Source organism: Lottia gigantea, assembly GCF_000327385.1.
Source record: "Lottia gigantea unplaced genomic scaffold LOTGIsca_47, whole genome shotgun sequence".
Taxonomy (NCBI): domain Eukaryota; kingdom Metazoa; phylum Mollusca; class Gastropoda; family Lottiidae; genus Lottia; species Lottia gigantea.
Window position 1 is genome coordinate 1,905,316 of NW_008709640.1, and position 56,104 is coordinate 1,961,419.

General features: G+C 30.8%; 2 protein-coding genes across 2 annotated transcripts; both read left to right on the plus strand.

Annotated features, from left to right (window-relative positions):
* Positions 1–5,955: 5,955 nt before the first annotated feature.
* On the plus strand, positions 5,956–13,713 carry LOTGIDRAFT_218637 (hypothetical protein; the record flags this gene model as incomplete). Its single annotated transcript, XM_009061338.1, has 16 exons — positions 5,956–6,158; positions 6,590–6,658; positions 6,891–6,954; positions 7,271–7,359; positions 7,805–7,969; positions 8,150–8,188; positions 8,556–8,683; positions 9,093–9,210; positions 9,441–9,478; positions 9,701–9,825; positions 10,659–10,798; positions 10,990–11,079; positions 11,297–11,386; positions 11,622–11,763; positions 12,076–12,256; positions 13,533–13,713. The coding sequence occupies exons 1-16, from the start codon at positions 6,012–6,014 to the stop codon at positions 13,711–13,713; spliced, it is 1,806 nt and encodes a 601-aa protein (XP_009059586.1). The 5' UTR covers positions 5,956–6,011.
* Positions 13,714–26,964: 13,251 nt separating this feature from the next.
* Positions 26,965–50,629, plus strand: LOTGIDRAFT_164838 (hypothetical protein). The gene is made up of 11 exons (XM_009061339.1): positions 26,965–27,216; positions 41,687–41,849; positions 42,185–42,324; positions 43,246–43,461; positions 43,845–43,944; positions 46,446–46,525; positions 47,123–47,235; positions 47,569–47,724; positions 48,044–48,186; positions 48,385–48,521; positions 48,710–50,629. The coding sequence occupies exons 1-11, from the start codon at positions 27,118–27,120 to the stop codon at positions 48,815–48,817; spliced, it is 1,455 nt and encodes a 484-aa protein (XP_009059587.1). The 5' UTR covers positions 26,965–27,117; the 3' UTR covers positions 48,818–50,629.
* Positions 50,630–56,104: the final 5,475 nt, after the last annotated feature.

The following is a 56,104-nucleotide window of genomic DNA, read 5'->3' on the forward strand; positions in this document are numbered from 1 at the left end:
TTAAGAGAGCTAGAAACTCATTATGTTCTGCTGAAACAAAAGTGACATATTCATAGGATAATATTTTCAAAACAAATTTTATTTGAAAATATCGCAGCTCATGATTCGCGGTAGACTATATTGTTTGTGAGGAATTTTCTATTTTTGTCATTACAGACTTTAAATCAGAACTATGTTAATGGATATATTACAAGGTATGCTTTACTGAATTTGTGCAATAGTTAAAAATAATCTCTTAACAGACCTAAACATTGGCATGGCAGGGTTAATGCCTGAGATTGATTGCCAATTACAAATTAGAAGTGCTTTTGATTATAGATGGTTCAAAGTAAGTATTTCCAAAAACATAAATTAACTATCTAACACTAGCAGCAATTCTACAGGCCACTCACATGATGTATACCAGAGCAGTTACCAAATAATGTCATAGCCTTTATGTTATAAAATTTGAAGGGGTAGGGTTTAGGTATATTTTGTGTTTGTGGAATATTTTCAGTACTATATCGTGGACTCTGATATATAGTTATTATCATCATATATTTGCTGATGGTCATGGCTTAATGACAGCAATAGAACCATGGTCTGGTCATTACGTTGTTGAGTCACCTATTTGGATGACAGGTAATTGGGTATATTCAGAATTCTAATTAGGAATGAAATAATGAAATAGGATGGAAATATTTTAGCTCATACAATGGAAATATGTAAATTGAATATTATATTTTAGCTCATACACAAACATAGTTTACTGAAATAGGATGGAAATATTTTATATTATAGCTCATACAACACAGTTTACTGAAATAGGATAGAAATATTTTATATTTTAGCTCATACAACACAGTTTACTGAAATAGGATAGAAATATTTTATATTTTAGCTCATACAACACAGTTTACTGAAATAGGATGGAAATATTTTATATTATAGCTCATACAACACAGTTTACTGAAATAGGATAGAAATATTTTATATTTTAGCTCATACAAGACAGTTTATTGAAATAGGATGGAAATATTATATATTTTAGCTCATACAACACAGTCTACTGAAATAGGATGGAAATATTTTATATTATAGCTCATACAACACAGTTTATTGAAATAGGATGGAAATATTTTATATTTTAGCTCATACAACACAGTTTATTGAAATAGGATGGAAATATTTTATATTTTAGCTCATACAACACAGTTTATTGAAATAGGATGGAAATATTTTATATTTTAGCTTATACAAGACAGTTTACTGAAAAAGGATGGAAATATTTTATATTATAGCTCATACAACACAGTTTACTGAAAAAGGATGGAAATATTTTATATTATAGGTCATACAAGACAGTTTACTGAAATAGGATGGAAATATTTTATATTTTAGCACATACAACACAGTTTACTGAAATAGGATGGAAATATTTTATATTATAGCTCATACAAGACAGTTTACTGAAATAGGATGGAAATATTTTATATTATAGCTCATACAACACAGTTTACTGAAATAGGATGGAAATATTTTATATTATAGCTCATACAACACAGTTTACTGAAATAGGATAGAAATATTTTAAATTTTAGCTCATACAAGACAGTTTACTGAAATAGGATGGAAATATTATATATTATAGCTCATACAACACAGTTTACTGAAATAGGATGGAAATATTTTATATTATAGCTCATACAACACAGTTTACTGAAATAGGATGGAAATATTTTATATTATAGCTCATACAACCCAGTTTACTGAAATAGAATAGAAATATTTTAAATTTTAGCTCAGTTTCAGTTTACTGAAATAGGATAGAAATATTTTAAATTTTAGCTCATACGACACAGTTTACTGAAATAGGATGGAAATATTTTATATTATAGCTAATACAACACAGTTTACTGAAATAGGATGGAAATATATATTATAGCTCATACGACACAGTTTACTGAAATAGGATGGAAATGTTATATATTATAGCTCATACGACACAGTTTACTGAAATAGGATGGAAATATTATATATTATAGCTAAGACAGTTTACTGAAATAGGATGGAAATATTATATATTTTAGCTCATACAACACAGTTTACTGAAATAGGATGGAAATATTTTATATCATAGCTCATACAAGACAGTTTACTGAAATAGGATGGAAATATTTTATATTATAGCTCATACAACACAGTTTACTGAATTAGGATGGAAATATTTTATATTTTAGCTCATACAACACAGTTTACTGAAATAGGATGGAAATATTTTATATTTTAGCTCATACAAGACAGTTTACTGAAATAGGATGGAAATATTTTATATTTTAGCTCATACAACACAGTTTACTGAAATAGGATGGAAATATTTTATATTATAGCTCATACAAGACAGTTTACTGAAATAGGATGGAAATATTTTATATTTTAGCTCATACAAGACAGTTTACTGAAATAGGATGGAAATATTTTATATTATAGCTCATACAAGACAGTTTACTGAAATAGGATGGAAATATTTTATATTTTAGCTGATACAACACAGTTTACTAAAATAGGATGGAAATATTTTATATTATAGCTCATACAAGACAGTTTACTGAAATAGGATGGAAATATTTTATATTTTAGCTCATACAACACAGTTTACTGAAATAGGATGGAAATATTTTATATTTTAGCTCATACAACACAGTTTACTGAAATAGGATGGAAATATTTTATATTTTAGCTCATACAACACAGTTTACTGAAATAGGATGGAAATATTTACGTCATGGTGCTGGTGTAGGAAAATTAGATGATGGTGGAAGTTATGTAGCTTTAATTAGTCCTGATAATAAAGATTTAACTATTATTATTGAAACATTTGTAAGTATGATTTTAAGAATGAGTTTGATGCTACTTTTGTGATACACTCATTTGTTGACTAGGATTACTCCAGGTAAAATTTGTGTTGCAAAGTAAAAGGTGATACCTAGCTTTCTTTTCCAATTTAAATAAGCTAATTGACTCATTTCTTATTTTGGTTATGGTTGTGTTTTGAAAATGCATCTGTATATCTTTTTTCTCCTAATGAGTCACTGTTTTTTGATCATGTTCTTATGGACTTGGAATCATTTGCTTATTTCAGAGTCATGATCATTCAGCATGTTCAGGACAGTTTCCTAAATACAAAGTTTTAGATCAACAAGTTACTATTATTTTACATGGGAACTTGGTGAGTACCTTCAGGTAAAGAGATTTCAAGATTGCATTGTGGAAATGTTCAGGTGATTTTATCTCATGCTTTGCAAGTTAGAAATACCTTGGCGATTGGTAATTGAAAATGAGTATGCTTACATGTCCATTTTGCAAGCAGATCAAGAGTTAAAATTCCAACTTGTTATTTTTTTTATTAGCTTCACAATAAATTCAGTGTATCTTTTTGATGTGCTGACATAAGATAAATGTCAGAGAAAAGCTTACAGCCTGAAAATATTAACAAACTGTTTTAAGCAGATTTGAATGGGTTTGTTTAGTTCTGACTGTTAGCTGTCAGTATATACTAGATTGGACTGTTGTAGGTAAACATAACAGAGCTTCAAGTATGGCATAGTAAACCAAGCTACGACAACAACCAGAGTTCAGTTTACTTCATTAATGAAACACCATTACAGGTAGGCCATTTTAGTGGCCATTTTCATGAAAAATATTTTGGTTAGCAACATCCTAGTATTGACCTTGAACTTTCAAACCTTGGAATCTTGGAACCTCAAAATGATATTGATCATGAAGATTCTCTTACACCCATTTCGAAATATGAACCATTTCCATAAACCTACACATTTTTACCATTGTGATTGTAAAAACTGTAGGCAAGTTCATAAGGATGCACATTTGTTAATGCAGTATTGCACCTTTCCAAGATGACTTTACTTTGAATTAAAGGATAAAATGTAACAGCAGTATGTAAACTTCATTTCAGTTGGTGAACGGACAGGCAGCATTAACTGTACATGTAGATGAAATTTATACATTAACCACGTTAAAAACGGGAAGTAAGGGAGATTACCCTGCATCACCATCTTCTCAACCATTTCCGCTTCCTTATTCTGATGATTTTGAATGTAAGTTCCCATCATGTTAGCAGCTTAAATATTTGTATATTTAGTTTAGAATTGAATTTAGAGAAAATACTAATATTTGTTCAGAGGTGAAAACCTTAGTTCAGTTCACAGTTCAGAACACTTCTGAACAGTTCAATTTTCAGCTAGTTCTATTTGATAATATTTTTGGTTATTTCAGCCTATACTTTACATCAGGAACCATATAACCTAGTACCTCAAGTTGGTTCATATGAAGTATTGAAATCTGATGATAAAAACCATAGTCAGATTCTAAGACAAACAGTTTTAGAAGCTCCCATAAATTGGTGTCCAATTACTTTAGATTTTCCTCTAGCTATAATTGGCAATTTTAGTTGGTAAGTATGTTAGTAGTTGGCACAAAATTTATAATACAGATGGTGTATTTATTGTTATATATAATAGTTCTGATGTGATACATATATTGATAATACAAATGATGTATTTATTGTTATATATATATATAATAGTTCTGATGTGATACATATATTGATAATACAAATAGTGTATTTATTGTTATATATAATAGTTCTGATGTGATACATATATTGATAATACAAATGGTGTATTTATTGTTATATATAATAGGTCTGATATATATGTAGAAGTTGATACATGTATTGGTAATATTAACAACACAGATGGTGTATTCATTGCTGCAAGAATTATAAATCTCAGTTGTACAACATTTGAAGCTGATGGTGTTTATTTCTTCATTTTTCCATCTTCTAATACAATACAGTTATCAAAAGATTTAGGTGAGAACAACAGGATTACAAACCTCTTTCCCAGCATATAGTTTTTCTTAGTATTTATGAAGTTTTGAAGCGAATGACCCAGAGCTCACTTTGAACCCCTTAGTACTTTGGAGCCAAATTAAATCCCTTTATGGCTTTATCTTTTTATAGCACAAACTCAAGTGATATTTACTGGTAATTATAGTAATTTTAAAGAATGGAATACATTATCCCTAGCTGTTCAAGTAAGTTATACAAGCTTTCCATAAAATACCTTAGCATTTAGATTTGAACTAATTTTGAAAGGTGAATCCTAAAATATTTTTGCTAAAAAAAATCGCAGAGATTTAGGCCTAGTGGAAAGATTTCTTTTCAAGACATTAGAACACCTCTACTTTCTATTCATACAAGTATTAGCATTTTCATTTTCATAAATGAAAATAAGGGAATCCGTCTTTAAAGATTTTTTTACAATATCTTGGAATTTATATGTATTTATTTATTACTATTTATTAATCCCCTTTTATTGCCAAATTTTTAATTTGGCCTCAATAATATTATAGACATCACATATTGTATGGGCCTCATCTACCAGTTATTATTTTTTTCATTTCAGGATAATCTAGTCACTGCTATGATAAATGGTGATAAAGTGTTATCTCAAAATATAACAGGAATTGTGAAGAATGGTTTTGTTGGATTTGGAAACTCTAAGTTTGGACTAGCTGATTTTGATAATCTAAAAGTTATGACTCTAAATGATGGCTATAAAAGAATGAAAGAGCTCTCATATTCTAGTCAAAGAAATTCACCTAGCAAATTGTATTTTAAACCTAAATTTTAACACAATCTGAAATGCAATGTCCTATATTGCCTCAAATAATTGTTACAGGGCTGTTGAGTTTTTGTCATATTTTATGTTGTTTTGTATTGTTTTTTGATATATTTACACATTAAATTTTTATGTTTATACGTTGTTTCCTTTTTATCATTTTTTGACGAATTGTTCAGATTATTTTTTAACCGTGTCATGAGTTGTGGTCTGATTCCAAACGCATGACTTCCGGGTCAAAGGTCAGAGAATCATGTGATACTCCTCTAAACAAAACGAAAGAAGGGAATGTGAGTAAGAGTAAGGATACACTCTGTATTTTATCACATGAAAATGATGATGTCATCTATGGAATCATGCATAGTTTTAATATGCATGCTATGCTGTTTTATTGAAGCTGCAGAATACACGTTTGATGATTCTGTTGGTCTTGGAAGACAGTTTGATGGTATTGGTGGATTGAGTGGGGGTGGAGTAAGTAGTCTAGGCCTAATAATTATGCGAGGAAATAAGCACTTCAGTAGCGGCGTCAGCCTGCTTGAAGTTGTACTGTAAGAGGGCTAATTGTCTTGATAGTGGTAGGGGGTGATCAACTTAAGATTCCAAATGCAAATTGTTTTGGTGCATTCTGACTTATTTTGGGATGCAAAAAAATCATACATGTATAAGATATCTTAGAAATAAAGTGGGGGTACAAACCACATTTCTGGTGCGTCCACTGACAAAAGTGGCCAGTTGGCTTAGCTCATCAATGCTTAGTTTGCAAATTAAAAGAAAAAAAACCACATTACCAGTAATGACACCTTCCTAAAACCAAAATACACAGTTTTCGTATTTCTAATTAATATACTTGCTGATTTTCCTCAGATCACTGTGCTATAGACTTTTACATTATTTAATTACAGGCAACATCCAAATTATTGGTCAATTATCCAGAAGAACAAAGAAACCAAATTTTAGATTACTTATTCAAGGTAGGTAATTGAAAATTAGTGTATAAACCTTATTTTTCTTAGATATGTTTTGATTATTTTATAACTGTGTCTAAATTAATACCCCTGAGCTTGTGTCTCAAAATGGCACTGGTGTTACAAAGTGGCCAGTTTTTTAAGGGACATTGAGAATAACTACAAACAACAAAATAAATTAATAGCTAATAAATGCAAAGATAAATGTTCTGATACTTCTATGATTTCTTTCTTTCAGCCAAATTTTGGTGCCTCTTTACATATATTGAAAGTTGAAATTGGAGGTGATGCACAGAGCACAGGTACATAATTTTGTTTAATGAATTTTATTCATAGGCTAACCTATAACTTACCCAAGCAATTTCTATTTTTAATTCCAATTACCTCTTGGCATTGATGTTTACTAAGTTTTTGTTTTACTCAATTATAGATTTGTCCGATAAAAACTCATGAAAAATGTCTATCACATACTAAAACATAATGAGAACCCATGACTGTTTGATCTAGCCAAACAGACTTTTAATCAAAATCTAAATCAATCCCCAAGTAGAAATTTGACCATATTTAAGTAGAAAGCAAGGGCTAATATTCATTTTTGAAATTCAAAAATATTCACAGATGGAACAGAAGCCTCTCACATGCACAATAGTTGGGAAGAAAATTATGAAAGAGGTTATGAATGGTGGTTGATGGTTGAAGCTAAAAAGGTATGATTATAGCGTAATATCTCTTTATCAAGATCAAAGTACTATAGTAGACATCTTATTGTTTATCAGCAAATTGATACTTGAAGCTGATAGCGTCCTTTTATCTCAAGATGAATGGCCTTGATTTAGAATTTGAAGGACACTAAATTTTGTTACTACTAGAATAGTATCAGTAAATGCTGGTTTAATTTTTAGTGTTATATCTGATGTATAATAACTCAACTATTGGGAGCTCATATCTTTAATCATTTATTATTACATTGTAGGTAAACCAAACATCAGGTTTAAAATCTGAAAATTAATGTGGATATCTAAATTGAGATCTATAAATTGTTATAAGCTAATCTTTAGACACCTAGATCTTTTCTTATATTGTCTTTCTCCAATTTCTATATATTTGATACAATCTATTTGAAAAATCAAATATAAAAATTTACTATTTCAGAGAAATCCCAACATTAAACTATATGGGTTACCATGGGGATTTCCAGGATGGATTGGTGCTGGTACCAGAAGTCCTTATACTAATCCTACACAAACAGCAACTTATATTATAAAATGGATACAAGGAGCTAAAGAATATTATAATCTTACTATAGATTATATTGGGGTAAGTATCTATTGTAGGCTTACAGGCCTAGGGAAAGATCAAGGCCAAGAGGTTTGGCCAAGGACCAGCTGATAAATAGGATCCTTTTAAGACTAAGTTGTTATGTTATAAATGATTGTTTTTCTCTTTCTTGATATTAGATTATTTCAATATTGATACTGATATTTTATGTATTTTCAGATTTGGAATGAAAGACCATATGACGTTAACTATATAGTGGTAAATAATATTTAAAATAAGAGTCGTGCAATGCTAAAATAGTGTCAAAATGATAGCTAAATACAGTGGTGTAACCTATTTTCGTGGATATAAGGATTCAACACCGAATTTCGTCAAAGTTAAAAAAACGAAAAAAAAATTTTATGTCTTAGATGTTTCCTCAGATATTCAACAAAATAATAGAAATTGGTTTATGTCGATTTTCTTAATGAATCCTTCACTTTGACCCATATTTCATGAGCAACCAACTCGGGAACTGCGACAGAATGCGTCACCTATTTTCGTGTACAATGTTTGATCTATAAATAAGTCTAGAAAAACACATTGTATGGATACCGGGTGGTTTAATGAACTTCTCTCTTTTCAGATATTACGTAACATGTTGGATACAGCTGGTTTAAATCATGTACGCATTGTGGCATCTGACTCAGGATGGGGAATAGCTACAGATATATTAAAGAATGCAACCCTTAGTTCTTCAGTAGATTATATTGGGTAGGTTCTTTTTTGGTTTGACCCTTCTTTTACCATCTATGAATTGTAGTTATATATCACTGTAGTAATGGTTATGCCATGGTGGTCATGGGTTCTTATCTCAGTTGGCATGTGAAAGTCTGGTGATCTTGAATAAGTTATCTTTCCTCACTATTCTAGTCTAGTGTAAATGGGTACAGATAATCTGAGAAAGATCAATATCAAGAGGTTTGGTCAAGAACTAACTGGTAGAAAGGATCCTTGTGAACCTATGTATCCATTAAAAAAACAATTGGTTGTTTCTTTCAAAAATTGATCAGGTGGATAATACTTTCCCTGACTGAGGTAATTCTTGAACATTTTAAATCTTTGTAAAGGCATCATTTTCTTTCTAAAGATTATAATTAAATTCTGTTCTATTATATTGTAGATGTCATTATCCTGGTACTAACAGTGATCAGTATTCTGTACAAACTGGTAAACAATTATGGGCATCAGAAGATTATAGTACATTTAATGATAATGTTGGTGGAGGATGCTGGGCGAGGGTAAGTATATTATGTGCCAGTAGAAACCTCACATGAACATGAGATCTCGCTTTCAACTGTTAACGGTAGTTTGGTTTGCATGTGCCTTTAATTCAGATTTGATCCTAATGTCAGTGATGGAGGTTTGGGAGCTGAAATAGATGAGTGTCTAGTCATTGGGAGGCAAACTTTTGCACATCTTTTGAGAACTTTTCAGAATACTGGAATGAAGATTTCTTTTTTTATTCCAGATTTTGAATCAAAATTATGTTAATGGATACATGACCAGGTAAGAAAATGATATTTTTGATTAGAAATAATGGACTGTAAATTTGACAAATTAATATTAAATCAGTTAAAACCATTAAAAGCACTACTTTTAGTAACTCAGTGCTCTTGAATTAACTTTCCCACAAAAAATAAGCCCTATCAATAATAACTCAATTTTCCTAATATAAAATCCTGTGCCAGTGCCTTTGTTACTTTCAATCACCCTAATCCCTAATTTCAGTACGATATCATGGAATCTAATAGCCAGTTATTATAATAATTTACCATTTTATCGTGATGGTTTAATGACAGCTGTAGAACCGTGGTCTGGTAATTATATTATAGAATCACCAATATGGCTGGCTGGTAAGTACTGAAATAGGATGGAATATTTTATATAAGCTTAATGTAGCTCTGCCTTCAAGTCACTGACTAAGGATGATAGTTTCTTTTAATTGTAGATCACGTCACAGTTTACTATACTAGCTTTATATAGTAGCTCATAGAGTGATATAAACTGAAATAGGATGGAAATATTTTATATTATAGCTCATACAGTGATACAAACTGAAATAGGATGGAAATATTTTATATTTTAGCTCATACAACACAGTTTACTGAATTAGGATGGAAATATTTTATATTATAGCTCATACAATACAGTTTACTGAAATAGGATGGAAATATTTTATATTTTAGCTCATACAACACAGTTTACTGAAATAGGATGGAAATATTTTATATATTAGCTCATACAAGACAGTTTATTGAAATAGGATGAAAATATTTTATATTTTAGCTTATACAAGACAGTTTACTGAAATAGGATGGAAATATTTTATATTATAGCTCATACAACACAGTTTACTGAAATAGGATGGAAATATTTTATATTATAGCTCATACAACACAGTTTACTGAAATAGGATAGAAATATTTTATATTATAGCTCATACAAGACAGTTTACTGAAATAGGATGGAAATATTTTATATTTTAGCTCATACAACACAGTTTACTGAAATAGGATGGAAATATTTTATATTTTAGCTCATACAACACAGTTTACTGAAATAGGATGGAAATATTTTATATTTTAGCTCATACAACACAGTTTACTGAAATAGGATGGAAATATTTTATATTTTAGCTCATACAACACAGTTTACTGAAATAGGATGGAAATATTTTATATTTTAGCTCATACAACACAGTTTACTGAAATAGGATGGAAATATTTACGTCATGGTGCTGGTGTAGGAAAATTAGATGATGGTGGAAGTTATGTAGCTTTAATTAGTCCTGATAATAAAGATTTAACAATTATTATTGAAACATTTGTAAGTTTAATTTTTAAGATGTTTATGATGCCAGCTTTTTCTCCTCAATGAGCCAAATTAGGTCAAATTTGATTTGTGATTTTAATGATTTGAGTTTTTGAGACCAGTGTTTTGATTGGTTGTACCTAACTAAGATGCATCAAATTGTGGTTGTTTAGATTTATTAAGACATTCACCATTTTGTTTTTCAGAGTCATGATCATTCATTATGTATTAGACCAGCATTACCTAAATATACAGTCAAAGATCAACAAGTTACTATTAATTTAAAGGGAAATTTTGTAAGTACATTTGATAGTTCTTTCCATCATCTAGAAGATGGTTGCCAAGGGTTACATCATATTGGATTTATTTTTCTGAATTAACGGCAATACTTCTCTCCATCTTGCATGAAGAGAGCTCAAAAATGTAAATTTTCATTAATATGATTTTTCATTTTCATAATTTTTCATATAAGGCTTAAAAGTTGTCTATAATATGTTTATGGTACTATTTCAGGCTAACATTAAAGAATTACAAGTATGGTATAGTAAACCTAGTTATGATAATAGTACTTCTACTTTCTTTATACAACAAAAACCTCTGATGGTGAGTCATAGTAAAACAGATTTAGTACTGGCAGTCAACAAAACCGTCTGGATGAATATAGCTCAAATAAATGGTTGGCAAAGCTCATCCACATCTGCAATTGCATTTTTAAAAAGTAACAAAAGTGTATTTGGTCTCAATTAACCAGACCTTCATTGTCAATTTATCTCACAAAAAATGGGCCTACTAGATCTACCTTACTAAGCTTTAATCTAAAACCACTATTTTTTCTTAGGTCGAAAATGGGGAGGCTACATTAACTGTACATGTAGATGAAATTTATACATTAACCACATTAAAGACAGGAAGTAAGGGAGATTACCCTGCATCACCATCTTCTCAACCATTTCCACTTCCTTATTCTGATGATTTTGAATGTAAGTTGTTTTGTTGCAGTATTTTATGGTCTTTTTGCATGAGGTAAAGTGCATGTATGAATTCTTAAAGGTAGATTTCCATTAAGTAAGAATTGTTCATACAGGAATAAATTCATGACCATATTTTGGAAATAATGCCAAAAAGAAGAACTGCAAAATATCCCAGAGATGAATTTTGAAGGAGTCAGTGTCTAAAGAAAACACTGCCCTTATCTCATGTGTAAATAGTTGAGTTGCTTTCTCTTGTCAATCGCCTAAAGGAAACAATTTTCTCTAGTAAGTTTTTTACTAGGTCTGCTCTTATTTTAACAGCATACAATTGGCATCAAGAACCCAATAACCTAGCTCAACAAACTGGATCTTATGAAGTGTTTAATGCCAATGATTCTACTCATGGTCAAATAATACGTCAATTAGTATTAGATCAACCAGTATACTGGTGTGGTGCTGAAAAATTAAACAGATCACTCAGTGTGATTGGTGATCCAGAATGGTAAGCCATTTCTGATGAAATTTTATTATGATAGTTTATAATCACCTTACTAATCACCCACTTACCCTTTCCTAATGTTAGAATGCTTTCACAAGATCCATTTGCTTGAGCTTGGTTTCTGGTTCTTAATTCATGAGTAGATGCAGATCCAAAATGGTGGTCAATGCAATGAAAAAAATAAAAAATTTGGGGTAAACTTATGCAAAACATCAAGATTTTCCAAAAAAAATTCTGATACACTACGCGTGATTTTTGTGATCTGTCATCTAAGATTAAGTATCTATAACCTCTAAATTATTTCTGTCCTAGCATATTCACCAAGTATGGAACCTTTTAACCTTGTTCCTCAAACAGGATCATTCGAAATAATCAAAACACTGGACCAAAATCACAGCCAAGTTATACGACAAACTGTTCTTCAAGTTCCTTTAGAATGGTGTCCTATCAACTTAGATTTCCCCATAGCAGTCATTGGCAACTCTAGTTGGTAGGTTGGACCCTTATTTAATAGTGTCATGATTTTAACCAATTAATGTGGATCTTCATTGCCTTAATCAATCTGATTGTAATCAACAGGCAAAATAATGTTGTTCTCTATGGGGTGATCTCTAAGATATGTAGATGATTACTCATTGTGGTGTATTTGGCACTGTGCTAAATTGGAGGGTACTTTCTCTAAATGCCTTTTGGGTCTGATGGGAATGTCTGGCTGTAATTTTGGTCTGTCCCTAAAGCAGTTAGTTTCAGTTGGAGGTTTGATTTGAATCTTGGCCTCAACTTTGGATTTACCCTTTGATTTTAATTTCCCTACTCAGCCCTGACGTCAGGAATAAATTGGTGCTGGGGCTCAGATTTTGTACTTTGAAGAATTGAAGGCCCACACAGAACTCATTTCTGACAATTTTGAGGTGCCAAGAACGTATCAGAATCTATATCTCTGCTGAGGAATATTTTGACTCTAGTCAAGTCTTTGTTCTTGTCCTTGATGAACTTGCTTACTTTGTTTTAATTAGTTTCAGCAGAGGCTTTTCATGTTTTAAAACTTTGCAGTAGGCATTTTATTGCTTAAATACAGGTTTTTTGTTAATTTTGGTTTTGAAGTTTGTAATTGGATTGAATTGGACAACAGAAATAAATATGATGCTATATCAGCCTGTAGTCAGGCTTCTTTCAGAAATTGAAAAATCATTAAGATAAGAATGCTACAAACTGTGATTGGTTTGCAGTCAGATATGAAAATATAAGTTAGGAAAAATTTGATATATGTTTATTACAGGTCTGATATATATATAGAAGCAGAGACGCATATTGGTGACGTCAACAATACAGATGGTGTATTTATAGCAGCTAGAATTAGAAATGGAGGCTGTCAAACATTCGAAGCTGATGGAATATTTTTCTTTGTATATCCAGCATCAAATAAAATAGTATTATCTAGAGATTTAGGTACGTTTTAGAATACAAGATTCAAATAAATGATTTACAATAGTTTAGTATGGTAGTGAAAATATTATTATGATTCCATTCAGAAATGTAATTTCAACAGTGTTTCTTCTGTGTTTGTTCAGGGATCAGAAAGATGCCATAGGAGACAATTTAGTATTAGTCATAGTATAAGGTAGACCTATTTTGTCTCTGCAAGAACATTGTCTTGGATAAATGTGCTTAAATTTTGTTGAGAAACTATTGGTCTGCTATTTTCTGCCCCTACCGACATGTCCTTTCCAAGGTTTCTTTTCATATAAAATTTTGAGATCTATTTTCAGCTCTTACTCAAGTGATATTTACTGGTAAATATAATAATTTTAAAGAGTGGAATACATTATCTATGGCTTTACATGTAAGTTTAATTTTTTTGTCTATGTATTAACAATATTATTTCTTGTGATGAAAAGCAAAAACGAGGCTATTTTGCAATCAAATTTAAAATGAGGCAAGGAGGGCCTGGATTGATATAAACTATATAATTGATAAAAAAGACAATCCTAGAGGTTGGTTGTCATTTCATAGGTAAGACATATATAGCACTTAGTGGATTTGGGCAACCCTTTGTAATATGTAATAGATCCCTCCAGACTCACAAAATTAGTTCTAATTCTGATTGACTATACCCAAAGAGAAACCTACAAAGTATGATATCCTGTTTCAGATTTTAGATATCTGACCTAATATTAAAAGCTCTCAGCCCACAACTTTTGATTTTGACAATTTATTTTTTCAGAGTAATCTTGTAACAGCCATGATAAATGGAGAAAAAGTTCTGTCTCAAAGTGTATCTAGCGTTGATCAAGGTTTCGCTGGTTTAGGAACATCAGAGTTTGGCCTAGCTGATTTTGATAACTTGAAAATTATGGTATTAAGTGATGGGTTAGAGAGAATGAAAGAATTGGCCAATTTAAGGAAGGGAGATAATAAATTATATTTTAAACCTGGTAGAGTGTAGAAAATGACTAAAAATATGTTTCACACCATTCCTAAATTCACAAACGAATTAGTTTTTCAGAAATATTTATATGCTCGTTAATATATGAAATTATTTTGTTGTTGACCCTTTTGGTCCTTCGTCAATTGGCCTCTTACTGAAAAAAGAGGCCAGTTTTGATAAAAATTTGCCAAAACATGGTATTTGTTTTTTCATTAACTTGACTTATCGTAACTTAAAAACTTTCTTGATTTGTTTGATAAAGAATATTTGGTTTAGTGATGTTGCCTTGCGAAAATTGGTTGGTGACGGAAATAGTCCTCAGTTTTAATGAGACTTTGTTTATACCTCGTTTGAATTCTACTCTTGATTTTGGTTGAACAGTTTTCAGTTCTTGACCTCAACACACAAACATGGACTTTTGAACTTAATGGACAAAAACTGTTTTGAAATTTGGTACTTTTTTTCAATTTCAACCATTGGCAGTTAAATATTTGAATTTCACTGTTAAGACATGATTTGTCATGTTCTATAGTTTCACGATGTTTTGCTCTTATGACTACTGCCATGCCAGTGTAAAGTCTTTTATTTATGTTTCTACACACTATCTACATTTCTATGTATGAACATGCTTCTTTGTTAATTTTTAGTTGATAAATATTTTTGTATATTATATTTGTTGTTAAACTATTGAATTCATCTGTAATAATTGCAGAAATCAATTTGAAAAATGAAACCATACTTTCTATAAAAAGACTAAAGCTTATATCATGCTGTTGACCCATGTTTCAGATAAACATATCCTCATCAGGTAGGGTATAGAAATTGGGGTTGGCTTTTGAAAGTCATATGTAAGCCAACTCACTAAAACTATGCAAATCAACATGTAAATCTTTCAGCCATCAAATCTTTCTATCTGTCAAATCAACATGTCAATCTTTCTATCAAATCATCATGTTGCTTTTTCTGTCAAATCAACATGTCAATCTTTCTGTCAAATCATCATGATGTGATGTCAAAAAAACAGGTCGATCAATCTGTGAAATCAACATGTCAATTTTTCTGTCAAGTCAACTCGCCAATTATTCTGTCAAATCAACATGGCAATCTTTCTGTCAAGACAGACAATAAAAACTCCAATAATTGAGAAATTATACTATTATTATCATTATTATGCAGAAATACAAATAAAACAATCTTTAACAAATAAATAAATCTCAATTAATAATAATATTAAAATCTTACAAAAGAAGCAAAAACCCAAGGCAATAAAGTAATATGACTCCATCATTAACAATAATACCATGTAGAATTTAAATATATACCTGTAATAAAACTCTGATTTTCTTTAATACCACAACTATTTCATTTTATATCAGAACTATAATGAACTATTTCCTTTTATAACAGTACTATTTCCTTTTATACTTGAACTATTTCCTTTTATAACAGTACTATTTCCTTTTATACTAGAACTATTTCAGTTCAGTTCAGTTAAATAAGCACCAGATCTCTTTATACTACAACTATTTCCTTTTATTACAGTACTATTTCAGTTCAGTTAAATAAGTACCATATCTCTTTATACTAGAACTATATCCTTTTATACAAGAACTATTTCCTTTTATATCAGTATTATTTCCCTTTATAACATAGCAATTTTCTTTTATACCAAGTTTCAAAATAGTATGATAATTGCAACCTGTGCATAATATTAAGAATATCCAAACCAAAATATTATTATACTATGTTAGTATTCTTGTTAAAGTTGAATCAATCTAAGTATATCATTAGTATTTGAAGATGATATTGCAATTCACATAGACATCACTATTGAAGTAATAAGCCAGTAAATTCTTATGGTATATCTAAAGGAAATTGTCAACTAGAAATATGATGTTAATTTAAATTAATTTTGCTTCAAAATTTGGAGATTTTCTATCCAAAAGCTTTCACAGGTATATAACAAATCATTCAAAACAAACAATAGTTAAAAATAAAAATTATCATTTCATCAAATAATCAAATCAAATACCCTGTTATTAGAAATACCTAATTATTTATATAGATATATAACTATTTGATTTTAAAACATATTGTTTTAGACCTTACTTTAAACCAAACTTTCCAAAAATGTAAAATTTTTTCCTGAATGGTTAGTAAAGTTGAGGGCACACGAGCGGTCTCGGTCGGAGATTTTTGTCTCTGACTCGAATCTTGAGTAAAATCTCACGTGTGCCTGTGCTTCCACAAAAAGATTATCGTGTCCCTGACAGGATTTGTAATATCAAACAAGTTTGATAATTATCTCCGATAGTTTTATCGTCTGCAAGACGACCATCACCATCCAATCAGATTCCTTTTCTTTTCAATTGCATGCTCCACACGTGATTATCAACAAGGTGGAAAACGACCGACTGGAGATTTTTGTCTCCTTGCGTGCCCATGCCAGTCGTTGAAACTCAAGACAAGACTCTAATCGGCGACAAAATTCTCCGACCAAGACCACTCGTGTGCCCACACCTTTAGATGCCTTGTGATCATTGATCATCCTGAAAATATACAGACAATGGAATGGTGTTAAATGATGCTGTACATGTCCTATAACCATAAAAAAACACAATCCCTTCAAAATTAATGAGAAAACTGACCAAAGATGATCAAAAACAGCATTTGAAATGATGTACATATCAATTTAGGCTATTTTAAAGATAATACTTTGCATTCAAAGGGGATATCTCCAGCAACCTGAGATTGAGCTATGACAATTTGTGACTTTCAGAATATCTATATAGTTTCAAGTGTACAATATGTATATAAGTACCCAAGAGAATTATGCTAAGGTCAATAAGTACATATATCAACATGGTAATGAAATACTGTATATCAAGATTTTTGTGTCATGAAATCCTTGCAAATTGTCATGTGGAACATTTTAGAGTTCTTGCACTGAAATCATATCAAATTGCTGATATTGTAATATAATCAACAACATAAGATATATTTGTAAAAAATTTCTTGTTTTACAGTACGATTCCTTTACAGAGAATAATATTGTAACATTTAACATGTATATTTCCTTTTTCATACTTTATTTGGAATAATTAGAACTTGAAAGCAAGTTGAAACAGTCGAAGTAAATGAATCAACTTAGTACTGGTTAATTAGTTATACTACCTCTTACAATGACCAAGAAATTGAAATTTTTAAACTTGGCATAAATGAGTCTTTGGTTATCAGTGGAATTACTTGGTGTCATAACTATACAACAGAATCCCTCTATAATCCAATAAATCCATAAACTAAGTAATAATTCTTTAAACTAAGTAATTTTGAAACATGCCAAGAAGCGTGTTTCAATAATTATATAGTTTTAATGTATATAATATTATGTAGAGATTCTATTCTTTAGTCATGACACCTGGTAAATCTAACTGATGAATATATACTCTTGTTAACCAAGTTTAAATCTGATGTCCATTCTAAGAGGTAGTATTCTTTTAAGAACTAATATCATTAAGTAGCTGTACAACATTTCTTAAAGTGGTTGAGGCATTACATTTTGGAAATTTGGCAAATATTTTTAGAATCTTCTGTTTATTATGGAAATAAAGCCAGTTGTGTGATGAAATATATTATTAATAGCAATATATTTAAGTATATTTTAGGGTAAAACTGAAGTGATTGGATATAAAACAATAGGTTATTAAGTAGACATTAAAATATTGGAGATGAAGAAAGTAAAGTTTCATCATCAGGTAAAATAAAATCGTCTTTTTTATCAGGAATACTTGATTTCGAGTCTGTCGAATTACACTTTTTCTCCACATTATTTACTTCTCGCACCTCAGAATCACACACTTTTGCACTTTTGCTTCTATCTTTCGATATCGTGTCCTTTTTGTCTTCCTTTGTTAAAGCTTCTTTTTTATCCTCACGCGACAAGGAACGTCTTGTTTGGGGTTGTCCAGAACGTGTTTTGGCTCTTTGAGTTTTGGCACGCTCTATTTTCGTTTCCGTGGAAACATCATGTTTAGGTTCACTAAGTGTTTTCTGTGTTTTATTTTGACGTGTTAGTCTCTCAGAAGAACTTGTTCTACCAGTATCTTTTCTGTTCTGAGAGGATGCTGTACTCCTTTCACTTTGTTGTATCAATTCTTTTTGATTCAAAACAGCTTTTGGCATTCTCACTATTCGCCCTGTAGGAACAGTGTCACTCAACGATGAGAGAGGTTTCCCATCTTTACCTAACATTGATTCAACAAAAGAAAATGGATCACTAGATTTTACTTCATTTGGCTTAGTTCTTGCTGTCCTTGATCGTGAAGGTTTCATTGTCACGTCTGAAGATGGCTTAGATGTTGTTGTTGAATGTAATAATTTGTTTTCTGATGAGGCCGTCTTTTTCGGCCCTGTGTTATGTGCTAGTGCTGGTTGTTTTGTCACTCTCGTTTGTGTAGGTTGTTTAGATGTGGATGGTTTTGGTTGTAATACGGTTGTATTTGTTGGTTGTAGTACTGTTGTTTGAGTAGTCACACCGGTAGTTGTACCCGGCTCTATACTAATATCTAACCAAGAGTCATCATATTTTGACCCCGATGGTCTAGTTTCAATATTAGTTGCACTTGTTGAAGGGCGTTCTGAAAAGAGAAATCATATACTGGTATCAATAACACTAGCAATTTTACAACGATGTCAACATCATTATGATATCAACTTAACAATGATGTCAACATCATAAACTTTACAACAATGTCAACATCATAATGAATTAATGATATCAACTTTTCAACAATGTCAACATCCATAATGATATCAAGTTAACAATGATGTCAACATCATAATGATATCAACTTTACAACAATAACAATGTCAACATCATAATGAATTAATGATATCAACTTTTCAACAATGTCAACAATCATAATGATATCAACATCATAACGATATCCACTTAACAATGATGTCAACATCAGACTGATATCAACTTAACAATGATATCAACATCCGACTGATATCAACTTAACAATGATGTCAACATCATAATGATATCAACTTTATAACAATGTTAACATCATAATGATATCAACTTTATAACAATGTTAACATCATAATGATATCAACTTTATAACAATGTTAACATCATAATGATATCAACTTTACAACAATGTTAACATCATAATATCAACTTAAAAATGATGTCAACATCATAATGATATCAACTTTACAACAATGTCAACATCATAATGATATCAACTTTACAACAATGTCAACATCATAATGATATCAACTTTACAACAATGTCAACATCATAATGATATCAACTTTACAACAATGTCAACATCATAATGATATCAACTTTACAACAATGTCAACATCATAATGATATCAACTTTATAACAATATCAACATCATAATGATATCAACTTTATAACAATGTCAAAATAATAATGATATCAACTTAACAAAAAACTTAAAAATTACCTAAATCTAATACTTGGTTATCTAACTCCTCTAATTTAATAGAATAGGCATTTGATAATGTATCACTATTTATTATTTCTATTTTTAACTGGGGATCAATATCATCACTAGCTTTCATTTCAATACTTGTATCAAGTAAAGATGGCTGCCAACTGTCTTTTGGCACAGGTTCAGGTTTCTTTGTTTTCAAATCTTCTTCTTGTTTTAATTCTAACGCTAGTTGTTGTACCTCTTGTTCTAATGAAGATAAATTTTGTTCACTCTCTTTAACTAAACTTGTTATGGACTGAAAATAGAATCAAAATTCTGTTACATTTTGGAAAATTTGCAGAAAGGTGTAAAAAGGCTGACCTAAAAATGAAGGCGAAACATAGGAAAAGTGCAAGAAATTAAGTCATATGAAATTCAGTGCCTGATATTACCCTCACCAAGGCTCGTCTGACAGGTTCTGCAGTGAAAATCCGACACAATCAAAATAATTTGTAACAAATTCAATAGAAATAAACCTACCACTAATTGTTCATGTAAACAATGAGATAAATCTTGTATATTTTTGACTTCTAACATTTCTCCAGATTTATTTTCAAATTTATTTCTGAAAGTAAATTATGATATATTATGTAATATCTGAGAAGAAACATAAAGATAGCAAATCCTTTCAATGTATTTCATGTAAATGTAGTTTGTCTGCCGGCTACATTAGGGTACAAGAGAGGTCCCCCATGCTTACACTCTGTACAATATGTATCAAACAGACCATTATTTTAAAGGGACAATAGCTTTTTTTGTAGGCCGAAATTTGTGAACACTATACACCAAAATCTAGAGAAAAGTGCCCTTTTACATATCTGAAAGTTTTAACTAAAAAAATCCAGCAGTTAGTTCAAAAATATTCAAAAACAGCACGTAAGGTTTTTATATTCGTTATGCTTTTTGGAAGCTGTTAGATAACTACTGTAGGGATTTGAGTAAAATAAACGTCTGATTGTAGAGAAATATGTCTCCTATTTATTCTGAATGTTTTAACTAATAACATTGAGCCATTGTAAAGCCAAACACCAAAATTAGGTGAAACTGCTTAATAAACAATTAGTACTCTCTGTTTTTAATTAACACTTTTAAAACAAACTCAGTTTGATCAAGTATATATATAGATATTCATTATCATACTTTAGAAATATTATCAGGTATAATTTATAATGTTTTTGATAATGAAAATGTTTTACAAAGAGGAATACCCCTTTAAGTTTTAATGACATATTCATATCCATTATTGACATAAGTATTGACTGTATCTGCAACAGGGCTATTAGGATAACCAGCACCTATATATATAACTGTACTGATAAATACTTACCTAAATTGAAGAAAAGATGTCTGTAATGTATCTGGTTTATGACTAACAGAAAGGGGACTTTGTTTTTTATAATGTGTATGAGTTGTATCACCCAGGTTCAGTATATTTACTTTTATCTTACTAAATCTACTGTAAAACATATCATAGAAATTAATTTTATTCTCTCATTAGCCTAGGAATGAAGCTTGAGAGACATTATATTGTTGTTACCCAATTGATCTTTGTGAAAACAAATTTCAAAACGAACATAATATTATGTGCAAATTGTTTAAAGGGACTGTATAGAGATTTTCTAAATTATTTATATGAATTGGATACACTGATAGCATTGATTCACCCATTCAAATTTTCAATCATTTGTCTGTGGTTCTTGCAATCTACTAAAACCACTTCCAGCTTTTGCATTAGTGAAGTCATAATACTTAATGGAATTGCAGGAACCATAGACATCCTACTGAAAATATTGGAATAGTGCAAATCAAGGATATCAGTGTTCCTTATCTACATAAAAAGTTAAAAAAATCCCTTTGAAACTGATGATTCAAATTCTTCAAATTAATTGTTAAAATGCCATATAACAATGAAAGTATGAAGACATTATCATGTAAATTACCTGTATCTATATCTATATAAGGCATGATCAAAAGAATGTGTTGAAAGATTAGTTGAGATTAATGATGTTGATAATAAGAAGAGAAAATCTTCAGGATATTCAGGTACAATAGTAGATAATATATTTCTATGTAATGTGGCTTCTTTCATTGACACTCTCATAGAGGTGTTTCTTCTACAACTATACCATCCAATAACATCCTGAAATTAATATGGAAGCACCAAATAAACTTCAGGAATGTTAATTAATGGCAATTACTAAAGATAAATATTCAGATTTATCCCTTTGATGCAAATACAATGCACTTACTCTGTCAATTCAGACATCTGACCGAGTTATTTCCTTCTTATGTAACTTTGAGTAATACAACATTCTGTATATTCTGAATTTTGACACTAAACAACCACTAATCTAAACAATAACATTGTAGCAGCCTCAATCCAAGCAACTAAGGTCTGTTAGTGGACAATTTTCAAAGATCATTTAAATTTACACAAATTGAAAAATGTCACATGAAAGGAAGTCAACACTAGAAGTTACGAAAAATTCCATTTCAGTTTATTGTGTGTTATTAGGGTTTGATCTCTCTACCTTTTCTCTTCCTTGTAAAACTGATTCCAACATTGTTTTATCAAGATAGCCATTAGTACCATATAAACTTATATCTTTATTCCAGGGTAAAAAATCAGTTATATCTAAATAATAAAAAAAAAAATATTGAGTTTTAATAATTGAATATTTAAGCTGATATCTTGATTACCGGTACATATTTATTTGGCTAATTCAAATTTTACAGGCTTTCTTGCAGAGATAACTTGTACATCATATGTTATTTGTGAATTTTTGAAAAAATCTTACAGCAATGGACAATGTTTTGGCTGATAATACCAGTAAGGCTGAGAAGCAACCATATTGCTTGAAAATGACAAAACTGTTAACATTAAGTTTAAGAAAGTTCTTTTTGGAGTACGGTAATAACAGCTTGTAAGAAACTGACAACTGAAAGAAGTTCAGAACTGTTTTATTCAGTACCATATAAAAACAAAATAGTTTGACTCACACAGTGTGGTTTGAAGTTGTGTATTGTTTATCTGTGTATCACTGATAGTGTCTTCTACATTCTTTATTACCTTACCAAATAAAAACCCTTCCTAAAATAAAATTTAAAAAAATTAACAAATCCTGCATCTTTTAGCGTTTATGATATCGAATGTGATGAGGGTTGAAAACTGACACTGAGCCAACCTTTGGAAGAACACCCTGTGGCATCAGAGGATTCAAACCCACAGCACTTACTTGTCAAGCAAATGACAATCCAGCTCTCTACTGACTGAGTTGTTCCACTGTCACTATAATCATGTAGTTTGAATATATGGTATTATTATATAATATGTAATAACAACCTCATGTAGTTATTAAACAATTATGGTAAAGTACCACATGCCATGCAATCAATTATTCTAGTCATTATATACATACATAGATAGACTTTGTCCATATATTCATAATATATCACTGCACAGTGTTTGTTATGTAAGGTACTACCAATATATAAAAATATGATTTGAAATATTGATTTGAAAAAACAGAAATCATATAAACACTTTCAAGATCTATCATGAACATTTGAAATAGTGAGATCAAAATGGATCTGGATCTGAACCTGCACGTTATTATTTATAAGCTCATATAAAACTACCAGTACGGTACTTAACAAGTTTGCAGTCAACACAGCACATAAATTCTTGACCCTATACATGAAGTTTATTTTGGGGTAGATAATCAAGCAAATCATAAAGTTATAGTATAAAATATCATTAATAATACATTATACATCTATATCTTGATTACTTCTCTAATATGCAATAACTGGTACGGTATACTATTTAGTCAATATCAACCTGTATATAAGTATATCTAGTACCTATTGATGACTCAGTCTCACCACTATGATAAATTTAGCCCTGCTAATTTAATGTTATCAGTGAGTAATGGTAATGTTAGGTCTAGAGAGTAAGCCTACAACCAATGCCAATGATAAATTAAAACTATGAAAATATACCAAAGTTTATGATCTATTGCCTGATGAGATTTCAATTCCAAGAGGAATGACAATTTACCACTTCAGATATCCGCTGTCAATCATAAATTACACTACTAACCTGATCATTTGGGCTGCTTTGATGATGATAAAACAGAGCAGCCAACGTTACTCCATTTACAGTGGCAGCCATCTTTCATTCTCCCAAAACAACCCACTTCCGCTTTCGATTTCTCTACATCAAAATCGAAATAAATCTCTAATTAATTATTTTTATCTCAAACTTATTGCCTGTAAAAAGCCAAATAGTAACAGTCATTACGTAATATAGTTTTATAAATAAAATAAATGAATTTAATAGGTCCAGATCGTCTAGTAAATCTAATAAAAGAAAATAATGTAAACTGCACCTTTTAAGGAAAACGACCTTGAACTTGAACTAGAGTACATTGTCCAGTCTATCTGCGTTCCTCGTTTTTTTAATGGACTAAAGATACTGGAAGGCCGAGGCGTAATAAAAATGACCTTCATGACATCCCAATCCTGTTGTTAATGAAACATTGAAACACTTTCATATCTATATGGATTCTGAATGATAACTCTTCCTCCTGGTGATCCTATATTTAAGCTTTGACTTCAAAATGTCAAGAAAACTGTGTTTATTTCCTCCATCTATAGATCAAGCTGCTGTAAGTATAACTATAATATAATTTTATTTTTAATTAAATATTAGTAGACCTATTAGTATTAGATCTAGGCTAGTAGGCTCAAGCTTAAGTAAAAAAGGGATTGTCAATTATTTTTCTTAGAAAACCTCTTTACAATTTATTAAATAGGCCAAAATTTCTTTAAAAATACACCCTATCACAATACCATTACCAGTATTTATAAATTTATCACTTTTATGTAACGTTGCGGGTCTACCGTTGTTGGTTGGGCTACTTTCCTTTCGGAAGTGGACTCACCAGTTCTGTGGTTTCTAAATGACATTTTACTTTTTGGGTTAACTCCAAAATAGTAATGCCTTTAAAATGTCTATTGAGTGTCTACCTATCTGTACTCAGAGTGTAGATGTTTTGCCATTACTGTAATTGCCCTGGAGGTTCCCTTAGAGGCTTAGTGCAGCTTGTTTAGATCTCTTATTTTAATCCTACCTGTAGCTTTAAAGCATCTTGAATATGATATGATATGAATATTTGGGTAGGACCAGTAGGGGAGATTATGAGATTTTCATACAGATATAATACTTCTAAAGATGATATCAGCGTAGTGATCAATATAAGATTATACTAGTACTATTCATAATGCATGATGTTTGAGGTTCCCTTATTCTGATGACGATCCTTCACAGTTTAGCCATCGATAACTTAGTAGGCCTTAACTTAATTTGAATTTATGGGAATCTAAAAATTATTTTCTGTATTGCGTGATTTGCATTGGTTTATTTTGATTTTTCAAAATTTGATTTAAAAGAAAAAAATCTTTTTTTTTACAACATTTTATATTGTTTCTTCTCATATGAAATTATGTTTCAATGTAAATAAATAAATTTATCTCATTTAACTAGCCTTTTCGCATTACAGACATGTCCAAAGGTTTGTTTACAACTAGTAGTACCGGTAACAAAAGTATGTAATAATTACTGATAACTTACGGCCTAATCAAAATCCAGTTGATAATCCTATAGCAGCACATCAATTTAAATATATATTGTTTATATTAATAGGTGTAACATTTCATAATAATCAAGCCTGTTTGAGAGTTGTTGCTGAGTATAACATTCAATAGTACCGTACCGTAGTTGCTCAGTGACTTAGTGACTTTGTGACTGTTCAGTGACTGTTCAGTGACTTTTCAGTGACTCAATGACTGTTCAGTGACTTTGTGACTGTTCAGTGTTCAATGACGTTGTGACTGTTCAGTGACTTTGTGACTGTTCAGAGTTCAGTGACTTTGTGACTGTTTAGAGTTCGGTGACTTTGTGACTGTTCAGTGACTTTGTGACTCAGTGACTGTTCAGTGACTCAGCACCTGTTCAGTGATTCAGTGACATACAAATACTTATTTAGAAAATACTTTGTACAAAAAACATAAAATCAGTGTCATATATATCCCTACATATTGTGAGATCAATGGCTGGTGTCACAAGCTATTTGGACACATACTGGTACATTTAGATGAACACCAAGTATTGATAGAATTATAGGTTACATAAGATTTTTTTACTGAAACTTTTGAACTAATTTGATGGTAGTAATAGATCTTTATGGTGCAATTCCAGTACCTGTTATTATTTTTTTACTGCAGGCAGTACTATGGTTGTCTGTGATGTAGCTTTGTTCTGAACTGGTTAGTTCAATTGAAATTTCTTAAAAAACAAAAATGAATGGAATAAGCTTATACTATTTGGTTATCAAAATTGTTTGTGAAATAACTTCCAGATGTGCTCAACATTAGACATATTAGTTGGAAACCAGAATTTGACATATTTTGAGTATGTGGGAGCTATTCGCTCAAACCCCAGTCCCTGCTACTAACTGGTTGGTGTATATTACCTTGTCTGCCTAGTATGTATTATGTTAGCCCTTCATTTCTCAAGTGATGTGTAACCAACTGAATTAGTTATCTTAGTATCTATTGTAATGTAGAAGTTAACTGTGATAGTACTATCTCTGATTTATTGAATGGAGTAGATGTGGGCTGACTCAAACATTTCAACCAATCAAATGCAAGCTTTAGACCACGGATATAAATACATGTAGACAGTCACATTAATATAACCTTAGTCTATTATACCACGGTGTCTGTGAATCCTATATAAGACAAATAACTTCTCTCTATACATTGTTTGTCAATATCAAGTCATTAGTTTGATTGTGTGGTGATAGCTAAAGGATTTAAGAAGAGCTTTTGAGACAAATTTTGAAAAACTTTCAGTGTTGTAATGACTTCACACGGCAAATTCCGGAGCAGTAGTGGAAAAGGGTCAAGAAGGTCATCAGTAAAGAAGATAGTTACTGATCCAAAAGAGCGCCAACGATTGGTCAGTTTTGATAATTTTTTATTTCATTTTTGATTGATTGATTGATTTGATTTGTAATACTACATTTTACACTTCATTTTTTAAAAATGGCTTACATCATGTCAATGTGAATAACCTATTAAGGTCATGTACTACATTTTTATTGAGACCGGCATAGGAGACACAGATACTATACTGAAGGTTTTTTTAGGTTATGGACTACACTCCTACACACTAACTATGTCTTGATACATGATAATGTAGTTTTGTGTGTATATTGTCAGTTGAGTTACTCTATTTCCTAGTAAATACACTATACAGACATGTTGAATGTAATGTTGCTCAGTTGAACTGTAGAGGTTGTCTGCTGTATTGAAATGATGCAATACTGAATGTATATATACCAAACATACCTTCATTTGATGAAATTGAAGAGTGTCAATAGAAAGTGAAAAAACTGCTTACATACTGCAGTTTATTTCAGTGCAAATTGCTTAGCTATTGAAAAATTTAATGTAAACACATATAAAAAGATATCATATAAGTCCATTTGTTGTATTCAATGGCTGGTATCAAATATAGCTTTCAAAACCTGTTTGAAAATTTTTCATACATATTAATTACACTGGTTTAACAAATTAACTGAACTGAAAAATATTAAAACAAATATCAAACATGATCACAGACTTAAATGAATTTTAATAGATTTTAAGCTGGATTATGGTGTCATCTTACATACATAGTGTTTGATTTCAAGATTATTTTTAAAGATTATTATCTCAATCAAGGATTAAACAGATACAGGCAAATCTTTAATATAAATAGTTGGTCAAGTGATAAACAATTTATTATGGTTGATTTAATCACACTGCTTGAGGCATGACTATTATCTTATTTAATAGAATGGTCAAAAGAATAACTTATTTTGGATTTTTGGTCATTGTCCTGATTTGGTTTGAAAAAGAGGGAGAAGGGGAAATGAAGAAATGTGAATTGATATTAAATTGCTATATTATTGCTGAATAAGCCTAAAAAATTTAAAGAGAAGCAATCAGTGTATAAATAAGTGTAATAACTCCCTAGTGAATCATTTTCGGGCATTGATTTGTGTTTGCAATATATGTAAATAGACTTCAGAAGTACTAGAAATGTAGTCATTCATAATTCCTTCAAAAAGACCTCAAACTATGAATTTCACTTTTATTTATTTCTATGTATGGCTCAAGGAAAGATGAGTCATCATTTTAACTTTCAAACGCTGTCAGTGCTGTCAATGTCAACAGTTGTCAATGCTCAAAGCCTCAAAGTATCAGGTGTTGACAGTTAGCACACTGTACTGAATCAGCCAATTTCAAATGATTTAAAACTAGTTGTCAGATAGTCAAGGAAATCCATCTTTAAATAACTTGAGAACAGGAAGCTTTAAACTAGATAAGTTTGATGTTCAAATAATTTTATGATTGGTACGATACTGCCATTTGGGCGTCTGAATATGATTTCTTGATCTTGTGTTATTTGCCAAATTTTTTAAAATTCAAGTCAAATCTCTGTTCAATGAAACATTGATCTGCCTCCCATGGATTGACTGTCTTTTAATAGGTTTTCTATTCTATTTTGACAACTGGGCTATTCACACCTAATGAACAGGACATATTTTCAAGGTGTGTTAGAATTTTATCATCTTGATGACCTATCTACCAATGTTTTGATGACCGAATTACTATCCTATAAATCATAAATTTAGGAAGATTTCAATTAAAAACGAATAGTAGCCACCAAAATGGACATGATTGTGCTACATAAGTTCATAGTTCATCCACATTTCCTAGCTTGACCACAAATTACAGTAATTACTATTTGAAGAGATAACCAGGTCATTATTCCAGATTTCTATAAAATTTCTATCTCCCACTCTCTCTCTATTGACTGTTTTAAATTTGTTTTTTCCAAAAAGAAACCTGCGTGCATTTTAGAGTTGAGTATATCCAATAATGCCACAAAACGTTATAACTGATATTTGGTAAAGTAATTGAAAGGGGTTGTAAATAGTCACCAACATTTTCAGTCAAATCAGTCAAAAAAAAGGTGCGATTCCAAACTTAATGAAAGGGGTATCGTCAAGTATTGATACACGACCATGCAATACGATACATGTATTGCGATACATCAATTCACCGATATATCATACCAGCAATAGTTCCTATAGGAGTATCATGAATACAATTAATATATATCAGTGACAGAATACACCTTGCCATTCATACATTCTATATTTTATTATTCCAGGTACCATTAAACTTTTATATATAAGCGTTTAAATTTGACATTTCCAATATAAAAATATTCAAATAATAACCTTTGCATGCCGAGATATAAAAAAAAGATAAAAACAACAAAGGAACTATTATTGTATGTTGACGGTTAACTGTCATTATAACCATGTCACTTGGTTAAGGTTACTCTACGTTCAACTTCATTGATTTTAATAGCAAATTACATAAAGCATTTTTAACAAACTTCCAATTGGTATTTATTATTGCAACTAATCTCGCCAAAATATCATAATGTAGAGTAAAACTCTTATAAGCAGAGTGATATTTTCTCGTGATAAGTTTGAAATTTATATTTTGATGATGTTATATATTCATGCTACATGTATTGACATCATAATTGACAAAGGCGTTTTCCAACATAAATAAAGTATAAATATGACTTTAGGCGTTTATGTCATACATATAAGTTTTATGAGTCTGTCAAAACTTCTTAATGGCAGAATTTCGAAAGCACTTTTTGACCCCTCAAATTTCTGAAAATTTTGCTATGAATGATTGGCAAGTTCTTTTTAAAACTTGGAATTTGGAATATTTTTGTCATGGATAAATGTTGAAAATCTCCTAAAAATTCATGTATAAAACCAAATGTCTTGCGAAATTAATAACAGCCATAAAATTTGGAACTGCAAAAAAGAAACTTGGGCGCAGTGTCACTTTGAAATTCAGTTGAGTTCATGATTTTGACCAAAGCATAATATCCTGAATGTGTCTAAAGATAAAAAATGTTTGGAAGTTAATCAAATTGGATGCAAGATATTGCAATGTAACTATTTTTTGTTCTGAGTATATTTGCATAAGGGAAGCTCTTCTGTACTCAAAGCAAAATCTTAGACATTTCATAGTCAGGTAAGATGTATTGAGACCAGTCCCATTGTTAGCATTGACCTTCCTCACTGTTTACTCTGTTTAAGATAAAAATTAGTACAGAGGAAATATAATAGTATGTAATGATAGTAATCTTCTGGCACCAGTCTTGGAAGGACTCAAGGAAGAGTCATCAATGCTCCTCTCACCAAAATCAAGAAAAGTCTTGAAGTTTCAACTTTAAATGGTAAAAATGTTTTGATAGCCTAATGATGTTTGAGAATTTTGTAGTGAAAGGAAGTAAGAGTTCACAGTTGAATACTTTTAAAAATTTGAGAGAGTGAAGATGAGTTTATTTCTGTTTATTTTGACTTGGCTTAGTAAAGTCTGGAACACATTGACATTATGTCTGTTGAAGGCGGGTATGTGGTCACACAACTGTCTTATCATTGGTCAAATTCCTCTGGAAACTTGCCAAGTAAAATCCATACTAATGGAACTTTGCCAGGCTTATCCATTCTTAAGTCAGTAAATGTGTGACCTTTTACGAGTATTTTTTACTCATTTACGTCACAAACATAATTATAAGTGATTCGTTTGAACTTCAATGTTATCAAATATAGCAAGAGAAGACATTGCAAGACTGTCTTGATTTTGGATTATAGTTGTATGAGCTTTTCATGCTGATTAACAAGTGACCAAGTAGCAAGCTAATTATAGAATTTCAAAGCAGACGCTTGTCCTATAGTATGGATTTTTCAACCCTGCTTCCCCCTGTCAGTGATACAGGTTGGAGGGGTTTAGTCGTTCGAATTGGACAATAAACAAGCTTAATGCTTAATAAGCATGCTTAAGATCTCTAAACAGAGTCTTATGCTGCCGTCTTATCAAAATTTCACTCATTGCATACTACATGGGGTTGTCTTTGTTCATTATCCAACATAGGTGTAGAAAAGTAGGTGTAAATTCTTTCATTTAAAGATGGTTTTCCTTATTTTTTAGTGTCAAATTAAGCAAGCTATTTGATTAATTGGTATTTCTAATGAATTATCATGTATTCCTAATCATATTATGTCCTTATTGCATACAATTAAGAATTTTAACCAATCATAAATATTCATGTATGTATTGTCTGGATAAACAAAAAAAGACTTCTTGACCTTTCTTGATCAGTCACTCATTGGAATTCTCCTGGTAATTCTCTTCTAATTTAGCTAATTATGGTCAGGTGAGACAAACTGGTATTTTTCCAAGTCATTAGAACACCTCTACTTTCTATTCAAATAAGTATTGGCATTTTCATTTACATAAATGAAAAAAAAGGGAACCCATCTTTAATATTATATAAAGTGGTATTGCATACTAGTTTTCATATGCAAATCCTGTGTCACATTTAATGTCAACAAACTCTTTTTATTAGTTAGGGCTATGATTGCACAAACTCATTTTTACTGATTCAGAACTTTGAATATAATATATTAGTCATGATTTTATATTAAAATTAAAATTTGCATAATTTGGATGGTTTCATGATAATTTCGATCAGTCTCTCTGCGCTTTTTTTGCATCACAAATACATCAATTTTTCAAGTCAATAACCCAATTCACTGACCCAAACTTTTAAACACTTTTTATTTATATTTCATCATTTTCTAAGACTTTTTCTAAGTTCTGTTTGGTACTCACTCTGAAATCATGTGAAAAGGATTTCTGATGAAACTTTCTTGTCAACTTTCAGTATACATCCAAACAGTTCTAAACTACTGGACATTATTGGACTGTTAACTGGACAATATACTCAATTCTTGAAGAATATATTTGGGATTCTTAGTATCTAGTTATTTCAGGAAATGGTAAGGAATTTTTTACCAGAGGTTCCCAAGTCAATATTGACGACCTGCTATTTTAATATACGCCTACATGAAATGGGGGGCATTCATTGGCCCACCCATATCATTCCGTCCGTCCATCCATCCATCCACAATTGCTTGTAAACAGTTTTGGAGACAATTCTTGATGGATTTTGACGAAAATTGGTGTGAGTGTTTGTTATCATCCAAGGATGAACCCTATTGAAAATCAAAATAGTCGAAAAAATATTAAGTATGAGTAATTGCCCTTATTCTTGAAATCGCGTTCAATTTTTTGCTTGTAAACACTATAGAAGGCACAATTAGTATTCATGAGTTATTGCCCTTGTTTGTGAAAATGTCTTCATAAACGTTAACAGGCACAATACTTGTGGGATTTTGATGGAACTTTATATAATATTATACAGTATCGCCCCATAATGTTTAAAAGAAGTATAAGAATGAAAGTTGTATAATTCATATTGGTAATTGTTACTGTACTGCCAGGTTTAAGAATCAGATTTTTTATTTCTTAGAGTTGTCAGTATTTTACACTTTGTATATCACATGGTGTGTATCACATTGTGTATATATCACATTGTGTATATCATATTGTGTATGTCACATGGTGTATATCACATTGTGTATGTCACATTGTGTGTATCACATTGTGTATGTCACATTGTGTGTATCACATTGTGTATGTCACATTGTGTATATCACATTGTGTATATATATCAAATCGTGTATATCATATTGTGTATGTCACATTGTGTATTTCATGTATATCATGTTTTGTATATCAAATTTTGTATTTTATCAAATTTCTACATTGTGTGTATTACATAACACAATAGTGTTTTATTCTATATTGTTATTTATATCACATATTGTTTTGACTGGGGTAAAGAGAGTAAGCACACCCTTATTCACCCTTGTTCATCAACTTACATTTTAGAGGACTCATATGGAGTATAATTAGCCTCAATTATATTTTCATTATGATATTATCAAATGAAAGATCAGGTGATGAATAGTTGAATATTTATGATGATTAATCTCCTAATGTAACATATTTCATGACTAATGGTAAAGAGTGGAATAAACTAGTGTTACCTATTACAGACTTTAGGTTAATGACTACACTGATAGCTTCTATAATTTATCAATTATGACAAATCATATAAATGCAATTGGATAAACATCAGTGCATGAAAATAAAGTAATTTCTTAGTGTTTATATTTAGTTACAACTCTGTATTACCTTAAGGAATTAACATCATTGGCATATTCTATTGAAAGGCTTAACTTGATCATTTTGAATTGCTACCAAATTTTTTGGAAATGCACTTTAAAATTTAACTTGATTATTCAAAACTAAAATTTAGTGTTATAAATTACTAAATTTTAAATCAAAATTTAACTTGATTATCCAAAATTAACATTTAGTGTGATAAATTACTAAATTTTAAATCAAAATTTAACTTGATTAGCCAAAACTAAAATTTAGTGTGATAAATTTCTAACTTTTAATCAAAATTTAACTTGATTAGCCAAATCAAAATTTAGTGTGATAAATTATAAGTCTAAATTAAACTCTGAGAAAAAAAAATGAAATTGGTAGTCAGTTAATTTGAAAATACATGTCCATGTGAGATAGCAGGTAATCCCGTTTTACAGCCTCTATTATAAATAGTATGCTTTATTATTGTACTATAAATAGATATGTTATGTTCTTGGGGAAATAAATGTTATTATTGAATGGAAGAAAATAGTCTGGTAAAGTCAGGAAAATCAATTTCAGAATTTCAGAATGACCTTGACTTAGAGAAGGTTGGAATGACATGTTCTTCATTGAAGGTTGTTTTGAGGCCAGGACTTGTTTCTTATTCAGACGTAATAGAAAAGCAATGTTTCAAACTGGATGAAATAAATAAAGTCAAAATAGGTTTTTCTAGCCATTTTGTGTGTAAAGTACATTTTTTACACTATTCCATCTTGATTTCTGTATTTCTAGATAAACTTGATCATATTATGATGTAATTATAGTAAATACCATTTGACGGAAAATTGGAATGGTACAAATAGAAAATCAGAGTGCCTCAGTGACACATACAAAGACAGGAAAACAACCTCTGTAAAAAAAAAGTGCTGAGTATCTCCAATTATGTCACAATATGATATGTATCAAGATACAAGGGTCACGATACGATACATATCGCAGTATTGGGTAATGGGATAAAAATTAACATTTTATCTTCAAAGTTTCAATATTTATTGATTTATAACTTTAAAGCTATGATATATGGTAATAATTATGTAATTGATAGGAGTGGTTAATGTCCACTGTCTAATAAAAAAATTTCTGACAATTTCATTGAAGTCAGATAGAAAATTTGTTATCCATTTACCAACATAAAAAAAATTCGGACTTTTTTTTATAGAATGAAAAGTATTGTCATGTATCGATACACGACCTCGTATCTTGACAGTTATATCGCGATACATAAATCGTACCAGCACTAGTATAAAGGATAGAAAAACCACCTATACAAAGGTTTGAAAACCTCTGTACAAGGCTAAAAAACCCCTTATGAATGCTTGATTATTTCACTTGCCATGTAGGGCTTAGAGATTCCTTTTTATTTCATGTTGAATGGTTTACAGTTCAGTGAGTACACCAATAATTTATAAGGTTACTCTAGAACAATGACCTACATTACGACTTAGAACTATGGGAAAGGAACTGTCGTCTGCTAGGCAAATAAGTGCATTATGTTCTCTTGGAGTTTTGCAGGAAAACTTTTTTTTGATGCTTTGAAAATGCTTTTGCTAGTTGACTCTGTTTTCTATACAGGCATGCAATAAGCTGTCCATTTCATTAATCTCCTGCACAAGAATATTGAACTCTTAAAGGGATTGTGAAGAGGTATTCTAAATCTTGGATGTGTATTGCAGAAACTGATAGCATCAATTTGCACCATTCCAACTTTATATCAGAAACTTACTGTTTGATCACTTCACAAGTCACAAAGGACCTTCATATTTTAGGATTAGTGACATCATCAAACACTTATTTATTGTGGAATTGCAGAAACCTCAGAAGTCTGACTGAAAATTTCAATGGTACAAATTGATGCTATCAGTGTCCCTTATGGACATACAAAATTTTGAAAACCTCTTTACAATCCCTTTAATGTTGTAAAATGTTATATTTTGAATATTTGGAATGAAAATTATACATGTGACACTGCATTTGATAGATTTCTATTTTGAAATGAAAGAAATTGTTTTTTGTCATTAATATTAATATCACTGTTAACATCACTTGTGCTAACATTATTCACATTTACTTAACCTTGCGTTTTTAGTTGCAAATTATTTTAGCTATGATCTTGCTTAAAAAAAATTTATTAGCATGGACTATTCAGAAATATTCATGATTTGTAATTCATATGGATAAGTTTAATGATATCAAAATATTGGGCAAGGTGAGAAAGTTTTTGCAAAATAATTGTAGTCTTTGCTTAGAAATATTAAAACAGAACCTAAAAACATGCTGTTGTTACTCAGAGTTTAATGCTATGAAATCTTCAGATAACTGACCTATTTTCAGCCTGCGTCCCTATTGAAGTTGGACTCTATATCGCTTTACAATTGATGTCTTGAGCACCATTTTAACAATGGTATTTCTATATCGTTCTATAATTGATATATTGAGCACTATTTTAACAGTGGTATTTCTATATCGCTCTACAATTGATGTATTGAGCACTATTTTAACAGTGGTATTTCTATATCGCTCTACAATTGATGTATTGAACACTATTTTAACAGTAGTATTTCTATATCCTTCTATAATTGATATATTGAGCACTATTTTAACAGTGGTATTTCTATATCGCTCTACAATTGATGTATTGAACACTATTTTAACAGTGGTATTTCTATATCGCTCTACAATTGATATATTGAACAATATTTTAACTGTGGTATTTCTATATCACTCTACAATTGATTTATTGAACACTATTTTAACAGTGGTATTTCTATATCACTCTACAATTGATGTATTGAGTACTATTTTAACAGTGGTATTTCTATATCGTTCTACAATTGATGTATTGAGCACTATTTTAACAGTGGTATTTCTATATCACTCTACAATTGATGTATTGAACACTATTTTAACAGTGGTATTTCTATATTGCTCCACAATTGATGTATTGAGCACTATTTTAACAGTGGTATTTCTATATCGTTCTACAATTGATGTATTGAGCACTATTTTAACAGTGGTATTTCTATATCACTCTACAATTGATGTATTGAGTACTATTTTAACAGTGGTATTTCTATATCGTTCTACAATAGATGTATTGAGCAATATTTTAACAGTGAGAATATATATTATTTTTCTAGTCTACGCTTAAGGATTTCTGAAATATTTTTGAAGACGTTACCGATATTGATAGGATTTTGTCTTTAACTAAAACTTAACTTTAAAGTGTTTTTGTGCTTTGAACAATTATGAAGGATTGAGCATTGAGAAGATCTTTTAAGCAATCAAGTTTAAGCAACTCAAAAATCAAAATTATGGTCAGTTTTTTTAGACACCATGGCCTGGGAAACAACATAATAGTAATTGGATTTATTGATTAGGTCAAATGATGATGTTAGAATATTCTGTCTACATCTGTATTTATTTTGGGGTGAGGAAATACTGACGTCTGCGAAATTGATTATGAATATTTATATATATTTTATTGGTGTTGGTATATGAATGTAGGTATGTGGTAGATCTATATTCAACCAGATGTTACTGCTATCTGTTGTAGATAAATCAATAAATTACCAGCAATATACAGTATCTTAGCTTCGTATTCAGACCTACTTTCATTTTATCATTTCAAATGCAGACTTGAATTAGATTTTTTAAACCATTTTAATAATTGTTTTGAATTATTCAAGTATGGAGAATTTGAACTTCAGTATTTCTGGAAGCTAAAAAATGAAAACATGAGGACAGTGGCATGTGGGAGTCATAGAATTCTGACAATCTGATTGGCTGGCATGTAACATATGAGCCAATCAGGTTTTATTTTGAAATTCATCCTGTTTACATTGCATCATCAGACCGACTGTAGCAGACACCTTTTAGAAACTCTCCTCAATTAATGTTGGATTTCTATTAAAACACTTCATTGTTGTTTGCTGCATCAGATCACAATGGGACTTTGTACATCTTCTATGAGTGACTCCATTAATATCACAAAATTGAAAGGAAAGAAATATGAAAAAATGTATTTAGGAGACAGAAGAATGATAAAACAGGTTTGTTTTTCTGATATTTTTCCTTCTCAGACCACAGGTGTGGAAAAATAACATTGCAAAATACAAATTTAAACAAAAGTGTCATTTAAATTTTGAAGAAAATGACAAAATATGCTTTTTCCATTTCTGATTTGTAAATTTTTTTTTTTTTTTTTTTGGTACTGGTTATGAGTTAGTTAGTTAATTAGTTGATTGGTAATTGATATCAACCTAAGTATGTCCGTCTGTTTACATCTGATTTGAATGAAACTTGGTATGCTCAGTAAATGCTTGATATCTCAGACGAGTTTAAACGTGACAATGTTCCGCAACATATTTGTGGGTTTTATTCTCTCACCAGATGACGACACATGTAAATAGTGTTTACATTTATTAAAGACGTGTGATTATTCCATAATATTGTCTTGTGTAATGTCTCGTGATATGAATATTCGTGGTGTTATCATCCTTGATTTAATGAAAACACACAAAATTTGCTAGCACAATAAAAGATAGGGTTTTTATTTTGTTTTATACCAAAAAAAGGCTACAGATTTCAAATCAATTTGGATGAAACTGAACAGTAAGTTTATAGATTGATTTTATATCAAACTAAAGGAATGTTGACATTGGGGTAAAAAAACGAGTCGTTGTTTTTCGACAATGAAAAGAATCCTTAGTTTTCTTAAGTGCTGAAATAGGCATATTGTACCTTGCTGGGCAACCAACATGTATTTTAATTTATTTATATGAAATATACAAATTATTTTATACATTTGTTAAAGAATATTGGAGAAAATTTCTTATTAAAAGCTGGTCACTTTGGTAAAGATTCTCATTTCAAACGAGAGGGTACTTTCTTTTCCTGTTGTTAGAATATTGAAACGTATGTCAAGTTGTCTACGTGACACCAGGATTAGTTGACTGATGTCACGTTTTTATAACTACGTTCACTTCTAGTCACACTCCCATTGATAACACTTTACATTGATATTTCACAAGATTCTTTTTCATTCATAAAACTGCTGGTTAAATCATAAATAGGTCAGTAGGGAGGGGCTCTGTGGCCTTAGTTTAGCTGAATATCTATTCATTGTAACTGTATGTAACCAGGTAAATTGCAGTTGTTCAACAGACTAGTGATAAAGATATGAATTGCCTGTCAGTTACATTTTGAATAGCGTTAAGTTTGGCATTTGGTGAAATTGCTGTAATTATGGAAAGGTCTTCAAGTCTATCCTGTTTAAAGGATTTCTAATATTTTCTTACTGAAGAGTATTTTGTAGTAGGAAAAAGAAATATTAAAAAGAACCGCTTGAAACCTTGTATAACGATATCTGACGCGAAATTACTTTCCGAGAAAAACGCAAAAAACTATTTGAACTCGTATTTTGTTAAAATCTTTTTTATTATTTTTTTTACCGCTATACATGGTTTTCATTCTTGGAAAATATTAACCTTGTATAACAATTTGAGATCTCCGGGCTATTCAACCAATACTCGTATAATAATACAGTATACAAGGTTTTTCATTTTCATCTGCAGAAAAGGAACATTGAACCTCGTATAATAATATATTTTCTTAAAGTAGGTCTATTATTTTTGTGAAGAAGGTCTTTAACATTTAAGAGTAGAGATCGCATTAAATAACAAAACACAATTTCATGGTATACTACTCCTGAATATTACCTGTGTACCATAATGTTGTGTTCCATTAGTTAAGATCGTACTATAGCTTTGTTTGCCCACTTGTTCTATCTTATAAAGAACCTTTACTATCCGTGTGACCAATCATACCTTAGTCTCAGAAACAGGAATTTTTATACCTTACATAATCAGTAATAGTGTTCACAGCTCATTGTCGAAATTTGAGCCTTCAATTCCATGTGTATCTATAATTATTTACTTTTGAAGTTAAAAATTCAACTCGAATTCTAGTGAGACTATGCCACACATAGAAAACACATAGAATAGACAGTGAAATTTCTAGTTTGAGGTATATTTGAAGGGATTATGTGTTTTCGTGCGATTTAGTACTTCTTAAGACTATTAAAGCACAATAAAGACCCAAATCAATCTCCGAAAATGACGACTGTTCACTTTAATACTTAGATTGTCATAAAAATTTGTTTTTCGTTGTTGTGTTTGATTTTTGGAGATTTGAAATCAGATTGCTATTCATTACGTGCTCGATGAATTCAACACAAAATAAACACAAGCGAATTCTTTCAGTTATAAAGGTCTGAAAAATTTCAAATAAACGGCTACACCTTCTGTAAACAGAAAGTCCAAAACCGCATGTTTCCCTTACTTTTAAGAACACCCTGTTTCTCAAGAAGGCCAGAAGTATGTGACTCTTGGAGAGTATCACATGGCCACTAGGATGCTAAGAATTTGGTCATAGGATATGACTGAATGACTGTATTATCTTACTTCCTGGTAGGTTTGAATTTGTAAAAACATACTTCTATTGACAAAAGACTAGTTGCACTGGTTGAACTGAATTGTGCAATGAGGAATTCTGAAATTTCACAGGGAAAACAAATATCTGGTGTCTGATTTCTTTGTTCACTTGCAATGATTTGTGTATGTACATTAAGAACATAAATATATATGATAAATGCTATTAAAGATGGGTTCCCTTATTTTCATTTATGAAAATGAAAATGCTTATACTTATATGAATAGAAAGTAGAGGTGTTCTAATGACTTGGAAAAATACCAGTTTGTCTCAGATATCCATAATTAGTTCATAATTAGCTAAATTAGAGGAGAATTACCAGCAGAATTCCAATGAGTGACCGATCAAGAAAAGTCAAAAACTCTTTTTTTGTTTATCCAGACTGTACTTATATGGACATTTGTGATTGGTTCAAACTCTTAATTATATGCGATAAGAACATAATGATATGATTAAGAATACGTGATAATTCATTAGAAACACCAATTATTCAAATAGTTTGCTTAATTTGACACTAAAAAAATAAGGAAACCTATCTTTAAGGAACTTCATTACATATTTCTGTTTCCTAAACATGTTAGTCAAATAGGGCGGGAGTTTTTTGTTTTGTGGTTGACGTGACATTATAAGTTATGTACACATTTTTACACTAGGCAAGCTCTTTTTCCATGGCCATATTGAAATGGGTAGAAGGGGCCTCTATCAAATGATGAAATTGCATGTGCAGATTTTTTCATGGCCATCTTGAAATTGGTAGATGGGGCCTCTATCTCAATGAAATTCAATGACATTTTAATTTACGGTATGTACATTTTTTGTGCATAAGATGACTTCTATGTTGTGGCGATCTTTAAATGGGTAGACTGAACCTCAGGAATTTGAATCCACTTCAATATAATCCAAGAGAGCTTTTTCTATTCAGTCTTTTTGACCAGATACTTTTAAGCTGAGTATCCATATAACTTTGGATATGGAGGCAAAAAAAGGTTCATTTATGGAGGGAGGGCATTACGTTCAGAAAAGAAATGAAGAAGAATTTTAAAATAAAAGAAGTATGATAATGGTTTAGTATTTGAAAATCACATAAAATGTCAAGCCCTATACTTATATGGTTTTATCTTGTAATTTATGGAGACATTATATAATATTTAATATGACCTTCGTAAGATTATGAAATGATTCAGCTAATTTGAAAAGTCAGTAATAAAATATGAAAAGATTTCCTGGTGATGATTACTAGAGAGCTGCTTCTCCAAAAACTTAAGAGGATTTTAGTGATCTAGTCATCTGATTGGATTAAAATTAAATTTTAAATTCTTATCATCCAATCAGATTACAGTACTTTTTTTTAAGATCTGGACTCTATTTTATTTAAGTTTTCAAGAATAAGGCCCCTTAATGAAAGACTTTCTAAATGCTAAAAAGTTTACCAAACATTTCATAGCTCTACAGCTCAACTTACTGTGTCATGTTGTGATACATGTGGCTAAATTATTTTTCTGGTTAAAGATTTCTTTTCCTGCAAAAGCCAATTTATTGTTTGCATAGTGGAAATTGTTTACAATTACAAACAATTATTCAAAAAAACAACATTGGAGCAGAAGAATGACTGAAAATCTCAGAAATTGACTTTTCCCAATTCTCCAACATCTGATTTTGAAAGAATTTTTTTTGAACCAACAATGACAAAACAGCTATAATTAAAACACACTTTTCTTTGTATTTTTCAGGTAGAAAATATCTTAAAACCATTTATTCTTGAAGATTCTGTTTATGATAAAGTCTGCGATGTTATGTTGGACAATTTCAATAAGGGTTTGGGTAAGGATACTAATGCTGATGCCAGGGTGAAAATGTTTCCTACATATGTCAGATCAGTACCAAATGGCACAGGTAGGGTATTTTTCTTTTATAGAAATCAAATTTTAATCAAGCATTTGCATTCTTTCTAGGATCTGAGAACCTATCTCAAGATAGTAGAAGTGGACCTTCATTTACTAAGAAGACAAAATATTCATGTCCATTTCTGCTTAATTGTCAAAATCTTTGAACTGCTGCTCCAAAATTCCTCTTCATGGTTGTTGCCATTCATTGATGTGGTCAACACCAAAATGTAAACCTCCCAATGAAAAGATTTTGTCATCCTTAATGCAGCATTGTATTACAGGCATTGTTGTGGTTTTGAACTTATGTATGTAAATTAAAAGCGTTCTGTCCTTTCATTTCAGAGGAAGGCAACTTTCTGGCGTTAGATTTAGGAGGAACTAATTTCCGAGTTTTATTAATTAATTTAAATGGACAGGAAGTTGATATGGAAAGCAAGATATATTTAATACCACAACATATTATGTTAGGAACAGGAGTACAGGTGAGATATCTTTTAAAACTATGGCCATCTTGGTAACCTTGGTAACCTCAAACCATTAGCCTGAATGGTCCTTGCCTTTGACAAGTACAAAAGGAGGAGGGGGGGGAGGGAATCAGTTAATCTGAACAGAAAAAATGCTGTTAGTATCTGAAAATGTTGTATTTAATGTATACCAAGTTCCGTTACAGTGGCATACTCCTTCCAAGTCAACCAGTGAAGTTTTCAGCACCCTTCCCCCCAAAAGTTACAGCTACAAAAAGCTACAATGGTTATTTGATAATTTTATTTGGGAAAGCATTTTTGTAAAAGATTATATGTGACTGAAAACACTTAATAAAATAACTAGTACTAAAACAACTCATTCTATTACAAGATAAAGTAGTACTAATACTCTTTATGCACTCTGTTATACCATGTTCTGATAGAAATATGTAATATTTGGAACCATTCCAACATTTTTGCCAACTCTATTGCCAATGAGCTATAAAGATGTTTTTGTTGCAATCATGAGATGTACAGATATGTTTTTCATTTAGCAAACCCATGAAAAATTAATTAGATGCATATAGGCCGTATGAAATGTGAATTTAAGAAACAGTCTTGTTTTGTTGATTGTTTATTGTCTATTATTATATAAACATATCTTTCATGTTTAAGTAATTAAGACTACCTGTAATGTTTTGTATGAAAATGTAAAAACTGAATTTCATTATGAAATACTCACTCATGGTTGATATACTTCCTCATGTGAAAAGTTCATTAGCTTCTATCAATGTTTCGCCAAATTGTTGTTTTAGATTTTTGGTTTTGTTTCGCGGTTCGGATCATTAGTTATTTATTGATAAAGAAAACCACCATTGTCATTTGAAAATGCTGTATTTGTATAACTTTTCATTAATTTTCCTCATTTTCTACTTTCAGTTATTTGACCATATAGCAGATTGTATATATAAATTCATGAAAGAACATAAATTAGAAAACAAAAAATTACCATTAGGGTTTACTTTCTCTTTCCCTTGTAAACAACTGGGTTTAGCAGAAGCTCACCTGACAACCTGGACTAAAGGTTTTAAATGTGAGGGTGTTGAAGGCAAAGATATTGTCACATTATTACATGATGCAATAAAAAGAAAAGGGGTAAGATTTTTTACAGTAAATCTTATGATACAAGAAGAGTTCATAATTCAGTTTCTAGAATCACTACTAAGTCTTTAATTCAAAATATGTCTTATTCTACAACTGTTGTTTGAAGTAGTTGTCAGCTCACAACTTATAATGCACCCTAATTTAAGGCAATAAAGCTCTTCTGTGAAGGAGGAGGAGGAAGTTGCCAGACCTTACTTCCCTCCAATGAAGAAGAGCTGTTGCAACTTTCCTCCACAGTAGAACTTATGCAAGAATAACACTTTATATTTGTTATTTTAATGAGATTTTTTAGTTTGAATAGATTTCCAGGTAGCTGGCATTAAGCTCTATTATCTGGTCTAGTGGTTAATTAAATTTGTTTTGTTTTTTTTTAGGATATGCATGTTGAATGCTTAGCTGTGATAAATGACACTGTGGGTGCTCTGATGTCCTGTGCTCATAGTGATAGACAATGTGGTATTGGTTTGATTTTAGGTGAGTAGACCATCCAACAGAACCTTAGCTTATAGGTCATATATGCTTACAACTGTATATATGGTGTTCGCATGTGCAAATTTAAAACTTAAAACAGAGTTACTGGCTTTGACACGATTGTTGAAAATGCTATCTCCTCTACAGTTTTCAACACAATGGAGGCCCATAATGAAATTTGCAGTTTGGAACAATTTTGATGTACACATGTATTTTCAAAATAAGTGTTTTTATGGTATACTACACAATTCCAACTGATTTGTATAAAACATGGTGTTAACATTCAGTGTTGAACATTCATGAAAAAGGGTCAATGTGGAAAGTTGAATAGATAATATATTCTATTGTATCAATATCAATTTTGGACACACTTCACTTATCTTAGGATTATTTGACCATGTGGAAGTCAAGTTTCAAAGTCCATCAATTATTGCCCTACATTTTTATGTTGAGATAAATTTCTGTATATATCATATTTTGTCTAGTGAATCAATATTCATTGTTGTTAACAGCTGTCTATAGATAAACTATATAACTGATACTTTGGACTTTAGACTTTAATGTGGTCAAGCAAATAAAATAAATAAAAAAATTATGTCTAGGTTAAAACTAAATATTTGCTAACAATAATGAATCTGCATTATCATTTCGCCTACAGAGGCTTTTTTAACCAACAGTTACAATTGAGTTTCGCCATTTTCCGGAGTTGATTCGAGTCTTGAATATATGTAAATAATCTGCAGAAGTGCTAGAAATGAACGGAAATCGTAGAATTTTGTCATAACATACCTCTTGAGGGCTCTCATTTCAATTTTATTACTAATTACCTTTTAGCTAAAAAATTCCCATTTCTGAGACTAAGGTACGATTTGTCAAAAAGATGGCCACCCTGTCTTATTAATACTATCTACAAAAAGTGCATTTCTGATGAATCATCTCCTTTTAGGAGCTTGTGATTGAGTTTTAAAGATAAGATAGAAAAGTATAGGTAAAATGTCCTTGGAAGAAGGACAAGTTATTGTTTTATAATGCAGTAACTCTCTAAAAAAAAAAAACAACAACAACATATGTTTCCATTACATTAATATATGTGTTACTTCACAATAAAATGTAATAAAAACATTCACAAAGTCAATAATATCAAGTTTTCAGGAATCTTTCTGTTTGAGAGATTTGCACCTTGGGCATTATCTGAATATATTTTTTACCAAACTAAGTTATTTAGTAAATAAGAATGGTATGGTGCAAACAGAAGATTTTAAGTAACCCCATCCACATTTTTAAAGTCTAGATTCTAGAAGGTCTGAATTTTTTCAAGGGCCAACTTTTACAATTACAAAACTGGCTTGTTCAGTTTTTGATTTTGTTAATATTAATCCTTTAGTGACATTTAGGGGTAGAGATCACATTAAATAAATGAACACAATTTTATGGTATACTACTCCTTAGTTTTATTACACACTACGTTTCAGCAAACTAACAATCACCTGATGATGACAATGTAGATTGTTAAAATGTAGTGTGTAAACTAAGGAGTAGTATACCATAAAATTGTGCTCCATTATTTAATTTGTTAATATTGATTTATTGTATTTTAAAGGGTTTATATCAGCTTTATTTAGATACTTTGTCAGCTTTTGTTTATTATTTTGACATGACTCAATTACCTACTACCCCCTTAGATTGACGTCATTTCAGCGTGTTTCAATGATCTCATGATTTGAATTCAGTAGACCAAATATTTCATATACTGATATTCACACAGGAGGGCTTGTTCAATAACAATGTTTACTCAAAAAATGTAATCTGAAATTATTTGATGTCGAAAAGTGAATGACATTTTGAAATCAGTGATTTTGAAAATGCACACTTCAATGAATAGTATAAGTACATGTAGGATTTTTTTTTCAAAGTAATTGCTTTATTAAGTCACTGTATATTCTTGCATATATTCTTCAAATTTCATAAAAATTGAAACACATAATACAATCAAATCTCACAGTTGCTATCTTCCTACATACATAAAATATAGTTTCTGTATGAAATATGTAAATATGCGCTACATACTCTTAGAAAAGCATTATTACAATAGCATTTCTATATGTTCAATATCAATTAGCATAATTCAATACCTCCCACTACTATGTTGTTATAGTATATCATACTGTTTAAATATAGAGGAAATAATTCTATATACTTCAGTTATTCTTTATAATATATACATCGATTTTATAATCAGTCATTCATATCATATATATTATTTATTGTACATGTATATGTAAAATATCAATTGATTTATCAGCATAAAAATGTGTGGGTTATTAAGCACAGTATATCAAATTTAAGTGAAGATTTTAAGAAAGTTTTTAGAAATAAAGCTTTTAAAGATAGATTGTCCAAATTGTATTAAATATTTAGTGATTCATATATTGAAACTAGGTGTAGAAATATATCATATCAATTATACTACAGCCAATGTTCAGTTATTTACTTTGATATTTCAGGAACTGGTACTAACGCTTGCTATATTGAAAGATTGGAGAATGTTGAATTATGGGATGCAGATTATGAGGAACCAAAGCAGGTATTGGAATTGATCAGTTTTATGTTCAATAAATCTCAAAATTTGTAAGAATTATGAATGTCTCTGAGAACACTGAAGAAGGCAGATTTTTTCCCTTTTTTGCTGTATCCATTGCTTATTGACTTGTATTTTTGGCGAATAAATTGTGTCAGCTTTTGAAACTGTTAAGTTAAAGTTAGATTGGTCAGGGTTCAATTTAGGCGGTATTGCATTGCAGTTTGCAATTCAAAAAGACCCCGTTTCCTATGATTAGCCAATCTTAAAATTCATCACCATGATTTGGCATTCAAATAAAATTGTATATATGAAGGTTTACTACCTCAACATTTTAAATTGCTACCAAATTTTTAAGAAATGCAAATCAAAATTTAACTTGATTAGTCCAAACTAAATTTGGTCCGATAAATTGCTCATCAATTTTCAATCTAAATTGAACCCTGAAACTTAACATGATTTAAAGAATATTGTTTTTGTCAGTTCATGGCTGGTGATTGTGCCAAAAGAAAAAGAACAGGCAGATCTGCATTGTAAAAAATATACATCAATCTATCACATCCAAATAATCCAACTCTGATGATTATCTTTTGCAATTTTCAGGTGATAATCAATACAGAATGGGGAGCATTAGGTGATAATGGTGATTTAGATTTCTTAATAACAGAATATGATAAACATGTAGACAAGCATTCCATTAATGCTGGAAAACAAATGTAAGTCATTTTCATTTATTGCTGATAGGTGAAAGACATCTTCCAAATATTCTAAATGCATTTGAAATATGGTTTGGCAAAGCATTTATCATAAAGTGCACTGATGTTATCACATATTATAGTCAAGGGTGTGTAGGTTTCCATTAAGTTTCTGATTTTATAAGGGAGACACTGTGGCTTAGTGAATTATACACCTTGCTCACTGCTCTGCGAAAATTTCCCTCATTGCACACTGCATGGTCAATTAGGTGCAGAATAATAGGACGTAAAACTTCATTCATTTCATTTCTAATTTTGTAATGGGGAATTTTATTAATTAATTTGTTATTGTAGATATGAGAAGATGATATCTGGTATGTATATGGGAGAAATTGTCAGATTAGTATTAGAGAAACTACGTAAAAATGGTTTATTATTTAATGGTAAAGGATCTGAAGAATTATCTACTAGAGGCAGATTTTACACCAAATATGTGTCAGAAATTGAAAGGTAGGTCTTCTATTTACCTAATGAATATAATATGAACTGTTGAAGGCATCAGATCCAACCACCCAATTTCACAAGAAAAATAGGATCTGACAAAATCATACTGATGAACAAGCTCAGTTGATAATGCTGAAGTGGAACATGTGCCATATATGCCAAATATATGCAAACATATTCTGAGCTTCAAGAGGTAGTTGACTGGAGCTCATCTCTGTCTGCTGACACATGTTCCAGATTTAAAATCATCATCAGGACAACATGTATAGGAAATTTAAAAACTCTCCAAAATAGGTAAACTCACTCATCATTTTGTATTTTTCAGTGATGTTGATGAAAGTGATTTTAAGAGTACAAAACAAGTATTTGATGAATTGAATTTGACTGATTACACAGATCAAGATTGTCGTATAGCATTACACGTTTGCTCTCTGGTTTCTAAACGTGCTGCCTATCTTGCCTCAGCAGGTATGATTTGTGAATCTTTATTATTTTTTATCAGAGAGACTAAAGGATGTTGACCCTTTTCAGTATCATTCCTATGTTGTAGCTCAAACTGAGTCTAATCCATCGAAAGAGCAAGGCCTTTTAATTCATTGATTAATTCAGATAGAATTGGACACAAAAAATCTGTTCTATCAAAGAATTCATGCTGATGTCTTTCAGGTATTGCTACATTGTTAAATAAGATGGAAAGAAAAGATGTTAGTGTAGCTGTAGATGGTTCATTATATAGATTTCATCCTCATTTTCATGATCTCATGGTGGAAAAAATCCAGAAATTGATCAAACCTGGTCTTAGGGTGAGTTATTTCCCTTGAATTACCTTGAAGCAGAAGGCCAGTTTGGGTGTGTTTGATTCACTGTTCTGGATAGTGTTCTAAGAATGTGGATTTGTCTGGCATTTCAATTTCTTTGCCAAACTTGTTTGCCATGGTTGAAAAGAATTATGATGACTTTAGTTATTGAATTTGTTGACTTTTCATTTCAGTTCAAATTGATGTTATCTCACGATGGTAGTGGTAAGGGTGCTGCCCTAGTCGCTGCTGTAGCTAACAGATTAAAGGAGGAAGCACTACAAAAAAACAGTGAAGATTAAAGATAACATTATTAGGTCCTATATATTATTATAGAAATGATGAATCTCGTTTTATCTTTAGCTGGGGTTGTGTTGAATGATATCAAAACTTTGTTTTTTATTGTTAAATCATCATGAATAATCATGTTAAAATAATGTAAAAAATTGTTAATCATTTGTTTTTATTGTCTTTGTTCACTCTGACCGGTCATTCTCATTCAGTGGACAATTGGGAGAATTTTTTTTTCATTTTTCACTTGTTCGCTCATTTACACGATTTAGTTTTTGCAATTCGGAATTATTCGCACCATGGTTTATTTTTACGCACATATAATGCATGCTTTAGAGGATAGCTTGTCATTTAAAAAAAACAATTCGCAATTTGATTAAACAAGTAAATTAGGGAAAATGTTCTACTTGGTTTATAGTTTCAGTGTGCATGCAAAAGTCCTCTTTTCTCATTATTCAAATTGACCCAGCTGTAAATGGGTATGAATAATATTGAAAAAATGGGTGTCGATGAGTTTTGGACAAGGACTAGGTGGTAGAAAGGATCTTTAAGAACTGTAGTTTTCTTCTCTTATGGCTAGAGAAGTTTCTTTCTTTCATTTGTTTTTAAATAAAGTCACATGTTAAAATCTAAAACTTATCAAGCCATTCATATCACCCCATTTTCACATTTTAATAATTTGATAGGATTAAACAGAATACTTGCAAAAATATAACCTTTACATATCTCAAAGTGTTTCATGAATATCATAGACTTAACTTGAGTTTTTATCAACTAAATGCATGTTTTGCAGGTTTTAACCAAATGATTCAAAACCATCATGGTCTTTCCTTCGTTGATTTTATTAAAATTTTTAAGAATGTGGTATAGCTATACTGTACTAATTGATTTTAACAGTTTGTACAATGAGTATATAAGGATAACCATCTGTGTTTTGGATACAAACCCATCATCAGGAATAGATTTATTTATGACCCCACATAGTCATATCTGCTTAATTGTAATTAATTGTTCATTATTTAAAACAAAACCAATGGATGTTTTTATTCTGAAATAATTTATTTAATGGTAAATATTTAAATTTTTAATGTCTTTCATTTTCCATCTTATATAGACACAGTTCTCTGATTATTCATATGAAGAGGTTTAAAGACGATTGCTGTGTGTGAATTGGGTACTCTTATTGCTTTTATGTAACCCATTTCTGTCCTGGTCTTGTAAAAAAACAAGATGGCACAACAGGTTAAAAATTTGGAAAGGTGCATTGGATATGTCTCCAATAACGTGAATACATGTAAAGGTGCCCTCACATCATAGCGGTTGCAACTAATGAAAGAGGTCACAAGTACCGAATGCAACGCACAGCTCAGTTGCATGAGAGTTGTGTTTGAAACTTATTACCGCTATAATTCTAGTTCTTGTAAAAAACAAGATGGCATATAAGCAAAAGGTTCAAAAATTGGAATGGTGCATTGAACATGTCTCCAATTAACACAAATACATGTTACGGTGCCCTCACATCATAGCAGTTTCAAATAATGAAATTGGTCACGCGTACCGAATGCAACGCACAACTCAGTTGCATGAGAGTTGCATTTGAAACTTATTACAGCTATTCTTATTTCAAGCCGTACACAACTGCTAATTGCAGTTGTTTAAGAGACGTTTAATTCAAAAAGCCTCTTTGAGTCACTTCATTAGCGAATGATTAGAGAACTGGTTTTTTTTAATGTACAGTCGTCATTATTTTTATTTGCTTGATTATAAATAAGGGTTAATAAAAATGATTGTAAATATAGATTAATTAAATCTTTGTAAATATGATTTATAGGTTTTCTTGATGATAATTGTGGTGTGCTTATGCATAGTTGGATTTACAAGTTTTATAATGCTGTTGTCAATTCCATGAATATTAATTAAGCATTTGAATCAATATGTTATCTCATTGTATTTTATTGGGTAGCATCAACTTATCAACTCATGAGATATGGTATTTTCCTGAGTGAACTAAAGAGTCTGGAAAATCAAAATGAGATCACTTCTGGTATGGAATGAGGTCATGTGACTGAAATTGATTTCTGGCAATTTGTTTAGCACATACTAAGAAACCTGTAACCCTTTTAAAATTATTGGCTCATTGTAACATATTCATTATAATTCATTCCAACATCATCAAGACAATGTTGTTTCATTATGTTTGAACACAAATCTTGTGAGGATGCACTTATCTGAAGCTTAAGAGCTTAAAATTTTTGATGTGTGCATCAAATGATAGTCACTTATGTATTTAAGGTTGCACTTTTTTAATTTTTTTTCTCTCTGAGCTCTCAGTTTCTAACACATGTAATTTTGAACACAAAAAATAGCTTGAAGCTAACGTATGTCATTAACTGATGTCACTGTACATATTACTGCAAATAGCTTGACATTGTAAAACAGCTTCAAAACCTGTTGGGAGATGCATTTATAGAAGCACTGGTTGAGGACAAGACTGTCATACACCAAGTATGGGAGTTTTGAGGGACAAAATAAGATGGACTAAATTTCACTGTATATATGTCACAAGAATTTTATTTCGTTTTGTAAATTATTTTAGATTGCTGAAAACTTCCGCATTTTGTGATGACTTGTGTTAAAATAAATGTTGCTTTTAGTACAAAAGGATCAGTATTTATGCATTGATAAAATGTAAGTTATTATTGTAAATACATATCTATGTATGCTATGCTATTTACATGTAGACCAAGGATCTAAATGATGACGTAAACAGACGTGAAGATTCATTTTGTTAATGATAGTAATTTGAAATTTATGAATTTGTATGAAAAGGCATCAAAATGCACTGATCTTAAAGGGGTTGTCGAAGTCAATTATGGTTTCACCGTTCCTAGTTTCTGATGTCTTTGGTTTCTGTAGTTATAGAAATTCTTTACTGGATAAAACGTCCACTGTCATTTGACTAAAAGCTGCTTTTGCAGACGTCATAAAAACACTTAGTTTTAGTAGAATCGGAAGATTCACAAATGTCTAAATTAAAATTAGAATGTGGCAAATCAATGCTTTCAGTGACCCCGATACACATAAAAATTAAGAAAAAGTTCTTCACAATCCCTTTAACGAACTACGTCACCTTTTTGAAAAGTACATTACAAGAAAATTGATGCAAAAATGGTTGACTTCTGTAATTACCATAACATTCAAGGTTGTTGTGGTTGCTAACCATTGGAAGTCATGGTAGGGTGGAATCTTGTTATCATCAGATCCTAGGACTATATTGTATGTTAAATATTAAGAAAGATGGGTGAATTATGGAGGTTTTTTTTGGAGATAATTATTTTGGGGTATTGTAGTGATTATCACTTTAAATATATGCAATACATGTGATATCACAAATTATTCTTGGGTAGGTAGACTATAATTTTAACACCATTCTTGATAGGGTTATAGAAGTTGTAGGATTTATATGTGTATCGACCTATTGCTTCTATTAGCATCAAAAGAATTTCCTGTTTGCTTTCTGTAGCTATTGCATATACCATTCAGGTCAGTGTTTCTGAAAAATCTGTCACACCAAATATCAGTTTTGGCTAATCAAATTCACATTTCGTAAAAATTTGGTAGCAATTTTAAATGTTGCAGTTGTCGATTTCTGATCGATCTTGACAGTGATGTTACGGGTCATTTTGACTCTCAAAATGCGATGTGATACCACTTAAATTGAATCCTGATGTGCTCAGGAACCACAGCTGTCAGATTTCAAGAAGGTGCTAGTAAAAGCAATAAGTGTGGCTTATGTACATACAATTGTTGGTGGAAGTCTTATTAAGGCAATTCATTACATGATAATCTCCAATGTAACTACAATGTCTTGTCATTTTGAAACCAATTGCATCTCATCAAAGTTTTAATCCACTCTTCACACTTATCATATATTTAATTCGAGTGTATTTCACAATTAGCTAAGATCACTTGCAACTGGGTTTCCATTTGTTCAAAATTTGTAGCAAATGTGGTACGTATATAGGCATATTGACAACTTAATCAAAGAATCTCTTGATGTTTAAGAAAAGTCAAGATCAACGAAATCAGGAATCTGCATTTTACTTCTACTTACTTTTTTCCTCTTAGGAAATTACTCATGACAAAACTGTAATTTGTAAGATGTTTTGACGATAATTTATATTCTCATCATCATTTGGTGATGTATTTATATTTTAAGGTTTTATTTTTTAGATATTATGCAAATAAGTATATCGAAATAAGAACAATTTTATGCATAAGCACAAGAACAAACTGTTTACTGTTCATTTCATTCATTTGTTTGTCTTTTGATAGTTTAAAGCTGGGTTATCTCCCATGAACAACTTATATCAAGAAATCTATTCCATATTATTTGTAGAATAAAAAGAGAAATCCATAAGAGAATACCAATGAAAAAAATTCCATGGCCTATTTTTACATGTTACTTAGTTTTGGATACATTGGACGCAATTTTGTTTGTCAAGAAGTTGAATATGATTGGATTGTTTGAGATCGTAAAGATGGTTTAACCAATGAAAAGTATCTTCATGTGATACAAGTTGCAAGAAATATCCTCAGGGATGCATGTATCCAATCAAATTCAACTTCCTCACCAACAATAACATATCCAAGATTAGGCCCTTAGTCTGAAACATCTGCTGATTTAAAGTTGTCTGAAACATTTTGCAGTTCTAAAAGTAGTCAAAATATCTATCAGAGGCTGGAATAGAGGCAGATGTTTCGGATTAAGGTGGCCCATGTACAGGGATTGTATAAAATGTTCTTTTATTTCCAGCTTAGTGGAACTTTTAACCTTTGGAACAAGGCACTAAGTTTTGTACAATCTCTTTAAATAAGTTCACTCAATCTGTAGGCCTACCCTTCTCACTTCAGTTTGTTAAAGCCATTAGTCATCAATGTATAGTCGTCAAATGTGAAAATTGGACTTGAAAATATAATAAAATAAAGTTATTATTTAAAAGACTTGTTAATTTACACTGTGTCTGTTACAGCACTTTTGGTTTCTGATTTCTTGCCCAAACCACAAAATAAGCGATTTTCCTCTTGAAAATTTGGGTGAAACTTTAAAGTCGATTTTCTCGAAACTTTTTCCAAAATCCGAATTTCTTTTTTTGACTGAAATAGATAGGGGACATGTTAAAGTTTATTTTGCGACAAAAATTATAACTCTCTGGTCAAAATTGGCGAAGTTATGGCCATTTAGCGGAGGGGTGGGGGTCGGCAGTTTTCCTATAGAGTCTATTTGCGCTGGTAGGGTTGATCAGTCTGTACTGATTCCTTTGAATTTTTCAAGAGTGACTGATTCCATATCAATAAAGTATGCTATATTGTAAACATGTTGAAAATTTAAATGTTTTAAGCAGCCAAAAATTGTCATGTGGGACCATGACCATATAATATAAGCAATGTAGTGAATTAATAACAGAACTCAAAGTTCTAGATGTTAGTTGCTGTATATGCACTATGCATTAATGTCAAAAGCCAAAAATTTCATTGCATTGACTTTCAGATCTTTCTTAATAGGTCATAAAAGGTAACTGGAAACTGTCATTGTACCATGTCCAGAAACAAAAGATTAAAACCAGAAATTAAAGGGACAAGTACGCCATTTCTGGGGGTGATTTTTTATTTCTTGAATATGGGTAAATAATCTTCAGAAGAACTAGAAATGTATGAAAATCGCATAATTCCTTCAAAAATATCTCAAACTAGGAATTTCTTTTCCTATTTCTATAGATGTGTTTTCTATATTATGGCAGTGGCTGTAGAAAAGACGACTGGTCTTTTTAACTTTCAAACATGGTTATAATTCTGGACCCACATGGATTTGAAGGGTCATATTTCCACAGTGAGCTATGAACACTATTATTGATTGGCTTAGCTAAAAAAATCCTGTTTCTGAGACTTAAGTATGATTGGTCAAAAAGAACTGTCCCTTTAATATAAGAAATACTGTATAACCAAAATTTTATGTCACATATAAATTGAAACTATAAAATGTTTTGACATGATACAGGTATTGCATCACCACTATAACCAACAATACTGTCCATAATATAATAAATTTAAAAATTTATATAAGTTGGTGACCTTGACATGAATACATAGCAGACACCAGTACTAAATACAATACCTATATTGTAGCAGCCGGGTCTATATTATACTTAGTGTCAACTCAGCCATTTAAAATCATGATGACTAATATAATAAAATTTTGTTATAGACCTATAAAATAAGAATCTCCCTTCTTGAAATTGTCTGCTGCTGGTTTTTACCAATTGTCTTTGATTCTTTCTTGCCATACCTCTCGTTAGGAATGATATATACCAGTCCGACCACTCTTGACCTATCAGTTCCTAAGGTATTGTAAAGAGGTTTTCTAAAATTTCCATGTGTATCGGGAACACCGATCAATTTGAATTATTTGAATTTTTAAATCAGATGTGGTTCCTGCAATTCCACTAAAAATAAGTGTTTGATGACGTCACTATTTGCGAAATATGCTGGTATATGCAAACATTTACTTTTAGCGGAGATGCAATTGAAAATTAGAATGATGCAAAATGGTGCTATCAGTGTCCCTGATACACATAAACAAATTAGAAAACCTCTTAACAATCCCTTTAAACAAGATATTAAAAATATCATGTCTGAGGTGAGGAGAGAGGGGGGGGGGGGGGGAGCAGGAAAGAGGCTGGCAAACTTTCAAAGTTTTTTATCATTTTATATAGTGAAAGAATAGCCGTGGCCCCCCTGGAATATTTTGAGGCCCCTGGTCGGCCCCTCATCTAATGTTTCCTAGAAACACCACTTATGAGGAATTATCAATGAATAACTCTTGAGTTATTAAAAAATGTGTGTGTCATTTGATACAGTATTTTAATATTTGAATGGTTCATAAGAGAGACTCATATTACATAAATCTTGCCTTTGTATAACGATATAATGTACGCCTAAAGGTCTTTTTATATAATTCAAATACTTTTTTTAAGAGCTTAGAAATTCCTATTTAATAGTTAAATAACGGAACACGATTTTTATGGTATATACTACTCCTGAGTATTATTATACACAATGTTTCAACAATTTACATTGATCATTTCATTAAATCTGATGATGACAATATGACAATGTAAATAGGGTTGGGTAAAATGATTGAAATAATCGAATATCGTCGCTAGAAATTAATAATATGCTTATCGATTATCAAATTTCATAATCAATTATATGTCAAAGTTACATTTTTTTAAAAATTG

Excerpts from the sequence above, each read along its gene's own strand:
- LOTGIDRAFT_164838 (XM_009061339.1), top strand. The coding sequence starts at position 27,118 with ATGACTTCACACGGCAAATTCCGGAGCAGTAGTGGAAAAGGGTCAAGA. Across the intron at positions 43,945-46,445 it reads TGGTATTGGTTTGATTTTAG|GAACTGGTACTAACGCTTGC; the intron begins GTGAGTAGACCA and ends TTGATATTTCAG. Across the intron at positions 48,522-48,709 it reads TGATCAAACCTGGTCTTAGG|TTCAAATTGATGTTATCTCA; the intron begins GTGAGTTATTTC and ends TTTTCATTTCAG.